General features: G+C 33.8%; 8 protein-coding genes and 2 pseudogenes across 8 annotated transcripts in view; 9 read left to right on the top strand and 1 right to left on the bottom strand.

The window, feature by feature from the left end:
* LOC114752628 (1-phosphatidylinositol-3-phosphate 5-kinase FAB1B-like) overlaps positions 1–5127 on the bottom strand; it is a 6506-nt pseudogene extending 1379 nt beyond the window's left edge.
* A 3634-nt stretch (positions 5128–8761) lies between these two features.
* Positions 8762–13008, top strand: LOC114752633 (translation initiation factor eIF-2B subunit alpha). The gene is made up of 5 exons (XM_028941375.1): positions 8762–9416; positions 11289–11441; positions 11520–11661; positions 12152–12393; positions 12551–13008. Exons 1-5 carry the CDS (start codon positions 8955–8957, stop codon positions 12755–12757), a joined length of 1206 nt encoding a protein of 401 aa, XP_028797208.1. The 5' UTR covers positions 8762–8954; the 3' UTR covers positions 12758–13008.
* Positions 13009–15701: 2693 nt separating this feature from the next.
* Positions 15702–17087, top strand: LOC114752629 (FCS-Like Zinc finger 17-like). The gene is made up of 2 exons (XM_028941372.1): positions 15702–16084; positions 16613–17087. Exons 1-2 carry the CDS (start codon positions 15738–15740, stop codon positions 16839–16841), a joined length of 576 nt encoding a protein of 191 aa, XP_028797205.1. The 5' UTR covers positions 15702–15737; the 3' UTR covers positions 16842–17087.
* Positions 17088–20439: 3352 nt separating this feature from the next.
* LOC114752627 (probable E3 ubiquitin-protein ligase RNF144A) lies at positions 20440–21488 on the top strand. Its single transcript, XM_028941371.1, has 2 exons — positions 20440–21271; positions 21352–21488. Exons 1-2 carry the CDS (start codon positions 20440–20442, stop codon positions 21486–21488), a joined length of 969 nt encoding a protein of 322 aa, XP_028797204.1.
* A 6038-nt stretch (positions 21489–27526) lies between these two features.
* Positions 27527–30401, top strand: LOC114752630 (subtilisin-like protease SBT1.5). The gene has a single exon (XM_028941373.1). It carries the CDS (start codon positions 27741–27743, stop codon positions 30099–30101), a length of 2361 nt encoding a protein of 786 aa, XP_028797206.1. The 5' UTR covers positions 27527–27740; the 3' UTR covers positions 30102–30401.
* Positions 30402–47728: 17327 nt separating this feature from the next.
* LOC114752624 (ethylene-responsive transcription factor RAP2-12) lies at positions 47729–50617 on the top strand. The gene is made up of 3 exons (XM_028941368.1): positions 47729–48158; positions 49215–50168; positions 50258–50617. The coding sequence occupies exons 1-2, from the start codon at positions 47858–47860 to the stop codon at positions 50120–50122; spliced, it is 1209 nt and encodes a 402-aa protein (XP_028797201.1). The 5' UTR covers positions 47729–47857; the 3' UTR covers positions 50123–50168; positions 50258–50617.
* A 5245-nt stretch (positions 50618–55862) lies between these two features.
* On the top strand, positions 55863–57361 carry LOC114752626 (GDSL esterase/lipase 4-like). Its single transcript, XM_028941370.1, has 5 exons — positions 55863–56130; positions 56228–56349; positions 56470–56700; positions 56779–57034; positions 57126–57361. Exons 1-5 carry the CDS (start codon positions 55875–55877, stop codon positions 57359–57361), a joined length of 1101 nt encoding a protein of 366 aa, XP_028797203.1. The 5' UTR covers positions 55863–55874.
* Positions 57362–59393: 2032 nt separating this feature from the next.
* LOC114752625 (GDSL esterase/lipase 1-like) lies at positions 59394–62115 on the top strand (annotated as a pseudogene).
* Positions 61252–65351, top strand: LOC114752631 (GDSL esterase/lipase 5-like). Its single transcript, XM_028941374.1, has 5 exons — positions 61252–61266; positions 63309–63777; positions 63899–64132; positions 64534–64795; positions 64963–65351. Exons 2-5 carry the CDS (start codon positions 63379–63381, stop codon positions 65199–65201), a joined length of 1134 nt encoding a protein of 377 aa, XP_028797207.1. The 5' UTR covers positions 61252–61266; positions 63309–63378; the 3' UTR covers positions 65202–65351.
* A 5271-nt stretch (positions 65352–70622) lies between these two features.
* Positions 70623–71561, top strand: part of LOC114752623 (GDSL esterase/lipase 5-like) — a gene marked incomplete at its 3' end in the record, with an annotated part of 1958 nt that continues 1019 nt past the window's right edge. Inside the window, exons 1-3 of the mRNA XM_028941367.1 lie at positions 70623–70898; positions 71045–71172; positions 71273–71506. Of these exons, the coding sequence (XP_028797200.1) occupies positions 70634–70898; positions 71045–71172; positions 71273–71506 (627 nt within the window). The remainder of the gene's footprint in view (positions 70899–71044; positions 71173–71272; positions 71507–71561) is intronic.

Here is a 71561-nt window from a genome sequence, read left to right as displayed (position 1 = left end):
AGTGGCAGAAGAGTAAGAAGCAATTGGGTGACTAATACTTGAACCAATTTGCTCTGATTGATAATGGTCACTAGAAAAAAGGGGTTCTGTTCTGCAGACCAATGAGGCTAAATCAGCAACTCTACCACCTTTCTGGTGTTCAGTGTTAGGTCTCGGCTCCTGAGACTTTCCATGGCCAGAAATGGTGAAGCCAGGCACTGTTGAGATGGACCCATCTATGCATGGAGGACTATCTGGAAGGGCCACAGTTATTGGACTTTTCAATGGAAGTTCTGGCAGGGAGGCTCCTTCGTCAGCAAGAAAAGAGGTTTCCAGAGCCAAATGGTAAGCAGCAAAAAATCCATACTGAACCACATGCTTTACCTTCTTCAATTCATCTTTATCGGCCCCTCTTAGTAAAATCTGCCAGAGGAGAAATTAAGGATGTAAGCGAACATTTCCTACAAGAATCCAGACTACTGCTGGGCCATAAGAAATGACATCTAAACAATAGCAAAACAGGTAAGATGATATTTTATTGCATAAATCGGTCAAAAGAAAACAGACAGCATGAAAGCTATATCTATATTGACACAAGAATGATCTGAGTTATGTTTGGTGTTCCACAAATTCTCTTGTTTGTAATATCACATTGCAATTATCCATATTTAGGACTTACTGTGCAACCCAATGGTTTTGGACAGCCTTCAAAAAACATCAATGTCTTGACAGTTTTCTTCCTGTCCTGACTAGCACTACCATGGTCTTCAAGAATCTTTTCCACATGAAACTTCTCACAGTAGCCCAACTTTGGTGAAGAGAGATGATCAATTGAAGGCGCTATTTGAGCACCTGCACAGCGTGCTATACGCTCCAAAAGCGGCCTCTTGACATTGAGAACTAGTGATATGTTTTTCCCAAGAAGATATTCTTGTGCATATCGAGAAACTGATTTCTCTACCAGAAGTACATCAGGATCGTGTGCAGCTATTTTGGCCACTGCCATCTTGAGATGGTCCATTTCCTAGATAACACAAGGGAAAACCCGTCAACATAAACTCAAATATGTGTAAAGTTCTATATATATCAGTCTGTGCACTGCCAAACAAGTGGCAGACTAAACTAAAAAAATGGTGAACTATCACAACCTGCTGCAAAAGTGTATCTACACTGGATAAAAGGTTGGTAACACGCTGGTACTCAAGAGCTCCTCCAAGGATCAACAAGCGAGCTCTGTCTACTTTGGATGTCATACGCCGATGAGCCACATTTTTCTTACAAACAACTCCTTTAATCACAACACTGGAAGATTATAAAATTCAACCAATAAGGTAAAAAGATAAATGAGACTGAAACAAGTGAAAGTTCCTTTTGATCCATGGTATAGTCTAATAATCTATTACAAGTTATAATATAACTTAGATAAGAAACAGTGATCAACAGTATGGGCATGTTTGTTTAACCTTAAAAACTGATTTTGAAATTATTTAAAAGAGTGATGGTTGTTTTGCTCATCTCATAAAATCTTTAGACAATAAAGGACATAAAAAAGCACTTCTACGAAAGTGATTATTTTAAAAATCCAATCCAAGTATAATAAGCTGAGAACATATCTTTTTCAAGCTAATAAGGTGATGGTTGTTTCATGTTTAGCTTAATTGAAATCACTTTTTTGACCTTAAATAAGCAGGCCCTGAAATCGGAAGAGATAAAATTAAATTTCAAGTTAGTCTTTTGTGAGGATTCAGCAACAGAAAGAAACAACTTGATTACCATGCACATGGAAGTTGTTATTAATTACGTAATCCCACATTGCAAAATAAAGAAAGAGAAAGATACATGACAGTGCACAACAGTGAAGACTTTGTGGCTTCAGATTCAATAGACAGTTTCTGTTTGATCTCGTCACACTTCCTCAATGTGTTTTACAATGCCAGATGCATATCCAGCCACAGACTATACAGATCATAAGTTTTGAGTCATCTGATTTTTTCAATTTTAATTTCTTAGTACCTGATCAAGATACCTGACTATTATTTTGCAAGTTATGTCTGTCTCCCATGATTCATTTCCCCCTCAAAATATAGCAACATTCATGAATGATGATGTGAAAAACATAATAAAAGGCCACAAAAAAAAAGGCAGAAGGGAAGAGTTACAGTCAACCCAAACTACAACGACACTCACAAGGAAAGCACACAAGAAACAAGAAATCTGTGGATAAAGAACAGTGGGTGCCTGCTTATCTACATGCACGGGACCTTGGGATGGTTTCCATCTTTTGATACCTTGAAACCCACCACCAGATGACAACCAGCTTATGAATTGATTTCGAAGGATATGAAACATCAGCAAATGGCATTAAACATGAATAATCATATGGATTGGAGCATTTACCTTTCGCAGGGACTCCCACTTGCTATGCATTTCACTTTCACATATCCACCAGGATCCATTCCACCACTTTGGCTCGTATCTGGTTTAAGTAGAGAAGCAGCCTCCCAAGACAGAGATGTAACAATCTCCAACCAACTATTTTTGTGATTGTCTTCAACAGGTAGGTTCTCAACCTGTAACAGCTGAGCTATCAAAGCCCTAAAATGCCCACCAACAACATTCTTCAAGGCTTTCTTGTGCTCTTCACTTAACCTATCCCTGTGGCGAGACTCTCCACTTCCAAAACTACTTGAAGAACGTAAGTACCCCCACTCTCCTGCAGCATTTGCATCACCATCACCATCACCATCATCATCATCATAAAATAAACTAGCTTCTTGATCATCTTCTTCAGTTTCTGGCTCCGGAGGGAGCCAGAGAAGCCCATTATTTTCAAAATCTACAGGTTCAACACCAACATCCTCGGAAACATAAAAAGATGAAGGTGCTTCATTTTCATCACCAATATCATGTTCATCTTCATGTTTTCCAATAGCTGGGTATTCTTCCAAAGCCTGTGCATCAAAACTTTGGTGTGTTGAATTGTTGCAATTGTCTCCTTCAGAATGCAGGTTTTGTGAGCCATCCATGTTGCTTATTCCATTTAATTCAACTTGATTATAGTAGCCATTCAAATGAGGATAATGCCCCATTTCAGAATCTGATTTGTAAACACTGTACTCTTCCTCCTCATCATCAGTCCTGAGGTAAGACGAAAGTAAATAATCCATGAAAATCTAAATAAATTAATGCATGTTTTCCTCGTTTTCCAAAGCAGTACCTCTCATGGAATGAATAGTTCTTAAATACAAAGTTGCATGTTGATGAGGAATGCATGTAATAGATATATTACTGAGAAATCTATCAGAGATTTCCATCTACATCTTCAGATCCTTTCTCCCTTGATGAGTCTTAAGTCTAACCCAATCTCACGAGTATATCCTTATGTCACCAGCCTATGCAACTAATATGTAATTATTATACACACACACAGAGTTATAAAGCTGTCTTTGAATTTTTCATGGACAGAAGGAATGATCAATTATATATGCAAACACAAATGACATGAAGTATGTCTGTGCGGAGAAAGATGAAGATAAGTGATCACATGAAAATTATCTGTGTCAGTGAACCTAAGAAAGATTAATATACCGTAACATTGAGAATCCATATTGCTTATGTGATGCATTCCCCAAGTCTGCTTCATGATCATTGCACCTTCTCAGTGCTGATAAACATTCCTTGTCAATGCCTTCACCTGTCATGGATGATTGATGCAGGATCAGATCAGAACTCTGCTGTGTTTGTTGATAAGGATCAGTGGAATAAGGAATGGAGCAAAAAGTGGCTGTACTGTTATTAGCAGTTCCAAACGAATTGATGCTGGTTGAGCTTGAAGTTGACAGTGAAGCACTGTTATCCTGATTAGAAACCTGAATCTCTTTCTCAGAAGCAACCGTGCCCTGCTCCCATTGTTCGTAACAATAATTGCAAACCCGAACCTTTTCCTGCTCTTCCCAAGTATTCCTTTGGCAACTAGATGGAGCTGGAACTGAGTTTGTTGTGCATTTGGCACAGAAAATGCGTCCACAAAGACGACAATGATGTCTGCGATTAATTAAGTTGAACGGCGAATCACACTGATAACACACCGTACAACTCTGGTCAGGCATCCAAAAAACCTTTGACACCTCATCTGGCTCAGGTTTCCAGGGATTCCAAGACCTGATGATACTGATAAGTTCAGAGAAAGTCTTCTCTGGAGCATCCATTGACAAATAATCCAGCTTCTCTGTTCATCATGACAAGCCCATTTACTACTGCCTATTCCTTTGACGCCATGTTTTGGCTGTAAGATTCAACCACAGTCAAAACCAAGAAACTGAAAAGGAATGAATTCAATCCCGAAGATATTAAGTAACAGCCACCAAAACTTCAAAGGAAATCCCAATGAATCCAAAATTCAATTTTCCAGATCCACAGACAATCCCCAGTGTCGTTGGAGCAGTTTCTGGCTTACTCTAGGTCCAAAATGAGACTTCTTCACCTATTCAACACTTTGAAAAACCAACAGTCACCTCAGTAAACGAAATCCTACTCCTCTTTGAGCCCAACCAACTCTGATCACAAATTTATCAACACCATAAAACATAGACACCGGCTAGACTATTGCTATCAGAAAAACCACAGCAAATTAAACGATTGATGCAAAATCACTGAATATAAGTTAAAAGCTCAAATCTGCATGAAATCTCTTCTTCATCAATGCGTAAGAATTCTTGTCAAGAACTTTACCAATCAAACTCACTCCTGATGCCCAGGTGATCAAACAGATACTTCAAGCAGAGTCCTACAGGATGATGATTAGATTCCCGATAAATTGATATAGAAGACCTTCTTCAGTTTAAATGGGCCTAAAGCAATATTGGTGTCGCCTACTTAACACAGACCCTGTACAGGAGAAAGCCCAAACAGAGACACAGGAACCAGGGGGGCAGAGGGTAAGCTGCAGGTGAAATCAAAGAACAGAACAGCGAGCGAGAAACGAGACGTTTCAGAATAAATCATTGTGAACTTCAATTTTGGATCATGATCGTTCTCGAAACACTTCCTTCCAAGTCATCCGTCCTCAATTTATATGCAGAAGAATCAAGCAAATAGAGATTTAGACTAAGAATTATAAAACCTCTGAAGCTGAAATTGTCCCCGGCACAAGTTTTGATCATGAGAACCGGGCCACAATTTTTGGTCTTCATTTATCCTGTCGTTTTCGAAGCTAGTAGTCTTCATGGTTTTCGCCTTTTTTTTTTTAATGTGACCCAGATCGTGACCCGGGGAACGTGTCTGCATGACACATCCGAAAGATTTAAATTTAAAATTAAGAAGATTATTTTTGTTATATCAATATTAATCATGCTTCAAGATGATTAATATTTTTAAATCATCATTTATATTTTTCATTTACAACTAAAACATCAACCTGACACTTTTGTTTTCTTTAAGATACTTAAAAAGGGAAAGAAGAATCCCTCATTATACCACTCATGATTTCTCCAAAATAATTACCAATTATGTTGATAAAGCATTCAATATAAATATTTTATTGAATGAAATATTTAAATTAAAATAGTAAATAATAAACGATTACACAAATGAGGTGACAAAGCTGGAGCCTGGAGGCGCCGTTATATGGGGTGTAAACATTAGCCAAGTGGACTTTTTTTTTTTTTTTTAAATCACCGATTGAAGAAAAGTCGCCGTTCGTTCAACATTATCCAATTAACAAAAGCGCGTGCACGGCGCAAACCGCGGTTCAACTCAGCCGGGGTTGACCACAGACATTCGGAAAACCGGCTTCGGTATTATCGAGGAAAGGATCCGACCTCATTTTTTAAAAAAATTATTTATTGATATATTAAAGTAAATTAATTTTTTTGGGGTGTGTCCAATAGAAGAAGTGCTTTTTAAGGTTTTTCCTTCCTTGTGAAATGATGTTTCTGATTTTGGACCCCATCACAGTCGCTAACTTGGGGAACAAGGCTCGGTTTCTCTTTTACCCCTTGCATAACTCAAAATAGTAATCTCCTACTTCCTCTTTTTACTTTTTATAATTAATTATTAATCTCTAAAATGTCAAAATATAATAATGTTCACAATATACTTAGGCATCATTTTCGGATGGCAATTCAGCTCTATGATCCCAATTGTTGGAATTTAATAAATTATTTTCATCAAGTATTGGGATGAATGGTACAGCATTTAAATGTAGACACATTCTTTTTTAATTTTAAATGTGTAAACTAAAAAATCTTCAAAATAAATCTTTCTTGAACGCGTTTAGTAATATGGAGATGAATGCTTGTTTAGAATGGCTTAAGTAATAGGTTTAAGTAATAACTTTTTTATCGTAATTTACAGAATACTACCTCTGATCATTAATATAAGACTTTATTTGATTTCTATTTTAATCCTAAATATAAGATTACAATCCACTTTTTCTCTAATATTTATGTATTTTTTTCAAAATAGTCCTTCTAATAATAATAATGATTCTAGCCAACACACTTGATTAGTAAGGATATTTTAGGAAAGATGACACCTATTTATTATAAATAACTAACTTAATTTATTTTTTTTTAATATTTTTAAATTAATCAACTAACTCTTATAATTAAAATCGGAGATAATATGAAATAAGTATGTGAAGGGAATTTTATTTCCACTCAAAGACCTTTAGGTGACCACGAAAAAGTAATGAAGCAGGTAGGGAAGTTCCACAGAGAAGGCAACAGTTGGCCTTGGGTTGGTATAAGAGAAGCAACAGCATTATTGGATAGGAAAAACAATCATTTCCAGCTGTATGTTTCTGCCAATTTTTTTTGTTGGCCTTTTTTTCTTTTTTGTGATCAACTTCGATTTTCCGATGCTGTGAGGTGGAGGTTGAAGAGGACGCTGAAAATGGAAAGTACGCAATCTCGTGAAGTCGGTGATTTGGAGAGGGACTTCATTATTATTATTGTTTGCTTAAAAACCTTACCAATTTCAGGTCGTTCACTTGTTCTGGTACAAGTATATATCTTCCCACCTCATCGCTCTTATTTTATTTTTTCTTCTTCCTTTCTTTATGGCATTGATCAATCAGACATCGCTTGTGGTTCTTACAGCATGCCAGCTGGAGAATCATCAAGCATATTATAATTATTTTGAGGGAAAAATCTTCCATAAAAAAATCATCAATTATTCCGCCACATTATCACCTTTGTTTCAATTTTTTCTAGCCATATGTACATCGTCTATATATGAATTTAAATATGAATTTTTATTATTTTGATATTTTTAATTTAAATTAAAAATATAAAATAATATTTTTGTATTATTAATTTATGAAAGCAATCACAACGATAAATCTTTTTTTTTTTAAAACATGACCATTGCCATATAACTTTTGTATTTCAAATGTGATGATCACATGCTCATTCTAGGCTAATAGAGAGGGTTGAAATAAAAAAGCATTTTCTTTTTGGAGCTCTTTGATCTCGCCCTTCTCCCTTGAAAATAGAAAGAACTAAAAGCGGGGAAAAAAAACATAACGTTTTTGTTTCTAGCAATTGACTGAAGCCCAAGAATTTAAGCCCAAAAAGCAAAGGAACCAGGGGCCCAAAAGATGTTCTCGGTGAATGCAGAAGCCTAGGCCTAAGCCCGACAAACCTTCATTAGTGGGACTAAGGAAGGAAAGCAGACTGTTTCTAACGGCCTTTTTTTAAACTTTTTTAAAACCACAAGCCAACGAGAATTAACTAAGAAAGTAGTTCATAATCCACAAAGTCATAAGTTTTAGTACAACTTACCTACAATTTTTTCTTACAAAGAAAAAAAAAAAAAGAAACTATCAACAGGGGTTGGGTCTAGTAGAAGAAACTAATCTTCCATAACATGATAATCTAAGATTCAAATCCTCTATAAAAGAAGTGCCCATATTTAATATTCCTCCGATTCTTAATATATGACCCAATTATTGAGTTGGTTTTGGTCCTAAATATAAGACCCATTTCCCATATTTATCATTTTTCTCTAAATTACCCCTATGGATACTCCCTCAACCATAATCAAATAGAAGAGGGAGATGGGATATTAAGAAAGATGATTATGGTGTTTTAAGAAAAATGTGTCACTTTTCTTATAATTAACCAATTTATCTAACTTCCTTAATCTAATCAAATTAGTTAAATGGGTCTTATATTAAGGACCGGAGGAGTATTAAATAATGACAAAATTGTCCAAATAAAAGATACCTGTATGGTGTGCCCACCCAAAAAAAAAAAAAGAAACTGATGATATATATATATTAATTATCAATATTTGCATAAAAAAATCCGATATAGAATATAAATTCACAGTAACTGTTTATATAAATCACATTAATTTTCTAACAACCCATTCAGTGGAATTTCAGTTAACCTTGCAATCAGCCGGAGATATGCTTATAAAATAAATTGAAAAGTAGTTACCTTAAACATAACACTTGCTATGCTGAGCAACTTTGAGCTGATTTAAACCTAAAATCACAGTTAAAGATCAATCAACACAAATAAAATAAGCATTTGTCTTTTTTTTTTTTTGGCCAAAACAAATAAGCATTTGTCATTACAAATACAAATCCACCCAACGGCATGGCAAAACAATTAAGCCATAGCAAAGCCCTGTCCTTTCTCCTTTGATACCCCTTCCTTTTTTAAAAATTTTAATAATCATGATTATTATTAGCAGCCTTGAAACGGGGAAAACTGGAAACGAGGTCGTTTTTGCGGGAGACGCTTCTTGACAGTTGCTTATTGCCCGGTTTAACACCATTATCTTCCCTCTCTCTTTCTTTCTTAAACACAGTGATTTGCGATTGCAGAACCCCGATCTTCCATTTCATAAGGCATCAGATTCCTTCAATACTTTTGCGGCAAACTTGCTTCCTCTTTCCTCCTTTTCTCTCCGGGGAATAAATTACCTGAGAAAGTGACTAGTCTCGCTCGTACCTCCACGTATAGATGTGGTATAGATCAGCATCTTTTATTCTCGACAACAGGCTGCAAAACGACGCCGCTTTGGCACCCGACGCATTTTCAACCTCCCCTCCTGGTGGCACTGGCACTACCCGGACTTCCATGGCCGATGCCCCTCAGAACCCCAACCCTAACCCGACGATTTCTGCTTACTATCAGACTAGGGCGGCGCACCATGGCGTTGTCACCAGTGACTGGCTCGCCCAGGCTCAGGCTGCTATCGACCAGAATCCAGATGGCAATGCTACTTCGGGAAGTGATGTCAGGGGGTTGGATACTGATAAACCGTTTGGCGTGATCGATGAGTTCAATAACTGGCGGAAACAGCCTGATTTGGCCGAAGCCGTGGCGGCCATTCGTGCCTTGGCGGCTGTGATTAGGTCAAGTAAGGCTACGACGATGATGGAGCTGGAAATTGAGCTCAAGAAGGCTTCGGATTCTCTCAAAGTAAGCAAAGTAACAAACTTTGAGCAGTTATAAGGAAACAGTTATTGATTTAAGGCTTTATACCCAAAATATATGGCTGTTTTTATACACAAAGCATTTGATATTTGATCATGTATATTCTGTTGATTTTTGTTGAGAAGTGAGTGTATGTATCGGAATGAATTGAATCGCAAGCTCTTTTATCTGCTGAACTTTTAAGTGGAATTGAGTAAATTACTAAAGGGAGAGGCCGTCCCAAAATATGATGCATTAGGTGATTGTTGAAAGAAGCTATCCTTATTAGGCGAGGTCCCCCAGTATCCCAAATAGCAGAGAGCTTGCGGCTGCCTGCACCACCGTAGTTATTTCGTCCCTCGCAGTTCCACTTAACCTCCAGAATTCTGAATGGTTTCTTACACAACACACCTTAATCCAATGTAGGCTTACCCTTTTGTGCCTCAGCCTGTCTCAATGAAAGCACACCAAACACTAGTTCGTTATGATGAACCTTTTCTACTCCAACCCTTCTCTGGTAAGGTGCCTCAAAACATGGAACTTATGAGTCATGACCATATTTCGGGATCCTAAGCCCAAAGGGATAATGATCCCATAAGTTTTTTTTTTGTGCTGTCAGTATTTTAGGCTTTGTAAACATGTAGGGGAAAAAACTATTAAAGCAGTTGAAGCCTGGAACAAAACCGAAAGGAAGAAGAACGCTCAGGGCAGAAGTTCAATAGTTCAAGGCTCACAGATCACTCGCTACACTTTTCTTTTCTCCTTGGTCTGTTTTTGTCGCCTGAAGTTGGACAGAACAGAGAGGAAGAAAGAAGATTGCGTTGCTTTACATAAGTAGAAAGCTTCATAAAAAATATTTGGACATTCTGATGTGTCACCAAGGCCTTCATAAAAAATATTTGGACATTCTGATGTGTCACCAAGGCCTTCATAAAAAATATTTGGACATTCTGATGTGTCACCAAGGCTTAAGCAGAAGTAGCAAACAGAAGGAATGAGTTATCTTAGTCCAAATATTGTGGCTAGTTTCCAGCTATAATATTTCCCCAGTTAGCCTTCCACTTTCCCTACTCACAATGATGCCTTAAAGTTCTGAGGAATATTTTATTCTGAAAAACAATAATATATTGCTTCCATTTTTTCAACATTACGTCACTTGTCTAATTGATTGGCCAAAAGGAGGAAATAAGTTATTAGAGTATGGCTATTACAGATCATAATGATGATAAGCTCTTCATTCATAAATGTGTAACTGTTGATAGTTCACATGGTTTTATTTTTCTTTCTAAAAGTTAAATTTCAAGTTATCATCTTACTTGAGTAAGAAAACTGTTGGGATCACTTAGCCCATGTAAGAAGCCTTTCACCAATGGCCTTGTGACGCTAAGTTCCCTGTGCTTGTGGGAAGTCGCTGTGGGTTCAATCATGCTCACTTTCAAGTTGTTCCAGCTTGCCCATTTGTACTTAAAAAAAGGGGAAGAAGTCTTTCAGAAATCGAATTGACACATATGCATGGCATTATCCTTGAGAGATTTTGGGTACTAGGACTTTACTTTTTTTAGAAGGCAATGCATGAAGATGCTCGTTGTTGATAGCAGAGAGAATGCAGTTCGTTCCATAATGTATGTGATGAAAAATAATATTAATATAGTAGTGATTATTTTTTATTGGTATTAAGCCTACTTCTGGTATGAATTTCGATCTCAGTCTTTGAGTGGTGCTTCTTTTCACAGTTTTAATGCACTGAAAAGTTATCCATCTAGAGCTTAAAACACCCTATGAGTAAAGAAGTTAAGAGTAGGAAATAGGTGCAGCCATGCGGATGTTCAAGAATTCTTGAATTATCTGATTAATTTTTAACTTCTATCTGCTGTACAGTCCTGGGATACAACCTCTATCTCTTTGACAGCTGGCTGCGATCTGTTTATGCGATATGTAACTAGGACTGCTGCCTTAGAATATGAAGACTTTAATTCTGCAAAGTCACGATTAATTGAACGTGCTGAAAAGTTTGGGGAAATCTCGTACAAGGTGAGTCATTGAATTGTTTGCTTTGAGATTCATGAACTCAACCATGCTCATTATTGCAAAAATTACTTTGTTTTGCAGGCTCGTAAAGTTATTGCAATGTTGGCTCAAGATTTTATATTTGATGGCTGTACAATTTTAGTTCATGGTTATTCCAGAGTTGTCCTTGAAGTTCTTAGATTGTCAGCACAAAATAAGAAACGGTTTCGGGTTTTATGTACAGGTTTTCCCCCCTTCAAACTCTTAACTAGACATTTAATGGATATTTAAATAGAGCACCTGGTCAAATTATTTTAATTCATGATCCTTGTCCTCTAAAATAGACAAATTTTCTCATGCAATGCATCTGCATGACATTTGAAGAATGAGTTACACTATTCTTAGCTTGTAAATGCTGTGCTTTTACTATAGATTCTATTGTGTATTGATATTGATTTTACAGTAATTGACCTTCATAGCTCAACCTGAATTTTGGATGAGTTGGATGAGGATATGCGGTTTTATAAAAAGCACATTCCGTACTGGCTTCTCTGTGAAGCTTCTAGCAGGAGAGTTGTGCGCGCGCATGTGTTTATTTTAAATTCTGATGACCCTGCCACTGGGCGGTGTGCAACTATATTTCTACCCATAATTTCCCATGATTATACTCATTTTGAACTGTAAATCATGGTTGTAGCTCTAAAGTTTCAAACTTTCATTTCCTAAATGTGCAGAGGGAAGGCCAGACCGATCAGGCTTGCAGCTGTCTAATGAACTGGCCAAACTTAATATCCCCGTGAAACTCCTGATAGACTCGGCGGTAGCATATACCATGGACGAGGTGGACATGATATTTGTGGGGGCAGATGGTGTGGTCGAGAGTGGGGGTATAATTAATATGATGGGAACCTACCAAATTGCATTGGTTGCACACAGCATGAACAAACCAGTTTATGTGGCAGCTGAAAGCTACAAGGTATATATGAACCACACGCTGAGACTCTTCGACTTTTCTTCCAAAAATCTCAATAAAGATTTCATTACGCGTTGATCCTTCTCCACAAGTATAGCATTTTTTTTTTCCGGAAATGGATATTCCATGTCTTCATGTTTTGTTATGTCTTACTCTGCAGTTTGCTCGTCTTTATCCTTTGGACCAAAAGGATTTGGCCCCTGCCTTACTCCCCATTGATTTTGGTGTGCCTATTCCATCCAAGGTTGAGGTTGAAAGGTCTGCGAGGGATTATACTCCTCCACAATACTTGACACTGCTTTTCACTGATTTGGGCGTTCTTACTCCATCCGTTGTTAGTGATGAGCTTATCCAACTGTACTTGTAGTTGTAGGCACAGCCTTCCATGTACTACGTTTGTCCCCTTATTCTTTTCAAGATAGTGTTCTCATTGGGGATCATGTGTCTGCTGGCCCAATTTTGTACCAAGTTTTGTGCACGTTGCAGCAGCTTAGATATAAATGGGATGCTTTTATTTGCTCAGAATGAAGCTTCTCAGATATTTATTACTCGTTAGGGGGAAAACTTGAAGATGCTAGATTTTTAAAGAAATAAAATTATCTTAATTCTTATAACCCTCATATATTATTGTACATCAATCATACTTTAATTAGAGAACTAAATGATGAGAAGACGAAAATTGCTTGGGAATTTTTCTTAGAAATGAGTCTGTTCGGGAGAGCTTAAGGGGAAAGTATTTTTGTACTCCTCCGGTCCTTATTATAAGACCCAATTTGACTTTTTATTTGGTCCTAATTATAAGACTCAATCCATTTTGTCTCTTATATTTATGCATTTTTTTTCAAGATAATCCTTCTAATAATGATAGTTTTAGCCAATATACTTAATTAGCAAGGATATTTTAGGAATGACAACACTTATTTATTATAAATAACCAACTTAACTTACTTCCTTAATCTCCTCAAATAAGTCAATTGGGTCTTATAATTAGGACCGGAGGAGTACTTTACAAGATAAAATTTTTTATATATATTTGTTTCATACAATCCAAAAAGAAAAGAGGATGTCTTTATAACATATATTGGAGAATCAAGTGCAATGATTATTGTCCTATTAAATAAATAGGGTTAACTTTATATCATGAAAATATGCGAAGATCAAGTAAAAAAGTTTATTTATTTATTCGAAGATCAAGTAAAACAGTTTATTTATTATGAGTATAAATATTAATATTAATGTTCCGGTCAAAAAAAAAAATTAATATTAATGTGCCAGCGCGTGCCTGCTTGTGCTGCCAACCTATTTATATATGGTTTATACAGAAGCCTTAATTATTTGGTAGCAGAGACAAAATTTGTGTTGCGAGGAAACAAAGTAGCTGACGTGTCACCCCTTCGTGATTGACAACGAAGACAACTTATTCGGCGGTAAGCATATTGCTCAATTAGTCATTCTTGTTTCATATTTACATCAATATGAGGTTTGTTTGAAATCGCTTGAAACAGTTTTTTTTAATCATAATTTATAAAATATGAGATAAATATATGAAAAAAAATTTATCTCAATTTACGTAAAAATACTTATAAATTGCAGATGCAAACAGGCTCTTGTTCATTCATCTCAACACAACTTACATTTAAGTTGACACATCCTTTTTAAAATATTTGGGTTGATTCTATAGTATTTTTCTAAAAATTAAATTGATCAGTGTTCCATCTTTTATAGAATAAATATAAATATATTAGTTGAACAGTAAAAAAGGAAATATATAAGTTGTAAGACACCCGCGCCCTCCAATTTGATAAGAGTGTTTTTTTGGCCAACAATTTCATAAGAGTGTGAATGTAATAAAATATCTCAGTTGAAGAATACATCATATTTCTCTCTTTTGTTAAATTGTCTAGTCTTGTATTCTCCTGGGTCACATCTTCTAAAATAGAATATTAAATTCATGAAAATTGGGCATAATTTAGAAAAAAAAATGATGTAATTTTGTATATGAATATAATTACATGTGTTGTGCTCTGCATAAGAAGGAAAAATATATTTGGGCACTAACACAAATAGCTAAATCACATCAGTCCCTTTATTCCTGAAAAACTAAAAAACAAACAATAATGTTAGGTTCCTCTGAGATCCCTTTTAGTAATTTTCTCTGAGCATTTATTCTCTCTTCCTCTGAGTGGATTCTTTTGTGATGGGAATTGAGCCATCAACGTATCCCACACAAAAAAAAAAAAAAAGGACCAAGGGAATCTCTGCAAATTTATTTCCCATCGTATTATTATATTCTTCTCTGCCACAATTCACTCGCCTCCTTGTCTCTCTCTCAACCTCTTCCACTATTCCAAACTCTTCTCTTATTATTTTATTCCTCACTTTTATAATTTTGCATGCAATTTATTTATCTATATTCAAGTTTTCACTTTGAAACATCTCTGCCTAACTTAATAGTAATTAAGATTTTTTTATATACTTTTAAATATTTTATTTCATTGGGTTCCGGATGTCTCTATTTTACTTTTTTTAAAACATTTTTCTATATATTTTAATTTTGAATGGTGGAAAATTAGATACAATATTTAAGAAAAATTTAAACCATGATTTATGTACTGGGATTAGATATTTATACGCTTAAAAATTGTATTATTTTTTAATTAACGTTATCATATTACGGCTACTTATTAAAATGCTTTATCTAATTTTTTTGGCCCATAGAAAAAGCTCCACATGGAGACAGTGGAGTGGAAGGAAAAGGAAAAGGCCATTCATGTAATACCAGATATGATACAAAGTTGAAATACAGCTGCGCTTAGAATAAATTAAAATACAGGAATAAGAGACATTAAAATTAGAATATACCACCTCTGGTTCTTAATATAAGATCTTGTTTAATTTTTATTTTGGTCCTAAATATAAGACCTCAATCCACTTTATCTCTCATATTTATATATTTTTTTCCTAAGATAATCCTTCTAATAATGGTAGTTCTATCCAATATACTTGATTAGTAAGGATATTTTAGGAAAAACAACACATATTTATTACAAATAACTATACTTTCTTAATCTTTTTAAATTAGTCAACTAGGTCTTATAATTAAGAACGAAGATAATATCATTTTTTGTCTTATAAATTAAACTTAAAATTTAGAAGCTGTGAATAATGAAACAATGTAGCACGTGTTACAAAGTGCAGAGAGAGCTAAACAGATGAAGACACAAAGGTAATAATGTTGTAAATGGGTGTCTGTGGGTTCACATTTTCTTTAAATACTCACCACTTCTTCTCTTCACAGATCTCACCCATCTCTCTCTCTCCCCAATCAGCTTTAGCTTCGTTCCACGATGCTTCCAAAGTTCATGAGCCCTTTCAAGGTTGAAGAAGAACAACCAGAGAAGCTGAAGAAGAAGAAGAAGAAGAAGAAGCTCACTGATCAGAAAAGGAATTCCACTTCTTCTTCTGCTGAAGATGGCGGAGGGAGAAGAAGAAGAACAGACGAGACCCACATGGATGTAATTGGTCTAAGGCTCGTAACCCAAATCACCAATCCAAAGACTAAATCCAACAATGTTGTTGTCAAATCTTCGCTCAGAAAATCAAACCTCACCATCGGTGCTACCACTTGCTTCCTCAAAACTTGTTCCCTCTGCAACAAGATTCTCAGCCTCGACAAGGACATTTACATGTACAGGTATTGTTAATTAAACCTTAAGGTCCTCTAACGCTGATTCATGCACAATTAAGACACAGTATTTACGCTATAATTAAGATCCTATGCTGTTTTGTGAATCTGAAATTTTCTGAATAATTATCATCAGACCAGACATCTAAGTTTAGCAGAGAAATGGGCTCTTTGTAGAGATAGATCAGGTTCTATTGCTTGGTTGATTTTGCCTTGCATATATATGTATTTCCTTTTTGAAGTTCTACACTCATGGAAATCCCAGTTCATAATTTGGAATGCCAAATGACAAACACGTGCAAGACAGTAACATGAGTTATTTATATTCTTTTTGTCATGTTCATATTTGACAGGTATCTGATTCTGGGCTTATACACACACTGAGACACGCACGCACGCACACGTCTATATTGTTCTTTAGAATTAATAATCTACCGATGGGTAGTCATAAGTTTACATGTTAAAATATGGGTGTTTGATGAAATTACAGTTTGTGATCAAAGTTTGGAAATTTAATTGTTGGTTGATATGATGCAGAGGGGACCAAGGATTCTGCAGCATAGAGTGTAGGAACAGACAGATAGTGATGGACGAGATGAAGGAATTAGAAGAGTATACGAAGCAGCAAAGAACATCATCGTCTCCAAGAAATTGTTGGAACGATGCTCGTCGTATTCTCGATGATGCTCGCTTGCACAGACTTCAATCTAAGCCTATTCCCTCGTCTTGTGCTCATCACCAAAACCACTGGGCCATTGTTTCGTAGTTTAGATTAAGAGGATCATCATAGGCTTCAAAATCTCTTAATATTTTCTGAAACTCAAGAGAAAAAAAAACAAAAGGAAGCCAGAAAAGAAATAAGATCTCTAGATATATGTAAATCTACTTTGTTTTATATAATGAAACCGGTGGATAAGTAGGGGACCTTGATCGATGAGATGAAACCGATTGTAACATTTTGTCAAATACAGGCTGCTCCACAATGGATAAGCAAGATTTTTCAGACTCTTTATCATTCTCCCTTCCTCTTCAATTATGAGAAGGAAAATAGTGATTTTTTTAATTATATAACAGATATTTTTGCTTTATTATCAGGGCCAAGTTTTGATGGAAAAAAATTCTTGAAAGAATTTTGAACTGCCACTTAATTAGTTTCTATTCTTGTCACATAGCAAAATATATAATAACTATACTTTTTCATTGGAACAAATTAAATAAATACACACATCTAGATGACACATAAAAATAAAACAATACATAAAGGAAAAAACAAACTAAAACTATGCAATGCAAAGAAGAAACTTTAATTATTCTCAGTTCTTTGTAGTAGCAACATGTTGCACTAGAATATATTCTAAAGAAGAGTGGGACAGATATTTCTCAATCAAGAAGTCACGTTGCGATTAATTAGCAATTGAAGGAATATCGTGTTCATTGAGTAACTCATCACTTGGAACTGAACATATTGATGTGAGTCCAAAAAACATATTATTGAGTAATATTCTAATACTTTGGTATCTGAACTGTAAAGTTTGGCCATGTGGCTTAATTAATTTCTTAAAAAAGTAGCAAGTGCTTTATGTTTGAAAATTGCAAATTTTTTGTAGGCTAGGTTTATATAATATGGGACCTATTTTATAAGTCACCTTCTAATTAAAAAAGATCTTTTGATGTTAAATATGAATTACTTTGCAAAATATTTAAATATTATACTTAATTCCTTTTCATACAAGCCCTTGTTTTGTTATACAATTAAGAGATGTTGATTTCATTATTTCGTTTCATAACTAAGGAGATGACGTATATATTGGGAAATATATATGCTTGCCTTTAGAAATATGTCAAGTGTATTTAATAAGGGCAATCTAGAAGCTACTGAAAATTTCCAACAAATTTATGATGATGTAATCAATTTGTAAATTATTTTCTTTATCCATATAAAGTAGTTAAAAGTTTTATAATACAAATAAATATATATGTATTTGTAGATCGGAGGAGGCGTATAGCAATTCCAACGTTGAAATAGCAGGAGTACATTGTATCATGCCTGAAACGGGTCCAATCAAATAACTTAAGTTTTTGGTAAATGAATAGTTCTAAATACAATATAATAATTACAATTAGTCAGATCCATGACCAAACTTGCAATAAATTATATGGATAACGATTTGAGAATCAAATAATTAAAATATTCAATAAGGCATTTTTAGCTAGGTTTTAAAATGTTTTTATTTAATTTTAACTAATTTAATATTTTGAATTGAGATCGAGATGCGCTAGGAATCTAGTGATAGATGTGAGATCACATTCATTATCTTGTGGGATGCCAAAAGGGGGGCAAAAGTATGTGGACACAGCATTAAACACCGATAAGGCATAGCCCACAAGATACTTTGCACCTAGTTTCATGTTTCGAGCTCTTCAATTCATTTCCCTTGCTAAAATATAGTTTTAGTTATTTTAACTTTATATAAGATTTCAATTTGATTCACTAACTGTAAAAAGTGTATTTTTATTTTTTTAATCATAAAAACATCAACAAAAATGCTGATATTGAAATTTTGAATGTTAATAAAACATTTTCAAATAATAACATATTAAGTTTAATTTTCAAAACAATCATGATTATTACAAAAAAACTATATTGGATATACCTTAAAGGGAAAAGGTCAAGTTTAATTTAGTCTTTTAACTTAATAACTTAGCCACCTCTTCTTAGTAAAGTAGTTAGATATGCAGCTTATAATAAAATCGGATTGGTATATACCCCATTACTCCTATAAAAGGGAAAAAGTCAAGTGATTATTATTATTTTTATATTATTTCTTCTTTTTTTTTTGTAAATTTCGTGCATCAGTGCCCCTCAAGGGACCCTACTAAGTATCTAACCTTATCCATTGTGCTTCTTCACTCAAGGAACGTATAAATATGAAAAATTCATTGTTCTCTAATGCCATAAGGGGCCATATTGAATGTTTAGCCTTATCTGCTGTTGAATTTTAGTATTATTTAGTCAAATTGCAGCAAACTTGTAAGACTTGCATCCCTTTAAATTCATCAAAAAGTAAATGGATAATATACATCTGACAATAAATAAAAATAAATGTAATAATAAATATGAATCTCATACAAATTTCCTTCATTTTCTCAAGTCTTCTTTTGAATATAAGACTATATGAATTTAAGAAATGAATTTCAGAATTGGAAAATATGCTGATGTAGCAAAAACAAGAAGCCATCCTTAATTCTTGTTTTTTTCGGTTACAAAGTACGCTAAAAGGGATGGAGGTGAGGAGATGGGCCGGGTTAAATCAAGCCCAAGTATGTTGGGGCTTCACGAAAATGAAAGGCTACGGCGATCGACATCACTTTCCAACGAAGGGAACCCTTATCAGAGGTTGGAAGGGATTAGGAGTCATATATGGCGATAATTTATAAACAGCAGAGCTTCATTTGAATTTCATAGTTATACTGATTAACCCTTGTTAGTATAATTTACAAGGATTAATTCTTTAAAAATAAAAAATTAACGGAGGATAGATGCTATTTTTTGCCATTAGGTCCCTTTTAAAACTATCACTTCAATCTTCAGATTATTGATGAAAAAGAAATTGTTCATTCCAAGCAAAAGTAAAACTAAACCCTTATCTATACAAAACTTGTATTTTTCCTCTTAACTAGAGGGCGGTGGTGGCTGGTGACTGATAAATATGCGATAGATATATATACTATTAGAGTAAAATCTCAATTTTTTTCCAATAAATCACATACCTCTCTAGTGAGAGTTTGAACTCATAACCTCACGTCTAAGAAAGTCCCAAGAGCTAGAAGTACTTTAATATCATCGAGTTATGAGCCTGACAAATATAAGATCGTAGAGTTAGATTATGCATTGCATATTATGTGAGCACATAGAGGAACTTTAATACTCCTCCGGTCCTACATATAAGACCCTTATACTAGTGTATATACACTAGTATACATTAGTATAAGGATCTTATATTTAGCATCGGAAGAGTACTTAATGAACTTGTTTTTAATACCAGTAACTGTTTTTGTTGTCTTTAAAACTTGATTGCTAATACGGCTTAGGAAACGAGACGACGACAGAGTGGAATAACCTTTCAAATTTCAATATTCAGTGATTATCACGTACTACCACTACTATTGCAAATTCCAACGCCACCCAATTGGTCAAACATTTAATCTCTTTCAATCCTAAAATGCCGATTCATGCATTTCTTTCTATATTACTGGCCATTTCTTCAAACTATGCATTTCTACTGAAGTAGACTTCTACACAGGACAGAACCTCACAGAAATTAGTCAAACAAATTCTCCGACGGTACACACACACATATAGCATGCGGGGAGGATCGTCGGGTTCTTCTGCCGGTAATATCTTCGTTGATGAATTCTACTTCTCCGTTCTTTTTGATGAAGATGACATCTTTCCAATCTCCGATGAGAAATATGCAGAACAGATACAGCTGCAAGAGGCGCTGATGTCCTCAGTTATCATGTCCAGGACATTCAGATACGATGAGGATGAGATTAACGTTATTAATTCCGGAAAGGGGAAAATGAAGCTAGAGATTGGTGAATCTTCCGGAAGCTCCAGTATCATGAGCTTCTGTGGGATTTGCATGGAAGACAAAGCAATGGAAAACATGTTCAGAGACAACAAAAGCTGCGAACATGTTTTCTGTTCAGACTGCATGGCATCCTACGTGGCGTCGAAGCTTAAAGAGAACATATCATCAATGGTGAAATGCCCTGACCCAAAATGCAGAAGCATCATAGAGCCGCTCTTCTGTCGATTCATCATCCCAGATGAGTTATTCGAGAGGTGGGAAAATGCAGTGTGCGAGAACCTGATTCTTGGGTCCCAGAAATTTTACTGTCCCTTCAAGGACTGCTCGGCCATGTTGGTGGACGATGGGGACGAGGTGGTGACATCCTCGGAGTGTCCGAACTGCAGGAGGCTGTTCTGTGCTCAGTGCAAGGTGACGTGGCACGCTGGGATGGATTGCACAGAGTTTCAGAGCCAGAAAGCTGATCAGACACACAACGATGATCTTCTAAAGGAACTCGCCAAGAACAAGAGATGGAGGAGATGCCCTCGATGCAGATTTTTCGTGGAAAAGATTGATGGATGCTCTCATATTTCCTGCAGGTTTGTGCCTGTGTATATCAGTGTGAGTCGATATTATTATGAAATTATTTGGATTGATCGGTAATGAAATGAAGGGGCGTGAATAATATTGTTGTTGCAGGTGTGGGAATCAGTTTTGTTATGGATGCGGATCTGATTGGAATCAGCATCATGGGTGCCGTTTTTAGGATTATGCTAGCACGTAACGTTGTGATTCCGCATGCCAAATATTTGACTTCGCCACAGTGGAAATCTTAGTCTTCTTGAACTGTAGTTTGGTCTATTTTGTCTTGGGGTTTGAAATAATTTTGGTGAGTCTTGAGCTTTGTTGGATGATTCGAGTGGTGGCACCTGGCAAGTGATTAGAAAAGTACCTTAGTCTGTAGATCTTGGTCTCTGGAGAAGAGTACGCTTTACAAATCGTTTCATGTTAAATAAGATGATTTTGCTGTTAATTTCTCCGAGACCCTCAAAGAAACGAATTTGAAGAATGCCCAATTTGTTCTTGAGGGGGAAAAAACTGATAATAATGAGGTTGATACTGGACGTTCGGGCTCAATTGATAATGGGCCATGTTTGAAAGGGAACCAAAGCCCACCTTAGTTAAGCCCATGTCAGAACTGAAATTATTGATTTTAGATTTAAGTAATTAAGTTCCATTTCCTAACAGTCCCGAAATAGTTGATTTTTTTTTTAATTAACATACGAAAACATGCATTGTTAGACCCAAAATTTTGGCGTCTCTGAGAAAGTAATTATAGTATGTTTGAGGATTTGTTTAAGTAATTAAAGTAACTTTTCACATTAATCATTTCGATTCCATCTCTAAAAATGGATGTAATCATGCCAATATTCAAAATCAAAATTATTGGAAGTGTGCCAGATCTGTGTTATTATGTATATGGGTTAAAGCATTCATATTTCAATTTTGAATATTAACTTCTGTTAAATTTTTGAGTCATCGGCGATGCGAAAACAATAGTAGTAATAATAAGTTTCGAGATCATGTAAGGTCGAATGGCTGATTGACAAAAGTAAGTAAAAGATGAGAAAGCAATAAAAAACGTAACAAGCCTAAAGATATATTGTTTAGATAGAAACTTAAATGATAGTATTACCAAGTTGCCCTTTCAAAAAAAAAGATTTAAATCGTTAAAATTAACTTAACATTTGAAATTTTACATTGTTTTTATAATTATTTTGAAGTACGTACATAGTTGAAAAATGTTTTTAAAATGCGCTATTTTCATCCGAAACTACATATACTTTGTGGATAAACGTGCATGAATTAAGTAAGGCTTTGCTTTTGGTGATGAACGTTCTAATCTTTCGGAAAAGCAGACTCCTTTGGAGATAAGATCAAGCCCCAAAAGAGAAAAAGGGTCTTACTTTGGTTTAGAATCAAACTTAATTAGCTAGCATATGCTCATCAACCCTGTCCTCCTTCTTCTTCTTCTTATCTTCTTCGTCTTCTTCTTTGAAAAACTCATAATAACTTGACTTCTAATAATTGCATTTGCACAGCTATTGAAACCCCACATGTTTGCTCCAATTGAACCTATTACTATTTCTGTATCATTTCCCTTTTCATTCCCCCTCTCCTTTTTTAATTGACATCATTATGGGGCCTCAACTTCAATTGCTGTGCCATTAATATAAATGTGATTCTCTTCTTCTTTTTAAATACTACTTCCGATGCTCAATATAAGAGTTACTTTAACTTTTAATTTGGTCTTAAATATAAGATACTAATTTATTCTGTCTATCATATTTATCCATGTTTTCAAAATAGTTCTTGTAATAGTTACACATGTTAAATATTTCATCAAATGATAGTTTTAGCTAATACCCTTGATTAGTAAGGGTATTTTAAGACAGACAACACATATTTATTACACATAACTAACTTAACTAATTTGTTTAAGCCATTCAAATTAGTCAACTAATTTTTATATTAAGAATTAGAGATAATATACGAAGGCTTCTCGGACTCAACCTCAAGGGTGACTTGTTTGAAGTTTTTATTCCATTAACTCCTACTTCTAGTTATAGACCAAATTAGTTGACTATTTTTCACGATTCTAAAGCAGTGATTGTTAATATCTCTTTTTTTTTTTGAAAAGTATGTGATTTTTCAACTTTGTTTGTTTGCAATAAACATGTATTTGTTATTATGCTGATGGAAATAAAGTGAATTAAAGTCTAATAATTAAAATAAAAATAAACACCCCAATTAGTTTTATACTTGGGACAGATAGCAATAGTATTTATTGTAATTAATTTTCAATCTATTATGGACAACATTTAGTGAGTTAGGCATTGGAAAAAAAAATCAAAACCAGGCTTTGTTATGTAAATAAAAGAACAAAATTTTAAATATGTGACTGTTCGCTTATAACAGATTACAGACAATGCAATCTAAAACACAACGCGTACGAAACTTTAGAACACAGTTGATCATCAAACTGTGGATCTATCAAGAAGCTTATACAGAACATTGAGGCAATCAAGTGGGCATTCTCATAGCTAGTTTTAAGAGCAGCAATCAGTGGTGGCTTTGTTTTCCTGATGGACAAAGGAGAGAAGAGAAACTAAAGTCGGATTTTGGTGGGTCCAAATGTTTGAAAATGGCCTGCCCCGGACATGAATAAACGTGAAAACAAGTTTGTTTGGATGTGAGGTTCCTGCCATGAGAACATAAAAACTAGTTAAGATGTATACATTTGAATAATTGAGAACCCAGTCTTTAATATAAAATTTAATTAATTAATTTGTATAGATAAATAATATTAGTTAAATTAGTTAATATGATATGTTTTTTAAAACATTCTAAGTATCTTTCTCGATTTCTTCCCTCCATTTCTACTTGATTATTATTGAAAAAATATCAATAGAGGTAATTTGAAGAAAAAAATTAATAAACATGTGTAATATGTCTTATATATAAGACTGATATTAACTTTTTAATTAGATCTTATATTAAGAATAGGAGAAATATATAGTAAAAGAGAAGAAACAATGGAAGGAGGAAGAAGGTGATTATTACAATCGTTAAGAATAAAAAAAGTTAATACCATTCTCAATCTTTAAAATTTTATTTTATTTTACTTTTGATCCTTGAAATTTAAAACCAATAGTGATTGTAGTCCTTAAAATTTGATATTATTTTGATTTTCGTTCTTAAAATTTAAAACCAATAGTTTTGGTCATTGAAATTTTTCATTTTAGTCCACCTTAAGATTTTTTAGTCCTTGAAACATGAAACAAAACCAAAATAAGATTAAATTTTAGAAACCAGAAACATTTATTTTAAATTTTAAAGACTAAAATTAAAACAAAATGAGATTTCATGAACTAAAATCATTGATTTAAATCTTAGAAACTAAAATCAAAGTGACATTAAATTTTAACCACTAATAGTGATATTAGCCCAAAGAAAAAATAAGAGAGTGATGAGTCGTTTGTAAATCATGATGGCCCGTGCAAAATAACACACCAAGTGGCCAATCTAGCTGCCGACTTAGCTAACCATGCACGCTATTAAATTTGATTTCCCGTGGATGGCCTTTTCTTACTTACTTTTAGGTTTCTCAAACGCAGCTTGTCTACATGTTTGTTTGTTTATGAGGACACTTCTAGACAGACACAACAATGCCAATGCTGGCCCCAACACCTTTTGAAAGAGCCTTCGACTTGTTAATTTAATTAATTTGGTGCATTCATCATCATATTCATTCCTATTTAATATCAATGACTAGACTAAAAGCCTAAACACACTCTACTTAATTAATTCTGAAAGCTCTTAACATATTACTCTTCCGGTCCTTAATATAAAACCCATTTAACTGATTTGATTATATTAAAGAAGTTAGGTAAGTTAGTTAATTATAAAAAACAAGACATGTTTTTTCTAAAATACCATAACCATCTTTCTTAATACTCATTCTTCCTCTTCTACTTGATTATGGCTGAGGGAGTATCCATAAGGGTAATTTAGAGAAAATTGATAAACATGAGAAATGGATCTTATATTTAGAACCAAAGCTAACTCAATAATTAGGTCATATATTTAAAACATGAGGAGTATTAATTATCCAGCTATAAATTCACGTTACTATTAGCTTCAACTCAATTATTCCCTCCAATTACTCCTTCACTTGCGTTAGCTCTCCATGTGTCATCTCATTTAATTCTTTTTTGTCCCTTTATTTTTTCATATAATTATATGGTATTTAGTAATATTAGTTTAAATTCAAGTATCGTCAAGTCTTATATCAAAAGTAGCTCTACCAAAGTTATTAATTTTTTTTCCATGTATAACAAGATTTAAATCTTCTACCTTACTTTAGAGTAATTGAATCCCTCCTATTTAATCCAACTTTCATTGATTTGATATGTTATTCATAATGAGTTTTTGTGATGTTTAATCTGATTTACCGATTGAACTCATTCATTCTTCTTGACGAATATCTGATATCATATATCATAGATTGTCAGGATTAAGTTAAACTTTTCTTATTAGCTACTGAGTTAACCACATTAATTATCATTGGCATTTTAACCCGAGAAAGATATGTAAGGAGCCCTAAAGGGCAAGAAAAGGCTTCACAATGTTATATGTACGTATGCATTGCATGATAAGACCCTAATTAGTTTCAAAACTAGAAGCAAAATCAATGGCATAATAATTGGCATTTTGTTACTACATCACCTTGCACTTGAACCCCTTTTTTTCTCGGTGGTTGATTGCTTTGAACTAAACCCCACCCCAAAACAAAAGAACATAGACACTCTCACACACTGAGTTAAAAATACAAAACTTTGTGACCACAGAGACAAATCCATGGAATCTCTTTTCATGCCTTATTGATGATCATCGATTGATCAATCTGTCTCCCACGAAACACAACTATTTTGGCTGATTGTGCATGATTATTAATAATTAAATATATGTGTCATTCTAATTGTCTAAAGTTAAAATAAAACAATCAATTGACCTTTAATTTATAGCATCACGAGAACATTATAGTAAGGGAAGAAGGTTAAACAGTAGCCTGGATATATCTATATGAATGCTGTCCAGATTTTAATATAGAGAAAATTAAGAATATATGTATATATAATTTACAATAGACGAACTCTTGGGTATTTCACTATTTTGTTTAATGACTTTGAGTTCATCGCTTTGTGAACCATTCTAACTCTTTAATGAGTTTTATTAATTCCTAATAGCTAGTCTGCCTTCTTCAATTATTTGCTATCAGGCTACATTCAATATACTGCCTCCAATGGCTAATATGAAAATTACTTAGGAGTTAGATTTAGTTTTAAACATAAGACTTCACAATTGATTGCAGAGGATTTTAATAAAATATAGTTCCAATAAACATAATTAAATTAATATTCTAAATTAGTTATCGAGCTCTAATCAATTATTACAATTAATTAATTTAACTAATTTTTTTAATATTTCTAAATTAGTTATCGAGCTTTACATCAATTAAAGATACAGTGGTATTTCTCAACTAGATTATTCATCTAGTTTTGAAAATAATATAATCCATTTTATCCGATCTAGTTTTGAAAATAAATTATTGTTGATAATTTATCAAGCATATTCTTTAAATTTTGTAGTTTATTGTTTAGTATAGTAAAAATCTTTATACAGTATTTGAAAAAATTATTTAATTTATTCTTCACATTTGATATCTTTTTTTGTTTTGTTTCCAACTTCACATTTGATATCTATCATGAAATGTTTAGCATTGTTTAGCTAATATTCCCATCAAAGATAAACTTACTCGGATGTTATTATTATATTGGGAAAAAAACAACATAATTATTAAAAAGACTCTGTGATAATAATCTGTAATGATATATTTTAGAGCATGATATAATAACTACTCAGTTATTATAATAACTTATTGACAATTATTTTTTTTCTTTATTATCTCAATATAATTATCCCTATTATCATATTTGCAATAAAAAAAATTTTTTCCAAATGTCCAGTGTTACTTGATGAAATATCTGAAAACTAAAAGAGGGAGCTCACCCCGCGCAAGAAGTGTCAGTGTTACAAAAAAACTGACAGCGGATCAGAGACACCAGGCAGTAGTATGAAAGTTGGTGAGGATACAAGTAATTCTGAGTTTTTTTTTTTTGGGGGGACCCGTTTCTAAGTTTAAATCTTTCAATTAATCAAAAGAAAAACATTTGATGATGAAGATATGCTTATTAGATTCCAATTTGACATAGAAAGTGACCTGAAAATATTCAAAAATCACGACCGCTTCCCAACACAACTCCACATCACCTTCCTTCCCCTCGCTGCTCTGTAACTAGCTCCTTCTCTCTCTACTGCGTTTTTCACAGTACCTCCATTATCTACCTTTCTTTGTCACCACTCATACTCACCTGCATTTCATCCTTCTGTCCTTCTCCTTCCTTTAAATCTTGTCCTCACTCACCCCAGCACGCCAAACCTCGCTGTGTTGATCTTCTACTTCAATGGCGCCAACCTTCTCCTTTCTCCCATTTTTCTCTGCCGTAGCATCCCTTTTACTAGTGTTAGCTTCTTCTTCTTCTTCTTCTCCCGACCCTGAAACGAAAACCTTCATTGTTCAAGTTCAGCATGAAGCCAAGCCTTCCATTTTCCCTACCCACAGACACTGGTATGAGTCCTCCCTTGCTTCCATCTCTGCCCATACTTCGTCTTCTGAAGCGACGAGTCGCATTCTTCACACTTACGAAACGGTGTTTCACGGTTTCTCTGCAAAGCTTTCACCTTTAGAGGTTCAGAAGCTTCAGTCCCTTTCCCAAGTAGTCTCCGTCATTCCTGAGCAGGTTCGCCATGTACAGACCACGCGTTCCCCTCAGTTCCTGGGGCTCAAGACGCCCGACAGTGCCGGTCTGCTCAAGGAGACCGATTCCGGGTCGGATCTTGTAATCGGTGTCATTGACACTGGTATTTGGCCAGAGAGGCAGAGCTTCAACGATCACGACTTGGGTCCTGTCCCTCCCAAGTGGAAGGGCCAGTGCGTTGCTGGGAAAGACTTTCCTGCGAGCTCTTGTAATAGGAAGCTGATCGGAGCTCGGTACTTCAGTAAGGGCTACGAAGCTACCAATGGGAAGATGAACGAGTCGTCGGAATATCGTTCGCCGAGAGACTCTGATGGTCACGGAACTCACACAGCTTCGATTGCCGCCGGAAGGTACGTTTTCCCAGCTTCGACTCTCGGCTATGCTAAGGGAATGGCCGCCGGAATGGCTCCAAAGGCTCGACTTGCCATCTACAAAGTCTGTTGGACAGGTGGCTGTTATGACTCCGACATCCTTGCTGCATTTGACGCCGCCGTTGCCGACGGTGTCGACGTGGCCTCACTCAGTGTCGGAGGCGTCGTAGTACCGTATTTCCTTGACGTCATTGCCATCGGCGCTTTTGGAGCCTCCAGCGCTGGGGTTTTCGTCTCTGCCTCGGCTGGCAACGGTGGCCCGGGCGGCCTCACCGTCACCAATGTCGCCCCATGGGTCACCACAGTCGGTGCCGGAACCATAGACAGAAACTTCCCCGCAGACGTTAAGCTCGGAAACGGGAAAATCATACCTGGGGTTAGCATCTATGGAGGACCGGGTCTAACTCCAGGTCGGATGTACCCGATTGTGTATGCCGGTTCAGAAGCAGGCAGTGATGGTTATTCGTCATCACTTTGCTTGGAAGGCTCATTGGATCCAAACTTGGTGAAGAACAAGATCGTTGTATGTGACAGAGGCATCAATTCGAGAGGTGCAAAGGGAGAAGTAGTGAAAAAAGCAGGAGGAATCGGAATGATCTTAGCCAATGGGGTTTTCGACGGCGAAGGACTAGTCGCCGACTGCCACGTGCTACCGGCCACCGCCGTAGGTGCCACCGGGGGTGACGAGATTCGAAGATACATCTCAGAATCTTCTAAATCCCATTCAATTCCCACAGCAACGATCGTATTCAAAGGAACACAACTGGGAATCAGAGCACCAATCGTGGCATCATTTTCAGCTAGAGGACCAAATCCAGAATCTCCAGAGATTCTAAAGCCAGACATTATAGCTCCAGGGTTGAACATACTTGCAGCTTGGCCTGATAAAGTAGGACCTTCTGGGGTTGCTTCAGATACTCGCAGGACTGAATTCAACATTCTTTCTGGTACATCAATGGCTTGCCCACATGTTTCTGGTTTAGCTGCTTTGTTAAAAGCAGCACACCCAGACTGGAGTCCTGCTGCTATAAGATCAGCTCTTATGACTACTGCTTATACAGTTGACAACAGAGGAAACAAAATGCTTGATGAGTCTACTGGTAATGTTTCTTCAGTTTTTGACTATGGGTCCGGCCATGTTCATCCAGAGAAAGCCATGGATCCTGGTTTGATCTACGACATTAACACATATGGCTATGTTGATTTCTTGTGCAACTCCAATTACACAACCCAAAACATTAAAGTGATTACCAGAAAAGGAGCAGATTGTAGTGGGGCTAAAAGAGCAGGACATTCTGGGAATCTGAATTACCCTTCATTCTCTGCTGTGTTTCAGCAATATGGGAAGCAGAAAATGTCCACTCACTTTATCAGAACTGTGACCAATGTTGGGGATGCAAATTCTGTGTATAAAGCCACTGTGAGGCCTCCTAGAGGGATGGTGGTCACAGTGAAGCCTGATACTCTTTCTTTTAGGAGGCTTGGTCAGAAACTGAACTTCCTTCTTAGGGTTCAAGCTAGGGCTGTGAAGCTTTCTCCTGGAAGTTCATCTGTGAAGAGTGGCCATCTGGTTTGGTCTGATGGGAAGCACTCTGTCACAAGTCCTCTGGTCGTGACAATGCAACAACCTCTGTGAAGTATTAAGAATGCTGTCCTGTTTCATGTCTTCATAAATCCCTGAGGTTCTTGTTTTGCATGTAGAAATTTTTGGGATTTTTTTTTTTCCTTGTAATAATTTCTATCTTAGAAATGTTATGATTAGCTATGTATGATAGAGAATGTGGTTTGTTGAGGTTTTTTCATTGTGAGATGCATCATGAAGGAACACTCTTTGTAAAACTAAGTATCAGGCATCATGGGAAGCACACTGGCACGTAATCCTCTGCTTGAGTTGTGATTTCTGTAACAGTATATAAAGAACTTGTGTTTCAGCCAACGGACGTCAGGTGAATTAAGAATTAAGAATGGTGTGTGAAGTAGATGCAGCGTTGAGAAGAAGACAAGGAGAATGGAAAGACACGGTTGTTTTTCTGTTGCGCATGAGCGTTTCTGTTGGACGTTATATGACTTTTTATTTATTATTTAGTCAAAGATTTGGTAAGTGCATGTGCTCAAAAATGATGATGTTTCTTGCTGTTGTTGAATATATTTGTCCAGTGAACTGAATTTTAGTCATTTTTAACAATTAACAAATACTCTTTCGGTGCTGAATGTATAAAAATATTATATTTAGGATCGAAGGAATATTACGTTTTTATATATAAGAAATAGTAGATCAATTTGAGTAAATTAAAAAATTAGTTAAATTAGTTATTTGTAATAAATAGGTATTGTTTTTCTTATAATATTTTGTTAATAAAATGTATTGTGATATTACTATAAAGACTATCTTGAAAATAAATAAATAAATATGAGAAATAAAATGTATTATAATATTATATTTAGAATTAAAATAAAAATTAAACAAATTTTTATATTAAAGACAGTATTACATAAGAGAGGAGACAGAATGAATTTTAAAATATGCTCATCCACCTTTTAATATGAGACATATATTATAGTGTAATTTGTACTATAAAGTAGACCTTATATTAAAAATCTTAAGGCATATTTTATCCTCAATAAATAAATTAAAGCCGTTATTAGGATCTGTGAGATTTATTATTACATGATTTGCTATTATTGTTGAGTTATAGTTAAAAATTTATGTCAACCTCTAGTAACACGGTGTTGTTTATTATGGATTGTATGTTTCATTTATATGAACTGATTGATACTAATGATGAAAATAGCTACAATTTTAAGTAATCCTTTTTCAATTATAACTTTCCGAAAAAATTTAGGAAAATTTTTAAAAAATATCTCTTAAATTTCAAAATTTTAAATAAGAAATTACTACAAAAAGTATTGTCATTTAATTTTTAAGTGTAATCAATTACTATTAAATTGTAGTAAATAATTAATGTGAAAGTCTGAAATTCAAGTGGTATTTTTGAGATTTCTCCAAAATTCTATTTAAAATGTGATAATTGACTATAAGCATGCTCATGACTTTAAAGATTTGTTAACTTGAATAGCATTATTTGATGATGATGAAATTCTAACCAACAAAGGATCTCCATTAATTTTGCGGGGTTCTTTTTTGGTATGTCCTTGTTCTTTATTATTATTATTATCGTTTTAAGAACTGAGAGGGTTTGGTGGCACAGTACCACCTGAGGCAGAGGCTCCTAATTGTTCTTCACTCCCACATGCTTGACAGTGGGATAGAGGATGAATATATGATCCAAAATTAAAATTATTTATTATTTATTTACTGTTTATTATATGTTAATTTGACATTGATATGAAATTTAACATATTTCCTCCATTTATTGTGAATTAAAATAATATTTTTCACGGGTTCAAATCTTTTTTTTAATTAATGAGTAGTATAAAAATCTCAAAATCCCTTCATGTAAATATCCCGATCTTTCTAACATACTCCCTTTCGTGCTTAATACAAAATCATTTTTAATCGAATCACATGAATTAAGATGGAAATTTAAAATTTGTTGACAACATTAATTTTTCTTTTAAATGATGATGTCTTTTCACTTAAAATGTTATTGAAAAGAAAAAAACTAATTATGACATTACAACAGTGGCGAACTTTATTTTGTAAAGCACTTTGAAATGAATTAAATTAAATGGAGATATATTTTATACAAGTAAGTTCTTTAAAGTTATAATTTATTCTCCAAATTATTCTTACTAATTACATATTTGTACTTATTAAAGGAATTTCCATTAATAAGTATTATTTTTTATCTTTAATATAAGAGTTAATTGACTAATTTGAGTATATTCAAAAAATTAGTTAAGTTAATCATTTGTAATAAATATATGTTGTTTTTTTCTAAAATACCCTTGCTTATTATGAGTATTAATTAGAATTATTAATAAAACCGTTAACATGAGTAACTATTATAAGGACTATCTTAAAAAAATAAATATAAAAAATAAAACATATTAGAGTTTTATACTTAAAATTAAATTAAATATCAAAATAACTTTTATATCAAAGAATCCGTGCAGTAGAATGATGGACAGATGTGTTATTTTCATTTTATGAAAAATAGCCAAAAAAAATTAAAAATAAAGAAAGAAAGAAAGAAAGTCATGTTTGCCGACAGACCTGTATCGGGGCCAATGGGGATAGTCTCACAGTCCGTTCAAAAGAGATCGTGAAGGTTGACTTTGTTGGAAAGTGCATTCCTATAATTTTATTTTATAAATTGTAATATTTCTGTCAATATTATTTTTGTCACGAGCGTTGATATTTGATAACTACTAATTTCTGGTAAAAAGAAAAAGATAACTACTAATTATAGCTTCTTGTTTTGGAAGAAAAAAATAATATCAATGACTTTTTTTTTTCCTAAAACATATATATCCTCTTATTAAAAGTAATCCTATTCAAGATACTGTTGGGTACTAACTGTGTTCACCTCTCCCAGTAGGGATTCCAATCCTTATTCATTATATTGTGAGATATTAACCTTTTTCACTATATCCAACTCCGGTTAGTAATATCAATGATACTTTTTTTTTTTGGTGAATAATATCAATGATACTTTTGTTTGCACATGTCTGTTATCTTGTTCAGCTCCAAAGAAAAGATCTGCAAAGCCCAATGGGCTCGGCCCAAATATTCTTTAGCCTCCTTTAGCGTTTAATTTCATGTTGTTGATTTTTTGTTCTGCTTTGAAAATGAACATTCCGTTGATTTTCAGTAACAGGCCAAGCTTATAAATGGGTTGAACTTAGAGGCCCAACAACTGATTAAACCGAGCCCACTCAAATCCATTAATGCATTGGAAAATATCATTATTATTTTCCAAAATTCGAAACGCCTAAAATATAATTTACATCTTCTGAAGTGGATGATTCATTTGAATGAGCTACAAATTAATCTTATTTTTATAGTATTCCCTCTGATCTTAATATAAGATCTAGTTGCCTAAGTTAGAAAGATTAAAAAAATTACTAAATTACTCAATTATAACATATATTATATGATCTTTTTAAAATACTTTTGTGTATTATTGAATTATATATTAATTTATAAGTAAGGAAAATTAGTTAAGAGAAAAATATAAATATAAATACTTTAAGATGATTTAGCTACCTTTTAATATCTCCAAATTAGATACTCGGGTTTTATATTAAGTATAAGAAGTAGTAGAACAATTGCGTAAGTGTATAGGATCATTAACAAGAAGCGTATTTCATTAAACAAAGATAAACGAAGCGTAAGTTGCAAACATCAGATGTACAGTGACATGGCACTTTCAACAAAGTTTCCGTCAATTTCTTATCTAACTTATCTTGACTTTATTGTCAATTCCATCATTCAGTCCAAAAAAAAAAAATTCCATCATTGTGTAGATATTTCATATTTGGTGATTTATAAACGGGAAAATCTCCAATCTTATTTAGCTTTGCAGATTTTTATTTGATTTTAAGATATTAATTTTTCTTATCATTAAAAAAAAAAGATGCTAATTTTTACCAGCTTGATAATAATTGTACAAATATAAGAATATCTAACAGTAACGAGCTCGAGCTTTAGGAAATTGATATTTGCATAGAGAGAATAATGCAAAAGGAAAAATATGAATAAAATTTACATTATCTGTTTGCACTTATTTTTTATTTTTTAATATCTTCTTCAGTTGTGATTGAGTTTTGAATTCGGGAACTCCAAATTAAATTCATGGGTTCACACAGAGACTAAATCTGTGGACATGTAGTTAATTTATAACTATTTCAAAGTCAATAAAAAATACTCTTTTGAATTTTACTAAAATTATTTGGACATCTCTTTTCTTTTTTAAAATTTGACAAACTTCCTATAAAATAAAAGGTAAATCTCCCATTGTTCTCTTTTTTTTTTTTTAAATGACATAAATTATTTTATTTTCAAAATATAGACAAACTTCTCTTAAAATTGGAAAGAAAAGATGTATATGGGAAGATGAGATTGACAGATTAATAATGATACATGTAATTCTCCATAGTGAAAAAAAAAGCTGTATTGTTTTCCAGAAAATACATGACATTAATTAACAATACCATCACTTTCATCATCAACTTGTAAACTTTGTCGTTGTCTCTTTCATCTGATTCTTTTTCCTTTTTCTTTTTTTTTTTGGACAAATCTCTTCCCTCTGATTATGAAAGTGGTCCTTTAAATTTACGCATTATCTATTTTTATCGAAAAAGTGACACGTACAAAACAATAAATTATATATAAAATTTACATTCCACAATTATTATATTCGTTATTTCTTTTTAATTTTTCCCCTTTTTTGGCACATATGAGTTCGATGGTAGCTTCAGTGTTCAATGCACGTAATGAAAAGGACAAGAATCTATTAGAATTTAGGAGGGACCTCTCCTTGTTGGACTTTTCTTGCGAACAAATGATAAGAACAATACGTAGGTTGCCAGAACATGCAGGGGCCCCACCATTTCCGATTTACTAACTTGGCACGTTAATCACTTAACTGTTGCAGATAATGGGAATCAATTAATCTCTTAATCATAATTATGCTAGTAGTGAAGTTTATTAATATTTATATCATTGGTCATGGAAATGGATTGGCTTGTACAAAATTTTAGGGTTAAAATAATGTCAACTAGGATCAACAAATTGTCCTTCTTTTCCCACCACCAGTGATTAATTTCAAAATTAATTTAATGTATTTGGTCTTCAACTAACCATCGTCTTATCAACTAACAATATTCATATATGTATATAAATATATGGGATTATTATTAATTAAATATTCATTTCAAGCCTTTTAATGTTTGAGGGTGAATATTACTAATACAACTTGCCTTGTTTTTTTTTATAATATTTTTCTCTTTTCTTCATTTTGGCTTCAATTTTTTGTTGATATGGGAATGTTAAATTACTACTTTATCAGAACTAGATATATTTTTAATTAATTGCCGTCAAATATTTTATCTCTGCGTGAAAAACGACCTTTTGTTCTTAATTACTCTAGTGCTATAACATACTCTAGTGCCACGTCATGAGAGTAATTAAGAACAATTAGATCTTATATTTAGGATTAAAATCAGCTTAATAATTAGGTCTTATATTTAGGATTAAACTAAAATATTTATTGCTATAGTTACAAGAAGATAACACAGGATATATAGAGAGATATCTAGCTTGTAAAATGATGAAATGTCTTGTTAAGTTGACCTTTTTTTTTCTGTGGGGTATACATTTGGTGAGAAATCATCAATAAATTCCAGATTCGGATAGATGCAACTAAATTTTCGTGTGCCAAAAAAAACTCAACTCTTCAATAAATCATCAATGATTTTCATAATGTGCACATTAACGATTATTGAAGGAAACTACTATTTTCAATTCTATTTACAAGAAATAAGCTATGATTAAAATTTAACTATAATTTTTTTCTTATAAATAGGCTTGAAAGCAGTATTTTCTCCCTTCTCATCGAATTAGATCAATGCATGTTTTATATAGGACTTAAACAAGCCATATTGTTAGTGATTTTTTTTTATATCATCCTTCACCCAATAGAAAAAATTTGCACGCCTATTATATTCACAGGGAGATAATATTACTTTCGATCTTAAATATGTACAAGATACATCCTGTAATACAATTTACACTATAAATTGAATTTTATATTTAGGATCAGAGTTATTAACAGTAAGTATGAAGCAATATAAGGATCCAAGCCAATGTTTGGTTGCCTCGCTTGAAACTTTAACGTTTGGATTGCTATGAGGAAGTCTAACTAATTATATTGGTTTTGCACTCAAAGCAAGTAATGGATCTTTGGACTTTACCATTCCCCTCACAATCTTCTGACTCAATACTCTATTAATTGATTCAAGTGGGTGTGATAGAATATTGGGTATGGACCCATCTGGGTTTTATATCTGTTTTGGACCTCAACTTGCAACCTGGCCCACCAAGATAGGACCCACTTTTATTCTGTTGTCCTTGGAAGGGAGACAGCTATTATGTCGACCCCTTCATGTTGCAAGTTGAGTGTTTTTTTTGTACCAAAAAAAAAAGTTGAGTGTTTTTTTAATATATATATATATATATTTCTGTCACTTCATTTTTTCTTTTCAAAAATAAAAGACGACAATGAGATTTCCCTAAATTATTGCTTCTCCAAGCCGTGGCTCTGGTTTTTCACATAACTTGGCCAAATATGATACTCCTCTGGTCCTTAATATAAGACTCATTTAACTAATTTGATTAGATTAAAGAAGTTAGGTAAGTTAGTTAATTATAAGAAAAGTGACACATTTTTCCTAAAATACCATAATCATCTTTCTTAATACTTATTTTTCCTCTTCTACTTGATTATGGTTAAGGAAGTATCCATATGGGTAATTTAGAAAAAATTAATAAATATGAGAAATGGGTTTTATATTTAGGACTAAAATCAACTCAACAATTGGGTCCTATATTAAGGACCGGATGAGTATTTATGCTGGGAGCATTCTGAGATTAAACATGAGCACGTTTTCTAACAAAGAGTCAAATTTTGATAGGTTGACCCCACCACGTCACATTTATTTGACGGTGGAGATATGAATCCGAAGATATATGAAGCATCAAAGCCGTTGAAATCCAAGTCAAATCTTAAATGCATGAACACGACAATGTTATTTGAGTGTGGTCAAAGTGATGAGGACTACAAACATCCACTTGGGCCACTTGTTCACAAAAGGATTGGTGTTCATTTATATGTTTAGTTATGTCGAAATGAACAATAAAATGTGCTAAAACAAATTGATATTCCATCTTTAATTAGTTTTCTTTTTCAAATTCAGAAGCGCGTACATTACAGGCTTTTTCCCCTCTCGGCCTTCTGGAACTAGCATGCTTCTTTCCTACCGAATTTTTAGTTCCATTCGATGTTTATATACTAATAACCATAGTATTCTACCAATAAAAGAACTTTACTATTCCAAAAGTGCAACATACTACCTCCGGTCCTTAATATAAGATATTGTTTGATTTTTATTTTCATACTAAATATAATACCCCAATCCACTTTGTCTATTATATTTATGCATTTTTTTTAAGTTAGTCCTTCTAACAATGGTAGTTCTAACCAATACACTTGATTAGTAAGAATATTTTTGAAAAAATAATATCTATTTATTACAAATAACTAACTTAATTTCTTTCTTTAATCTTCTCAAATTAGTCAACTAGCTCTTATAATTAAGACCGGAGGTAGTGAATATGAACTCAAATCTGAAGTATTTTGGAGTATGTCGATTGTCGATTGATTTTCAAAAATTAACCACTTGGGTGTAAAAATTTTTCAGCCTCAATTCAAGTGTCGAATTACCTGAACGATGTGGATCATACATGTATTTATGTAAATATTTTATTTGCAAATTCATGCTATTCTTTCATATCGTAAAGAAAAATTAACACTGCTTATAATTCTTAATATAAGAGTTAGTTGACTAATTTGAGTAGATTAAAAAAATTAGTTAAATTAATTATTTGTAATAAATAGGTGTTATTTTTCTTAAAATATTTTTGCTAATCAAGTGTCATTTGATTAAATATTTAACACGTGCAGTTACTATAAGGACTATCTTAAAAAAAATTAGACAAATATAAAAGAAAAAGTATATTAGATCTTATATTTATGACTAAATTAAAAGTCATACCAATTCTTATATTAAGAACAGGAGGTAGTATAAGAACTAGTTAACTAATTTGAGTAGATCAAGAAAATTAATTTAGTTATTTGTAATAAATAGGTATTTTTTTTCCGATACCGTTATTAATCAAATATTATTTGATGAGCCATTTAATATGTACAACTAGTACAACGATTAGTTGCTAAGATAGATAAATATGAGAGACAAAATGAATTAGGATCTTATATTTGAAATCAAATTAAAAGTCACATTAATTTTTATATTAAGTATTAGAGGTAATATTACTTTATTTTTCGCACATTATAACAATCCTAAATAAACCGTGTGCACCGACGTAAATTTTTTTTTTTGGACTGGTGTAGACCGACGTAGTTTGACGACAAGACCTTTGGCCCCCACAGCAATTTTCTCATTCTAGAGTTTTAAATGATAAATTTTCGAGAGAAAATACACAAAAATGTTTTTATTCATGAAAATAAAATCGGGTTCACCATAGCATACTTCTAAGTAATTGAAATTCGTTGAATTTTATATATTACTCAGATTATAAGAAAAAAGCAACATTATTATTTTTTTTAAATGAAATCAAATCATACATACTGATAAAAAAAAAAAAAGCAGCATGATTATTTACTGCATGTAAAATGTTTTTTTTTATAAAAATTTTAAGACTCAGGTTTGTCTTCGTGGAGGCCCTTAGCTAAGTGAAAATGTGTCATCTTCTGGACATGCATGGTTAATCAAAACCTGTCCGTTATCGTGAACAAGAAGTCCAACGTCCTTAACAACATCTCTAAAGAGATTATTGTTAATATTATACTCCTCCGGACCTTAATATAGGATTTAATTATTGAGTTGATGTTAATCCTAAATATAAGATCTATTTATTATATTTATTAAATTTTTCTAAATTATTCTTATAGATACTCCCTCAATTATAATTAAGTAGAAGAAGGAGGGATGATATTAAGAAAGATGACTATAATGTTTAAAAAAATGTCATATTTCTAATTATTAATTAATTAATCTAATTTTCTTAACATAGTCAAATTAGTCAAATAGATTTTATATTAAAAATCAGTGAAATAACTATCTAGCGATCAAATTAATACTAACTCCTATTTAACTTCCGCACAAGGTATATATGTATTAGTAATTTTTCAATTGAAAAAGTACATTCCAATGCAAGGAAAGGCACGAGTTGCAGTAATAAGATATAAAATGGGGAATCATTAAGTGTGAAACACTTGGAAAAATTTTTTGTTTTTGTTTTTCAATATGTGAGTGGAGCCTACACGCAGGACGGAAGGACTGGGCTGCGGGCAGAAGAGCAGAACTGATGGAAGGAAAGTCGGGGGGTGGGGGGTTGGCAAGTTGCAAAAACATAATTATTATTTGTTAAGTAAAATGTTAAAAACGATAAAGTCGATGGTGTAATTGATAATGGGCGAATTAATTAGCTGGAACAGCGGGTCAAAGCTAAATATACACTGCCAACAACAAGGCAAAAAAAGAATTACTCCTCCGATCCTTAATATAAGATCCATTTAATTAATTTGATTAGATTAAGGAAGTTAGGTAAGTTAGTTAATTATAAGAAAAGTGATACATTTTTTCTAAAATACCACAATCATCTTTCTTAATACCCCCTCTTCCTCTTCTATTTGATTATGGTTGAAGGAGTATTTATAGGGGTAATTTAGAGAAAATTGATAAATATGAGAAATGGGTCTTATATTTAGGACCAAAACCAACTCAAAAATTAGATCCTATATTAAGGACCGGAAGAGTATTATTTATGGACTTCACCCGTGAAAAATCTGCTTAAGACTTCACACTCGCCAAATGATTTGATATGTTTTTACGGGAGCCTTTTTATGAATTTTTCATTAAAATAAGATGAAAATGTGATGCAAAAGATAATGAGTTGAAAGATGGATGATTGAGAGGGAGAGAGAGAAGGGGGGGAGGCAGACTAAGACAGGGCGTTCCCATCCGTCATATCCTGAGTGCGTGGACGTACATGTGTCCGAATGGAGGCGCCTCCACCTGCGCTCCCATTGTATGGGAGTCCACTGGATCCCCACCGTCCCTCCTTGTTCTTCTCACTATCCTTATCCTTATCCCTCTTGTTTTTCTTATAATGTGAGAATGAGACGCTGGGGGAGGGAATTAACTCGGGAAGCGTTGTGCACAGCACGACGACGGGACGAAGTGGTAAGGCAGAGGAGGATAGTGCCACGTCACCCTCGGCCTCGGTGACGTGTCACGGCCACCAAGATTGCCCCTCAGTGCTCAACTCGCCAGGCTTCAAGTCAAATCACTGCCTTGGTATTTTCAACGTAACACTCCTCCCATCATTCTTATCATCACATCCCACCACCAAAGCCATGTAATTATGGCAGCATCAAATTTATATGAGCTCGTGTTATTTTTATAAATTATTAATAAAAGTAATAAGACTCCTACCAGGCAGTGAAATAACCGGGGGGGGGGGGAGAGGGGGAAGGAGATAATGGGGAATCAGCTGAAAGGGGATGGTGTCATCGTGATGGGCGCCCCCACATGGGAGTGTTCATGGGGCCCACGAGGGGGAGTGTGTGGTGTCACGGCGTGTGTTTCCTGGCTAAGGCTAATTATAGAGCTTTCAATTTTGTCGTCTTCTGGCCCCACACCCTTTTATTGATTTCCTAATATACCGCACATATTCTGGTTCATGCATCTCCTCCCCCCTCACTTCCCATTAATTAATCCCTGTTTATATTTAATTAATTATTTTATTACCCCACTTGCCTCCTCTCAGACTCAATCCTCCCCCAGCCCCTTCCTCTTGCCTTTCGCCCTTTCCTATGTTTTTAACAGTAACTTGTAATTTTTTATAATTTAAAAAAGCAGGGGAAGGGTTACTTGGGATAGTTCATTTTAGGAAGTAGTTGAGCAGGCACGCGATTCACCGGAGGTGAAAACGTGGAACATTCCGAAGTGCGTCAAAGCTACTCCTTTCTTCTCCTTTCCCATTTTACTGTTCCTGACTCGCTGCTCCCGCCATGCATCAATCAAGTCATACATAATCCAACTTTAAAAAAAAAAAACGCAAAAAATATGAGAAATTCGCGTCAAATATGTGGTTGGTTCTGTATACAGCATTTTATATTATTTTCTGGCCTTATTCTCTTTTGCCCAGCTGTTTCTTTGTACTCTTTTGCTGCTTTGTCTTTGTTAAAAAAAAAAAAACACTTTATATTTACCCAAAGATTTAATATAATATTATTTTTTAATTTTTATTTGTCCGTCTCTCGCTCTTTTATTTCACTCATTTATTCTTCCACTCACGCGTTCTTTCATGAATAAAAATACATGAAGAAATTGCATATCTTATAATTGTTTTTAACTAATTTTAACTACTATTTTTATTTATATGTTGAAAAAAAAAACTTTTTCATAAAGAGGATCTAATATTATGACTGAATTATGAATTGAATGATGGATCTTATTGTAGTATACTCCCTCCGTTTCTTATTATAAGAGACGAATAACCGAATTACGTTGATCAAAAAAGCAGTTAAAATTAGTTAAGAACAATCAATGTGCAAAAAATATAATTTTTTCCCAAAAATGCCCTCATTAATAAGGAGAGAGACCATGAGAGAGAATAATTAAATTATTAAAAGAAAGAGAAGTGAGAGGGAGAGAGAGTGTGAGTTGGAGACAATAAATATGGGTAAAATAGGAAATCAACACAAAAAAGTAGAGACAACTTTCAAGTGTCTCTTATATATAGGAACATGCTATAAGCATCAAATGTCTCTTATAATAAGGAACGGAGGGAGTATAAGTTATGGGGGTAATATCTGAACTCAGAATTATAACATTAATAATAGTGAATTTCACCTAATTAATTGCTGTATCACTTTCTCTACCATGACATTCTACCCTATCCCCGAGATCCAGTTCAATTAGGCACTCAACATTACATATGAGCCCGCTGTTACGACTTAAGAACCCGTAAGGTTTTTTAAATTAGTATAAATAATAATAATAATAATTGTATAATCATTGTCCATATATAGTGGATGTATAGAAAACTAGAGCTGGGTCAAGATGCATTTAGGCTTGTAATTATATCGACAATTTCTGCATCCCACGTGTGCAATAATTCTGCACACGCAAGCATTGCCTTATTTGTCAATAATTACAACGAAAAAAATACATGATACTATTCTACTAACTTATTTGTCAAATTGGTTGATCGAATTTATTAGTTAGTTCGTTTTGCTTAGAACTTTAGAACTGAGATCACACGGAACAAATAGCCACAGGCACTTTGATTCCTCCTCCTATTTTCAATAAAAGCAGTAGCATAGCCTCCATTTTTCTCTCTATAATTATTTTCTTAATATTACTTTTCACGATTTCATTTTATTTATCATTATTTTTGTCATTCCTATTTAATATCTTCTTCTTTTTTAGAAAAATTGACACGTAATTTTTATACAACACTAACAAATTTAATCAATTTTTTTTCATCTTTATGAAATGTTTAGTCAGATCTTGTATTTAGGATACTCTGAATTTTAACAGTATAATCTTCCATTATTTTGACCTTTTAGTTTATTTTTATAAATGATGAACAGTAATTAAACATTTTAAAGTAATTAAAAGCACGTGCAGTGACAATTAAATCTACCGGCACCAAATAATATTGCCCATTTGCCCTTTCCACTCTCCAGCCAAACAATAAAAAGTCCAATTGTGAAAACTAACACCACAGTCAAAACTCAAAAGTCCTTTCTTTTCAGGAAAAAAAAATTGCATTCACCAAGAAGAACTAAACTTCATGCATACCAAGAGAAAAATCATTTTAGGTTACGAGCATCTTCTTCTTGTTTTCTTTTTATTTGTCAAGCATAAATATCATCTTATTAAAGAAAATTCCACCCGATACACTACAAGCACTAAATGTAAGTATTTCTTCCAATAAAAATTCAAATCTTAATTCGCTACATGGTGTGAGCACGTGCTAGAACTAATACAAACAGCAAGATAAATAATTATGCATGTGGGAATAAAGTAAAATCTAAAAAATTCACCCTCATTGCTCTTTTTACATTAATAATCAGCTTTGAGGTTCTTTCAATGAAATTTGATGTTGTACATATAGTTATATATACATAGGTGGAAAGAAAAAATGAATATAATTTGTGGAATAAGATTTTTTTTTTTTTGGGAGGGGGAAGAGAAGGAGTTAGGTGGTAGTTCAACGCAGAGGGGGGGCTTTTTATTTGATGCGGTCAAATCGGGTGAAACCACCCACAAACATTAGGTGGGGACGTTGCCTCCCAACTTTGGAATTAAGAATCATTGATTGCCGATTTGTGTTGTAGTAACTCTTTACGATTGCCTCAAATCAGATCACCCATGTGATTCATCCACCTCTTCTCTTTCTTCTCACCCAATTATTCATAATCACTCCTTCTTCTTGGTGTAAATATGAGGATTTTTTTTTTTAAAACTAGTTCTTCAACAAAATAGATAAATTAATTATACATAATTAATATCATCTATAAGTCATAATTTGCTCGAATACTGATTCATTTTATAAGCAAGTTTTAATTTGCTTTTTTTATTTTTAACCTCATTGATTATATGTCTGCGCAGTAATCACCTCATTTTTTTTTCTCTCCACTTCAAGATTTTAATTCATTTTATCTTTTAAATTTATAAGTTGTTTCCCAAACTATTTTCATTGATTGCATATATTAAGTGGAGTTTCCATTAATAGAAATAATAATTAAACGAGATATGTTAGGAAAACTAATATATATTTATTAACACAACTAATCTCGTTAATTTTTTAATATATATAAGTTAATTATCTAATTCTTATATTTAGAATAAACTTTTATATTTAGAATAAAGGAAAGTAGAGGATAAGGAGGACTGATACGTGATTTTCATCATCAAATTAAATAAAGCCCATATTTAAATAGGGGGGGGGGGAGCACATGCCTTTCTTTCACTCAATACATTATGAAAACATATGTAATAATGTAATATTATTTGCATACTTGACATAAAAAAAACCCACCTGTTAAACCCCCCATGAAAAGCATCTAAATTTACTATGCGTAGTTGATGGGGTGAAAAATGATTTAATACTCTTTAAGTACTTAGATAGCAGCTTGCGTTTTAATAATATCACCTCCGTTCTTATTATATGTTTCAAATAATTAAGAATTAAGGTGCATTAAATATCCTAAAATATTTTTTCAGATGTATCCAGCACCTTAAAGTAGTTTGTAATGCATTCAGCATCTCAAAATATTTGTTAGATATGTCTAGTACCTTGAAATATTTTTTTGCGTTAGTGCTGGATGCATCAAAAAATATTTTTGAACATTAGACGTACCTAAAAAAAATATTTTGAGGTACTGGATGCATCAAAATATACTTCACGGTGTTAAACACATCTGAAAAAATATTTCAGAGTGTTAGATAGACATCAAAATACTTTAGGGTGTTGGATGTACATTAACCCAACAGTTAATTCATAGATAAAAAAACTATTAATTAAAATTAGTTAAAACTAATAAGTTGGTTAGAAATATGATTTCGTTTTCAAATATGGCTTCGTAATAAATGAGAAAAAGAATAAAAAGTAATGTGTTGAAAAATATGATAAGAGATAGTATGAAAAAAGAGAAAGAATAAATAATTAAGAACAAAATGAGAAAAATACATTAAAAATGAAGGCAAAGTGAAATTAAAGCTTATAAAATTAACCATACCCATTCATAAATTTAAAGCTTCTAAATAGGACAAGAGGAAGTCCTATTTTAGAATATTTGAGTCATCAAAATGCATTTGAGAACCACACGAGGGCTTAGAACAATTAACATTTAGTTGGGTTTCTCAAGTATTTAATTAGGAGTTCGATTTCTAACCATGTACGTGGAAAAAAAAAAAAATCCCATGGTTAACAGTAAAACCCATTCAGAAAAGTTTAGGGCTCCTACCAGTAATAAGTACCATGGGTTCGTCAAAAAAAAAAAAGCATTTAAGTGGACGCTTGGTACTTAATAATTATCTCCGCTATGAATTATGATAGAGGTCTATGACTTCAAGTTCTCTAAAATTAATTAAAAAGCGTATGACTCTTGGGTTCAAATAATAATCGGTAATCACCATGGATTTGGTACGTTAATGAACGCATGAGTTGCGGCCTTATGGGTTTTGAAATAGAATTTTTTTTTTTTTCGCGTTGGGCACTTCGTTATTAACTTGTACAGTTTATGTAATAAGATCCATTTAATGCAATATTTTGTTATAATTTCATACAATTATATTTTGAATTGTTTTGCAAGATAATTGTCCATTATTTTAGCGGGACAAAGGCAAATAACAATGAAAATCATCACTTAATCTAAATAATGCATTTAGCTATAAGGTATTTACCATATTTGGCTATCTTATTTTAATTTAAATTTAAATTGAGTTAAAAATTAAGACAGAGGCTTCGTTCATAAATCAGGAGTTGACTTCAGATTTTTTGGGTGCTGCATTTATTACAGAGAGAATATAATCAATACACTTTACTTTCAGTAATTGTATTTATCTAAAGTTGAACTTTTTTTTCCTTTTTCTCTTCCATAATTGTTTTTAAAATACAAATCGGAACTCATAAAAAAAAATCTGAAGCATTAAAAGATGAAAAATCTAAAGCATTAATGGTAAGATCAGAGTATTAGTTTAAATGCCTTTAAATGCTTTCATTTATAAAAAAATTAATTTATTATTATTTCTTACCTTCAGATAATTTATTTGTATAAAGTTTCCATTGAGTAGTAAAATTTATAATAAGTTGCATAATTCACAAATCATTATCACTGCAGTTAATTCTTTAAAATTATGTGATATATCAGGAAATGTGTCTAATTATATAAATTTTTTTGTCAACAAATTATGTAAATTACAATGCCTTTTTTTTTTTTAAACTTTTTATCTCCAATGTCTTAACTCTTAAGCATAATATATATGTTTTTAAAAAAATAAAAGTTAACCTTATTTTTACATCTCTATAATTATTGTATAGGTTGACTTGATAATAAAGATGGTAATCAATTGAGGATCCCAAAAACCAATAGAGAGATCCAAAATTACTTGATTTATTTATGGTAATAAATGTTAGCTTTTTATTTGGTAAATCTGTGATGAAATTAATAAGGGGAGGTATTCTTTTACTCCATCTCTATGATTTTTGAGATCCAAGATATTTATTGATCAATTAATGTGGATACATGAATTTTTTTGGCCACCAACAGTGGATACATGAATAAACTTTAATCACATTGGATTTTCATCCAATATAAGTGTAGAAAAACTCAACTCTTTTTATTCTTTTGACCACGTAAGTTTACAATATTACCCATGTCCCTTTTACCTCTTTTTCCCGCTTTTGCCCCTATCCTCGTCCACCTCAAACTACCTTAATTACCGAAATAGCAGGTTTCCCCGTCACCTTCTTGCTTATTCCCAATTAATTTAATTTTCTTTCTTTGTTAAATAAAAACTTCCCTTCCAATTTGTAAAGTGATATTCACCATTGACATTTATACTTAATGAAAATAGTAACTTTTTATATTATAAGCTACAAAGAGTGCATCTTATGGCAAACAGTAACTTTTTTTAACACATGTTTATTGATCACAACATGGCAATTAATATCCTTATTTAATCTAGCTAGATAAGTGTATAGTTGTTTGTTGATCCTTAACTATTCATGATTAATCGTTAAGATTTTATCACAAACATGAAGTGTAATAAAATTTAGTTATATCTCGGGAAGAAGAACAAGTTTAATTATTAGGATTTAATTAATCTTTCATATTTAGTCATAATGACCCTACATGTCATTAGAACTCACATCTTAATTTATACTAACATGACACTATTCTATTATTTTAAATATGAATATAAATATGTTCGATCTGATTTCTCACTAATTTACCTCTTCATTCAATTTTCATCTTCTTAGTCATTGTTATTTTTACATTTCTACTCATCAACCTTGTAGCACCACCAATTAACAATTAACAAAAATATCAACCACAATAATTCCCCATTCATGATTCTATCATAATTTGTGATATGTAATAAAATTGTGGTCCATGCAAAAAGAAACAAAGAAAATTTTAATTCTTAGGTATAACCAGTCCTATTTATATCAATCATAATATTAAGTAAACTAAAGTTATAGTTGTTTTTTTTATTTTGCATGATAATTAATTTTCTCTCTTTTTAAAATTATAATTCTAAATCATTGTCAAAGACGCGTGTTACGAATGCGCCAGCTGACTAAGCCAGTAAAGCTGGAAGTCCAGTCTCTGTTCTTCTAGCCTTCATGGCGGTAATTCAGGAGCTCAAGCAAGGGCATAATGGTAAACGAAAAGTTCCTCTTCTGCATGTGCAGCTACTTACTCCATTGCTGAAAAAAATAATATATAAAGCGCTCCCTACCGCCTATCTTGTCACCAAACTCAGAATCATCAAACCCTCGAAGACATCGCTTCCATTTCCAAAGAAAAAGCTTTGAGTTTACATTTTTCCTTTCAGAGTGTAACAGAAAAGCTCTGCTGAGCGTCCAGAGAAGGCAATACAAACATGTGTGGAGGTGCTATTATCTCCGACTTCATTCCGGCAGCTGCTGCTGCGGCGGCGGCCGGGAGGGGGAGGTCTCGCCGGCTCACCGCCGATTACCTGTGGCCAGATTTGAATAAGCTTGGGTCTGGTGGGAGGTTTTCCAAGCCACTGAAGTCTGAAGCTGTCATCGACTTGGACGATGATTTTGAAGCTGATTTCAGGGAATTCAAGGATGATTCCGATATTGATGTGGATGAAGAGGATGATGTCAAACCCTTTGCTTCCTCCGCCACTAAGCCCTCTAAGAAGCCCCTGTCCCGTGGTAACTATTTTCTCATCCTACTCAAAATTTCTGTGAGGATGGCTTGATAGATTATTTTCCACGATTCATTTTTTTTTTCTTATGAAATTTGTTGTTGGATGTTTCTCGCGCATTTGTTTGTGTGATTCTTTTGTCGGTGGCTGGACTTGTTCTGTGTTGATGGAAAAAGATGATTTTTCTCTTTCATTTTCATTTCCTGGTTTATTTTCCTGAAAATTTTTGAAGTTTGCGTTTTCTATCAAATCGGAGTCCGTTTTGTTTGTCTATGGCCTATGATTTTTGAGTTCCTTCAAAAATAAAATCTACTATGGAATTCTTTTTCCTTGCATATGAAAATTATCTTTGCAGGAAATAAGATCAATCGCTTAGATCTTGTCATCTCCCCGTAGAAAAGTTTTAGGCCTTCTTTTAGTACAGATATTGGCGTCTCTTTAGAATCAAATTTTACAAAAAATAATTTTCCCTCTCCTTGATGGGTGTTAATGAACTGTGCACGGGCTCTGGGATTCATCATCTCAGTTTCAAGTGAGTTAATTTGGTATGATTTTGTGGATCCATTGTGTAAATTCCCAGGCGTAAATTTTCAAGCAGTCCTGAATTTATGTGTTATCCTTGTAAATTTGGGATATTTCGTTTTGAGCGAAAAACGAGATTGAAGTTGTTTCTTAATCAGAAAGAGGTTTGGCTTCAGCATATGTATGAATTTGTAGATCCGATTGTAAACGTTTTCTTTTGCTTGTGTGGTCTTCTGGAAATAATGACAGACTGGTAATTTGTGTCTGATCATGTAAATATGCTGCTTAAGTTGGATTTCCCCTTTCAGTGTCCATTAGTTCATTTCTGATTCGGTTGCTGGTTAGGTTAAATTAATACTTCGCTTCTTATGATAAATCTGTTTGATTCCTTTCAAGAGTTAATGTGTATATTATCCATCTGATAGACCGAGATGATGAACAATTGCAACCTAAGAATTATTTAATGATCTTAGGAATAAAAAGAGGAGCTTATTCTCATTATTCTGATGATTTATTGATTTCCTTTTCTATGATGTTGAAGGATCTGCTACTGCGAAAGCTGATAAATCTGCTGGGCAAGCTGAGAAGTCTTTGAAAAGGAGGAGGAAGAACCAATACAGGGGAATCCGCCAGCGTCCATGGGGTAAGTGGGCAGCTGAGATCCGTGACCCAAGGAAGGGTGTTCGTGTCTGGCTCGGAACGTTCAACACTGCTGAAGAAGCTGCAAGAGCTTATGATGCCGAGGCAAGAAGGATCCGCGGCAAGAAAGCAAAGGTCAACTTCCCTGATGAGGTCTCAGGCACTTCATCAAAGCGTCTCAAGACTAAAGTCGAGAAGCCTCTTCCAAAGACCAATCTGAACTCTGCTCAACCCAATTCAACCCAAAACTTCAACGCTGGAACCAATCTGGAGGACTATTACTACTCCATGGGGCTGATGGAACAGAAACCACAGATTAACCAGTATGCTGCTGCTGCTGCTGCTAACATGGGATCCCTCCCTGAGACTAACAATGGGGTCCCGTCGCTGTCATCATCTGATGATGTCACTGTCTATTTCAGTTCTGATCAGGCGAGCAACTCATTCGACTACTCTGATTTCGGATGGGGCGAACAGGCTCCAAAGACCCCAGAAATCTCATCCATGCTTTCTGGTGAATCTCAGTATCTGCAAGATGCCAACCAGAACAACAACAACAACAACATGCAATACTCAAACTCTGAGAATGTGGTACCTGCTGGAAATGGTTCTGGGAAGACCCTATCGGATGAACTCGCTGACATTGAAACCCAACTGAATTTCTTCCAGACACCTTATCTTGAAGGAAGCTGGGATGATGCTTCCCTGGGAGCCCTGCTCAGTGGAGACGCAACCCAGGATGGTGCTAACCCAATGAGCCTTTGGAGCTTTGATGACCTTCCTCCATCCATGATGGGGGGAGTTTACTGAGCTTCCTTTCTTCAATGACCCCTTTTTAATGTAAATAAAGCTACAAGTTAGTAATTTTCATGACCCTCTTCTAGCTGCTTCTTTAGTGTTCCTGTAATAGAATGAGCTTAGTTATACATTTGATTGGTTTTTCAGGAATGGTTTGTCACCGTTGTTGGAGATGGTTGGTGTGAGAAAGTAAAACCCGCTTAAAGCATGTGTGGAGGTTATTCACTGGTAGCTAATGGAGGTTTTGGGGTCTTATTCCTATTTTAGGTGTCCTTAATTTACCCTGTTAAAGACCTTAATTTTGGGGACATTTTTATGTTCTTTTTTTTTTTTTTTTGGGTTAAAATGTTTATATATATAAGGATGCTTATATATATGGTATTGTGATACAGTCTTGACTGCTGATCGATATTAATTTGTGTTCTTTTATCATGGTTCATTATGAGGCCATCCTTGTGCCCATGTTAGTTTTGTCTGTCATTGCCATGAAAGGTTATTTCCGCTGCAGCTTTTGCTGAATTCTAGATTCTAGAGAGAGGCAGGATAACCCGATTCCCAAATTTCAACAGTTACAAACATGAATAACCAACAACCCCATTTTATGCTCGTTTTATTTTCGCCAGCCTACTTTTCATACTCGGTAAATATTTTTAATTGAATGGCAATGAAATATCTTGGAATTAAAGTCAAACTTTACCTGACAATTATCAGACTTTAGAGGCCTTGGTCTAATAATTCACTCGGCAGCCGTAATTCAAGAAGAGGCCACTTGCTGGGGAATGTGTCACGTGGGAGGCATGGACGCGTGTGAGTGAATTGTGGACCAATTGCAAGGTTTGATGATGGAGGCTACAAGTTACGAGATTTATGTTTGGTCTGATTCATTCATTCACAAGCGATGCTGATGCATGCAAATATATTTACGAGGGCAGATGGCAAATATTCATGTCAGTCAGGAATCAAAATATGAACCACAAAGGCAAAGCCCTCGTGATTGTCGTCGTCTACGTGTCAGCTTTCTTGCTCTCCTTTATTGCTGCTCACAGTATTGTGTTTTCACAATCATATCTCACATTTAGATTTAGATTCTGTCGAGTTTTCAAAGTTAAAAAGAGCGTGCGTCAAGTTAATAAATAATATTTCCTCGTTTCATACGTAGTATCATACAAATTACGACATGTGATTCCCAGACTCTTGTCCCTCTGTAACCTCCGCGGAGGATCCTCCGTGTTGCTTTTTTTTTTTTTCAACTCCCTCATAAACCCAGTGGTCGGACAATTCCGACTTTGACCAATAAAAAGAGGGGGAAAAAACAGAGTCTTCCTCTGTTTTCTCCCCCGTTTTTTTGAATTATGAAAGATGAAACATGCATGTCCGGCTTTTTTCTCGCCCCAACGCCGGGCTTAGGTCACATGTTTTTATATTTTGCTTAAAGGTGAAAAGGGTGCCGACTGACTATTTAAAAAGATCCTTTGTGCGTGTCCGCCTAAAAGACCCTGTTTGGTTCGGTGGAAATGGGTTCTGGGAAATGGAAGCTCCACTTCCTGTAGTGTGGTTGGCATGAAATTGTGTTTCTAAGAAATGGATTTCCACCCATGAAAATCCATACTTTCCTGGGAATCTATTTCTGATGACTAAAATATCCCTGGGCTTTCTTCGAATTTCTAGATTTGGTCAAATACTTCCTCCTTCTGTTCGATTGTCTTCAAATTTTCAGGAGCTCTAGCCGTCGGCAACACCCTCTTCCTCTTCTCCGGTGAACACTTGTCACAGCTTTCTTCATCGAGCACTGCATTCTTAAAAAATAGTTAAGACTCAAAGTGCCCATCAAATAAGAGAATTTCTTTTTCTTAAGAGAGAAAAGTTCAGAAAAGTTTTCCCAAGTAATTTCATTTTATTCACATGGGATTTGAATAATTAATTAAAGAGATAAGAGCCAGAAGGAAGAAGTTGCTTGCTGCACAGGTTTTCTCTTCAAAACGTTTTGGCATCAATATGGAAAGGAATAACTGTCAGCTAACGATAAAAGGAAGTAATCACATTCCCTCCTTAATGCCATTGAAGTAATACTCCTTAATTATACCAATAAGACCAGACACGCCTATTATTCTCCAATCCACTTCACTCTTAACTACTTCTAAAGCTCCAAACATGGAGGCTTCCAACCCTACCCGCAATTCAAATTGCTTCTGTTGCAGAGAACTCTCCCTCCATAACTTCTCCTTCAAAAAGTTTTGCTTCTTTCTCCTCATCTTCTTCCTCATCGCCCTCATAATAATCGGCTTATCTACGTTCTTTGTGATCATAATCATCAAACCCCACAAGCCAGTTTTCTCAGTTCGAGAGGTTAACATGGATTTTTACGATGTTGACAGTGATAGTAACTCTAACCTAACCCTTCTGTTTTCGTCTGTGCTCTCATTGACCCTTAATGCTGAAAATCATAACAAGTTTGGATTAGGGTTTAGTCCTGCGAGGTTCCATGTCTATCACGAGGATTTTCCCATAGGAACCATACGAATTCCGAGGTTCTTTCAGCCTCCTCATAGTGAAGATGTTGTGGTGCATTGTCGTGTTTTGTTAGAGTGCGTCAATGTCTCCAAAATCTTGGCCAAGGCTTCAAAGACTACTGGTGATGATGAGTCAAAAGGGAACATTTCTGACATGAAAATCTTAGGAGATGCCAAGGTCCATCTTTGGTTTCTTCATCTAAATTTCCTTAGTATAAAGGTGACTTTTCTCTCTCTTTTTTCCCATATTGATTTAGATCAGATTAGATTCATTACTCTGCTTTGCTCTGAATATTTACAACTTTAAAGTTAAATATAATATGAACTTCATTTATTTGATATGATGCAATACATATTTTTTGTAATATTTATTATTTAATATTATTATCATTTTTCTAAATATGAAAGTAGAGTCTCGTTTCCATCTTTTTATTTTATTCTGTTACTAATAGTTATTCATATAATTAACTTGTTACTATATCGTATTAGTGATCAATTAAATTGATACTTAATATATTACTAAGATTTTTGAGAGAGATGATTATTTGACAAGCTCCATATCCAGTAACTCAAGTTTATTCATGCACGCTTACCTTACCATATGTACGTACCTCAAATTTGAAAAACATCCTCTATCTCCTCCCATTGCGGAAGCAACGTACAGAAAATTATTAAGCTCCACATTAATTATTCATTAGTATTATATATACTTTAGTTTGGGAGATGAAATCATTCTTCTAATTTAAGCAATTTTTTTTATTTAGTTATAGTATATATCGTGTGGTCTATATAACTGATCCTATTTAGTATCTAGTGGGATAAATTTCGCTGTTGTTGTTTGGTTATGATTTCATTAATGTTTTGTTAATATATTGTATATATGCCATGGATATAAATTATATTTAAAACTTCGATAAAATACATACACACACGCATATATTGATCTTGATGAATTGTTATTGCCTAGAGACCTGATCTAGCTTGTTGGATCGTTCCATTTTGTTGCAGCTTGCTATGGATTGTGACATGAACGTTAACTTGAAAGACATTATTACTTCCTCGAAAAATGAAGTACACAGCGCCAAATTGATAAAGAGTCGTTTGGTAATTAATCAGGCCTTTTCACAAATCAATTATTGATATGTTAAGAGCAAAAATCATAGTAATTATGATTGATTAATTATTATTATTTTGTCAGGCTTATGCTCTCAGCAACTCCAAAGGCATCACAATGAAATGCGTCTCAGCTCTTTCCATCTAAAAATCCAATCCCCTTCATGAAATGAGAGGGGCTACACAAGCTATTATCTAAGGCTGCAACAAAATCAATATGTGCACCAATTAATTTATTCGAGTTTTGTGTACTTAAAATCATAATTTAAGCAGAATGCAATCTTATGTTTTTTTTTTTTGACCGGAGAATGCAATCTTATGTTGGAATCTTTATTTTAGTGTAAGATTCTTACGCATTAGGATTTGAATTATGGGCACATGGCCCCTAATCTTTGATTTTTGATTGTTTTAGTGTTTGCCTTTGTATCTGTATAAAAGGAGAAAAAAAGTGAGAATGTTTTGGGGCGTGGAAGCTTCCGAGCAAATTAATTAATGGAAAAAATTGATGAACTTAACTTGTTTACAAATTAATTTCAAAAGCATTTCAAAAGTAAGGCCCTGTCTGGTAGGTGGAAATCCTGAACATGGAATCAGAATTAGAAATGGATTATGTGCTGAAAGCATGTTTGATTCCTAGGAATTCTGATTCCAGCCAAAAGGCCTGAATTTTATTTCATGGAATTCACGTCGTTGCCCTCCTCAGCTCTCTACCCCCCCCCCCATTTTATCCCTTCTTCCCTCTAACTCTTCCAGTGACGGTGACGATCAGGCGACGACAGGGAAGACCGGCAAGGAATTTCAGCGACCTCGGATGACATCTCACCAGCGAACAAACGACAACGACAAAAGCACTTGTGTTTCCAAAGCTTTTTCAAAGCTTTTGACGGCGTTAGCGACGGCAGAGGATCGCTGTAGCTTACAAATCTCTAATCGAACTCCTCAGGTGGTGGCTATTCAACGATCTAGCTCGCAGATTCCTTGGTTTGCGTCGTGTTGCAATTTTCCATCTTTGTGCCTGTTTGGTACAGAGAAAATAGTATAGCGAAGCAACCGGAAATGGAGAATAACTCGTTTTCCAGCAGCAAAGACGTTTGGTAGCATCTTTCATGTGGAAAGACGTTTTCCTGGGCCCACCAATTCCCATCTCTACGCTGGAAGTCTGGAACACGGGGGAGCCAAATTCCTGGACCGTGGTGGGACCCACATTTGAAATGACAATTTTGCTATTCTTTTTTTCTTCTCCCTAGTTCAATATTTATTTTACTTGTAAATATAAGATTTTAATTCATTTTGTTTTTCATATTTATCTATTTTTCTTAACATGGCCCTTGTAATAATAATAATTTTAGTTAATACACTTAATTATTAATGATATTTTAAGAAGAACAATATCTAATTATTACAAATAATTAATTTAACTAGTTTTCTTAATCTATTCAAATTAGCTAACTAGTTCTTATATTAAAGACCAGCGATAGTATTATAATAATGATAATTAAATTATAATAATAAATGATATTCAACTAAGATTTTAATTAGAAAATTAAATGAACCGGATTAGGAGAATTAACATGAGTATAATCATAAATAATTATTCTGACATTTTTTTATTAATAATAACAAGAAATCAAATATTTTATTATTATTTTCAAATAAGGATATTAAAGTGAGTCGCTCTTTCCTTTTTCCATTATATTATCATTTTCTTCCTATCAAATATAAATTTCTTCATTCAAATGCATATCAAACGTGTCAGTGCTTGGAATTTTCTCATTTCATTTCGTTTCCTTCCCTTCCAGCATGATTAATTCTTTGTGCCAAATGAGCCTGTGTTTCTGACAATAATGACCTTGATCATAGATTTTCCAACTTATAAGGGTTGTTTTAGTAATTTGACATTATAAATACGTAGATTAAATGAAACTCATACAAGGCTCCCTGTATGATAAATACACTTTTTCTATTCCGCTTTCATCAAGAAACTTCCTGCGGGGCCTAAAATGAACAAACAATGCCGGAGGGGCCGCGTTGGATTCTTGGTTCACTATCACATTTCACCACTCCACAGTCACACTCTCCTCTGTTTTAGTGCCTTCACATAACACTAACCATTTCTGCTCAATTCTAAAACTTTGGAATAGATGGCCACTTCTGGTTTAATTATCCGTCTCTTTTCACTTCTCTGTATCATCCCAGTTCGCTGCTGTGCTAAATCATGCCGACCAACAAACGACGCCGCATTGTTCGTTTTCGGGGATTCCCTCTTCGACGTCGGAAACAATAATTACCTCACCTCCAAAATTCCCTTTCAGGCCAACCGATTTCCCTACGGCCAAACCTTCTTCAACTACCCCAGTGGCAGATATACTGATGGACGAACCATTGTTGATTTTGTTGGTAACTTTCTTTTCTTTTTTTTTTCCCCTCGCTATGGGTTGTCTGAATTTGAGTTCTAGATCATACCCTTCTTTTTAAAAACAAAAATTTTCCGCAGCTGAGTATGCGAATCTGCCACTGGCTCTTCCTTATTTGCACCCTGCTTATCGACAATGGCTTGATGGGGCCAATTTTGCTTCTGGTGGATCTGGAGCTCTCTGTGAAACTGGTCAAGGACAGGTATTTCTCACATATTTTATCATCTAAACATGTCTTTATACTGAATATTGGATGCTGTTTTTTTCTTTCTTATCTTGAAATATTTGGGAGATTGATGTACCCAATTTGATATTTTCCCAGGTGATAGACCTTAAAACTCAGCTTGAGTATTTCAAGAACTTCACCAAGCTATTGAGGAAGAGAATAGGAGAAGAAAAAGCCAAAGGCTTGATATCCAAAGCTGTTTACTTGATCAGCATTGGAAGCAATGATTATGTAGAACGTGTGGTTGTGAATTCCAGTGCCTTTTCATCATACTCTCGAGACCAATATGTTGACTTGGTGATGGGCAATCTGACAACTGTTATTGAAGTATGTGACTAGCACTACAGTATCAATTCACGTTCACAATTGTTTTTATTATCTGAAATCATATCTTTTAATATGAAGGAAATTCACAATGAAGGAGGGAGGAAATATGGGTTTCTTGGCTTGGGCCCTATAGGATGTGTTCCACAGATGAAGATGCTTGCGGATGGGACATGTTGCTGCCATGAAAATGAAGCTTCTGTACTGGCAAAACTTCATAACAAAGCACTTTCTTGGATTCTGCGGAAGCTACAGAAACAGCTTAAAGGATTCAAATATTCACTTGCTAATTTCTATGATTCACTTACTGACCTAATTAATAACCCCATTCAATATGGTAAGTAAATGCATGATTCTCGTGAATTATTTTATTTAATCTGAATTGAAGGTTTAGTTTGTTCTAACTATTGTGTTTATACTTTGAACAGGTTTCAAGGAAGGTGGTGTGGCATGCTGTGGTAGTGGTCCTTATAGGGGAATGTTAGCCTGTGGAGGTATTCTGGGAAGGACAAGTTACGAGCTGTGTAGAAATTCAAGTGAATACGTGTTCTTTGACTCTGTTCATCCCACTGATAGGGCCAATCAATTTTTTGCACAGCAAATGTGGATTGGACATCCCCATGTTGCTGCACCTTACAATCTGAAATCACTTTTTAAAGCCTAAAATTCAAGTACACTGACACTGAATATACATGAATATTAGTCTAGAGTCTGAGATTATTATCTTTTTGCTTTCCAAATCTGATGTTTCATAGTGAATATTTTAAGCAGACATCATGATCTACTTTTACTTATCTTCCTTATAGAAATGTCATGTATTAACATGGAAACTATTGTTACCGTTGCGTTCTAGTCTTTTCTGCAGCTGCTATAATAAAACTAGTCTGAACTCTAAACACACAAAACAAAAATGTTGCCAGACGTGAAGGAAGTATCATTTACTAAATGCCCTGCCACTAGCTATCTGGTTGTTCGTTACATATGCATGTATTCATACTATCAGCCTAAGCGTCCTAAAGCCAGTGTGGTGAGAGAGAGAGAGAGAGAACATTTTCAAAGGGAGTTTCATACAGAGGTTGATAGATCAATGAAGGTGAGGAAAGATAGAAGCAGGGTTGGTATTTGTGAGAAGGGGATGCTCTGCTTCTGAGAAACTTGGGTGCCAAGAAAGCATGCAGCTTTATTCGTATTTGGAAATAACTGCATCAATACTCTTCCTTATGCCAGAACTTTAGGTACCCTAGTGCTGGGGTGAATTTCGCATCAGGAAGATCGGGCGCTCTTGCTGAAATTCATATAGGATACGCATGTTGTCTCTGCTCATCCCATTGAAAACGCATATAATATGTTTCTGATTCTGAGAGATCATGGACTATAACTCTGTCTGATCCCGTGTCTCTGTCGGTCTAAGACTTTCGTTGGATCTTGCATTTCTAACTGATGACGAGGCTAATTAATCATAGTAACTTGATGTTTGATTTTCTGGTCCTAGATCTAAATACTCAATTAGAAAACTTGGAAAAGGTCAACAAATCACTGAGGAAGAAACATGGAGATTCTGAAAACGAAAAAACTTGGTATCCGATGCCATATGCTTATTTAACATAAGATTCAGTGAGTAGTCGGTCCGTGTGTTAGAAAACTCAAGACCCCTTTTCATTCTTATAATTGAGAGAAGTTTGTCTCCATGGTGTCTGGCAATTTGACTCATGCAGTCCAAGTAAGTAAATAAAGCCCAGTTAAAGGTTGATATGGTTGGTAAGGAGTTACTCTTCATAACATATAAGGCCATAGTTTAAATCCAATTATTAATGTGAGTGCTTTGTTAATGGACGATCTATTAGTACTCTGTAAATATTTTTTAAGTCTGGAAGCATGCTGTAATTTTGCAAGCTTTGTGATCTACCTCACCTAAACATTTAGCTTATAAAAAGAAGAAAAACCTAGTTGTTTCAAAATATATCGTTACGATACTTATGATTGTTTTTTACACAGTTTCGTATTGATTGTGTCAAAACCTTAAACTAATGTAAATATGTTTAACATAGAAAGGAATGTCAGCTAAAACTGAAAGATGACACATAACGGATCTATTTATCTAATCGAATTTAATATTCTATTAATTTGGTCAAACTATTGCGTTTGAGTTCCTCAAAAACCAACCGACCATTCTATTAATTTAATTGGTTAATATTCAATTCCCTTTGATTCCGTACTTACGTATAATCCAAAATTTTATACAAAATACTCTTCCGGTTTTAAATATAAGACCTTTTTCGTAGTGTAAATTACACTACGAAAGGGGCCTTAATCTTATATTTAGAATTGGAAGAGTAACTTGGCACACATGAACGTCTCTGACACTGCCAGAAGAACCAACTAAGCGCTGTACTTATATTTAGGACCAGAGGACTATATATTCAAATCTCATCATAGCGCCATTTAAGCAATTTTTAAAACCTAACCATAAGGAAGTTAAACCTGTCGCTGTGTTCGGAAGTTAAACATTAACCCAATTTCACAGAACCAATACGCGGCGGTGTTGGCGCCCTGTAATAGTAACCAGCAAGGAACGGCCGGCCGGCAGCCTCAATAATTGACACTGATAAATTCTGTTTATTAACAATGAATGCTTATAAATAGGGTTCCTCCATATTTATAATGATGGAAGTTTATTAGTAGTTCCGAAACTAGCTATGGCAAGTTCGAGAGCATTATTAATATTGTGTTTCTCTGCGATCGTTTTCCTTAAAATCACTAGTGGCCAGAGTATTGCTAATGTCAGTACCATATGCTTGCTGCCAAGTAATTCAGCTGTGTTCGTATTTGGAGACTCTATCTTTGATTCTGGAAACAACAACTACATCAACACCATCGTTCATCTTCTATCTAACTACCAACCATATGGCCAAACCTTCTTCAAGTTTCCCACCGGAAGATTCTCCGATGGACGCATAATCCCAGATTTCATTGGTATAGTGTACTATATAATATTCTATCCGGTTTTAGGTTCTATTTATTGCAGGATAAAGTTAATTATCTTCCCAAATCTTAGGGAAGGAATGATAGTTAATGTTCTTAACTTTGTCTTAGTACATGAATTTTTGAAGCTTGATGATTTTGTTTCATTATTTTATTGGAAGCTAGCTGAATTAGTTTATGTTTCGTTTCATGTAGCTGAATTTGCCAAGTTGCCATTATTGCCACCTTATCTGTATCCTGGAATTTACGATGATCGCTACATTTATGGAGTAAATTTTGCATCATCAGGAGCTGGAGCCCTAGCCGAAACACGTCAAGGAACAGTATGTTAATATAATACCGCTGATTGATATATATATATATATATATATATATATATATAATCTCCAGTTTCAAATATTAGTCACCATTTTTTTTTAAGAAAAAGAGTATTAGGGGCTCAAAATTGAAGTTACCTCTATATCATAAAATACATATTTTCCACAAATGTCTTTGATTACTCGTATTGGATGGAATTACATTGGTGAGGTACATGGTACTCTATGCAAGTTTGAAAAACAATATTCAATTCATGATGAGAAATAAATTTAGACTTTCTTAACATGTATGTTAGGTACGGTAATTATGATTTATATTTAGAATCAGAGGTAATATTGCTAACAGTATTGATATTATGTACATGCGTGTTTAATTAACATTTGAAATTATGTTTGAACGTTCCATGTGGTGTTATTTTGTCAGCTGGTCTATATCTCATTATATGGCTTATAAATCCTTATAAGCCACTTTAATTTCCTAACATTAATAAGGGAATTTGTTAATATTGGTTAAGTGTAAAGAATTTGTTGGTCCATTTTGTTAGGTGTCTTCCAAAAGAATTTGTTGGGCCATTTTATAAATAATCATCAAATGTTAGATTATGAAGTTTTTCCCATTTTATACTCCTTCGTTTACCAAGGGCCACAGAAATTTAATGTGGGGGTGAAGTTGGAAATTTCCTTTAATGTCTGGACATTTTCAGTGAGTTTCAACATTCATTGGTTTTATTATAGTTAAATAAAATGCCCTAAATTTAGGATTAGAATAAATATATGGCTTGCTTTGGTATCAATTTTTGTGTTTGTTTTTCTTAATTAAGTTAATTTGAGTGAGCCTTACGTACTGCATCGATCTCAAGATGAATATTGAATAACACACAGGGTTTTTTCCCCCCTGTGATATTCTTCGTTCAAGCCAGAAGTCTAATTATATTATAATACTGGGGGATTAGCGTGCAATTTTGTACGTGGAATTGAAATCGTGTTAATTATTGTTGTTTATTAGGTGATAGACTTGGGAACTCAAGCAAGTAATTTCATAAAAGTGAGCCAGCAATTGAAGAACAAACTGGGCGAAGGAAAAGCCAAGTCACTGATTTCTAGAGCTGTCTTCATATTCAGCTTGGTCGGCAATGACTATGTTACTCCTGTCTCCCCCACGAATTCCACCGTCGTCCTCCCATAGCCTCCCCAAGAGATGGTCGATGTTGTCACCGGAAACATAACAAGCGCCATCCAAGTACGCATGCATGCTTGTGTGTGTGTGTGTGTGTGTGTTAACTTGTCGTCGTTTTGATAATAATTTCTGGTTGGATGATAATTCTGATGATGAAAGTGCAGAAAATATACGAGGAAGGTGGGAGAAAATTCGCGTTAATGAATGCGGCTCCATTCAGTTGTTTTCCATTGCTGAGGAGAAACGGAAGCAGTATAAGTAGTTGTCAGGAAGAAGAAGCTGCTTCACTCGCAAGACTTCACAATCATGTTCTTCCACAGAAGCTTCAGAAACTGCAGGAACAACTCACTGAGCTCAAATACACCGTCTTTGACTTCTACAATGCCCTCCTTCAACTAATGAAATACCCTTCAAATTATGGTATGTTACTTAACTAATTTAAGTAAATTAAAAATTTTGAATAAATTAGTTAATCATAACAAATATGACATGATCTCTTTAAAATACCCCCACATAACATTAACTTGTATATTAGTCTATAAGTTAGGTAAATTAGTTTTATGATCAAATCCGACCTGGGCCGGGACCGGAGTGAGGGAGTATAATTGAGATTTTTTTTTTGTTTTAACTGAAATGAAGACAATTGTACGTAAGTAATTCCATTAAAGGATTATTATTACTGATTTAATTTATTGTTGTTGGGAAGGTTTCCAAGAATGGGAGGTCGCTTGCTGTGGAGGAGGACCTTACAGAGGAGATTATAGCTGTGGAGGGAAAAGAGGGATTGAAGAATATGAGTTATGTGAGAATGTGAATGATTATGTTTATTTTGATTCTGTTCATCCTACAGAAGCTTCTGCTCAACATTTTGCCAATCTCATGTGGGCTGGAACTGGAAATTTCACCCACCCTTACAATCTCAAACAACTCTTTGAATATTAAAAATCCTTTCACATACATATATGCAGCAGAAGGACGTTGATCCATCCTTTATATGTTAATTAGTATGTTACATTCATATATTAAATAAGTAACAACACTTTGAATGTGCTTCAGTAATTAAAGATGTGCGGTTAATTAGCATTCAGGTTCGTCTCGTATGTTGCAGGCAGTGCGTTTCTCCCATATTCCTCTAGTCTTATTTGAAGGGCCGAGAAACAAATTTTTAATTTGTATGAAACATGTTGGAAGTGATTTATAAATAAAATTAGAAGAATAACTGTTTAAATACTTTTCATTTAATTGTAGCTCAAAGGTCAACCTATACAAGTGCCGACCTTAATCAATCTCAATAATTGAATATCATATATGCACTGTGGTCGCTGTACAAACTAGAATCACCACGAAACTTATCACCAAACCTCCTTTATCTGCGTGATGCATTTAAATATCTCACCAAGCCAGGACAGGGTCCTGTTCCTTCAATCTGCACCGTCCACATCTATCATCTTACAGAGAAGACCATGCCACACCGCCCACCTTGATGAATTTGCTTTTTCTCCCACCCCACATGGTGCTTTTCTTTTTCCTTTTGAATTAGATGAGTCGGTATTAGCACTCTAACAAGTGGATCAAATTCACAACCTCGAGCTTTCATATTATTAAGTCAAAAGAAGATGGTCACAAGTGGTCGTTTTTCGGGGCTCTTTCCAAATTTTTTTTTGTCTTTATATCATTAAATTTCACATAAAATGAGTAAAATTTTGATATCTTATAGACAAAAAAGTTCAGTTTTATTTTTTTACTTTTTTTTTTTTGAAATTTAACACTCGCAAGTATATATGTGGTTATGTGGGCATCAACACATGCTGGTTTTGGTTTTGTATCCATAATCATCACGGGTGGCGACGATATCAGAGTTGGCGGCCACGTGATTCTTGTCGTTATTGATGTGTTCAGTAGTCCAAAGTACTGTGTCGTTTACATTCCAACATCACATAATCGGCGAGGGTCCGCGTCTGAACCGCAATACGACAGTTGACCACTCACTCATTCTGCCATCTGACTCAGATTTTTCATTCTCTATAGGCAAAACGACAACATGCCGGCCTTTCCTTTTGCTTACAAACTACAAAGGCCTATTACTCCCCCCCCCCCCCAAAAAAAAAAACACACACACACACAGAGGGAGAGAGTTTTATGGGAGCCAGAAATCTGTGTGACAAAGCTAGCAACATTAGAAAATAAGTGAATCGGGGAATTAGCATGGCTACGGCTATGGCAAGTTTAACTAGGAAGCTGATGATTTTGTGTGTGATGATCAATATTGTTATTGGAAACAAAATCTGCCTGCCGGAGAACCAACCAGCAGCCTTGTTCGTATTTGGAGACTCACTGTTTGAGGTCGGAAACAACAACTTCATCAAAACTATACCTTTTCTTCAGGCCAACTGTGCTCCTTATGGCCACACTACTTTCTTCAAATATGCCACCGGAAGATTTTCCGATGGCCTCGTCCTCCCAGATTTCATTGCTAAATATGCCAACTTGCCCCTGTTGCCGCCATATCTGCGTACGGCATCAAACGATGGTGACGATTATATTTATGGGGCGAATTTTGCATCTGCCGGAGCCGGAGCTCTTGTTGAAACTCGCCAAGGAACAGTAAGTTTCTTTTGTCCAATATGATCATATATATGGAAAGCTCTATATCATTGAGAGTTTAAGGTTAACAAAAATTGTACTATATGAACATTATTTTCTCACTGGTTTTATTACTTTTTAGGCGATAGACCTGAAAACACAAGTGAGTCACTTCAAACAAGTTGGCAAGCTGTTGGAGCAGAAACTGGGAGATGCAGAAGCCAAGGCATTGTTATCCAACGCCGTTTATATTTTTAGCATAGGAGGAAATGACTATTCTGCCCCCTTCTTGACGACCTCCAGCACTGTCGTTCTTCCTTATCCTCAAGCACAATTTGTGGATGTCGTGATCGGCAACATATCAAGCGCCATACATGTATGCAAATGCTTAATCCAACTTATTGTCGCCTTTTCAAGTGCTATATACTACCTCCCCTACTTAATACAAGAGTTAGATAACTAATTTACAAATATTAAAAAAATGAGGTAAATTAATTATTTATAATAAATAGATATTGTTTTTCTCAAAATATTTTTATTAATTATGTGCACTAGAACTACCTTTAATGGAAACTTCCTAAAATGGATAATCCCATAAGGACTACTTAGATACAAAATGGATAAATATGTAAAAGGCAAAATGGATTGAGATTTCATATTTAGGACTGGATTGAATATGTATATTAAAAACCGGAGGTAGTATATACTTAGGTATGTGAATTGTTTTTCGTATATGTAGCAGTCATGATGAGCCTCATCATGTATTATAATTTGCAGGAAATTTACAAAGAAGGTGGAAGGAAATTCGGATTGCTTAATGTGGGTCCTATGAATTGTTTCCCAATATTCAGGATGATGAAAAACGGAAGCAGCTTAGATGCCTGCCAAGAAGAAGAAGCTTCAGGAATTGCAAGATTACACAGAAAAGTTCTCCCCACAATGCTTCAGAAACTGGAGAAACAGCTTGAGGGATTCAAATACTCTCTCACTGACTTCTACGGTGCCCTTGTTGAAGTAATGAAGTACCCTTCCAGATATGGTATGCCCTAAAACATCATTACATGCACTTAATAATTACTTGACAAAATAAAATATTATTCATGTGGCTATTATTAGAGGGGACATTACAAGACTACTCTTAATCTTTCGAATGGACATTTTTAATTCTGTGGTGGTAACGATATTTGTGATTGGTATTGAGAACAGGTTTCAAAGAAGGAGAGGTGGCTTGCTGCGGAGGAGGCACATACAGAGGAGATTATAGCTGTGGGGGCAAAAGAGGAATTGAAGAATATGAGTTATGTGAGAATGTGAATGATTATGTTTATTTTGATTCCATTCATCCTTCAGAAGCTGCAGCTCAACATTTCGCCAACCTCATGTGGGCTGGAAATAATGATTTCACTCACCCTTACAATCTCAAACAACTCTTTGAATTACGCTAACTTAGTGTATTTTTGTTCTTGATATTTAGTTATTGTTTCCAAGCTGCGTTGTAATATTTAATTTTTTTTCTTAATTAGCAGTAATTTTTAACAAGATTTACTTTCCAGTATCAACGATATATATACATAGGGTTGTTTGATTTGATGGTATATTACATTGTGCAGTCCCATATAAGTATGTCCCTTGAATGTGATCAATAATATATCATGATTTGTTGTCATTTAATTGTACAATAATTGTTCCTATTAAAGTGCCAGAATGCAATGTTTTTAGGCAAAAAAATTTGTCAATTAAATCATTTCAATAATATAATTTAAATACCAAAACTATTCAGCTTAATGAAAGAAAAATATATGGGAGATTACAATGAGGTCCCAAGAAGGGAAAAAAAAATCACAACAATTCTCAAATGTTGTTATTCTTCATTCTAGAACTTGTCATCATGCTTAGGTTGTTACTAAAACTTTTTAATAATTATTTATCTTCTTTAGGATTTAATTTTAATTGTCCCAAAATTTATCACTAAACACCGCCAGATGTACGTGTCTATAAAATACTACTATAAGAGCAAGTTGATAAATTTAGGTAGATTAAGAAAATTTATTAAATTAGTTATTTATAATAATTAGGTATTGATTTGTTTTAGATTACCCTAGCTATATATATTAGCTAAAGCTACATTTTGATGAAACATTTAACATGTACAACTATTACAATGATTACTTTAAAAAAAAGTATAAATACGATAGACAAAGTGAATTGCGTTGTTATATTTAGAATCCAATTGAATGTGAAACTAGCTCTTATATTAAAGACTGAGGGTTGTATGCGTGTGTGTACATATATAAGCAGATACATTCAATGGAGTCGCGTTCATTTAAGTTATACACACGTATATATCCGAAGCATATATATGGGACAAATTTTGTAGGGCCTATATATATCACATTCGCTAGTCATGATTTCCTCTGTTCGGTCTTCTCTATATACAAGCAAAAAAAAAAAAGTGAGAAAATCCTTCATTATGATTAATTGAATCGTCCATTCGTCTCTGACTATCCAGCGTCTTCTTTGCATCATGAGTTTATTAATTTACACGCGTATGCTCTCATTTAATGTTTCTTAAACTATTCTTCTAGTTAGATTCTTATATTGTAAAATAGAAGTATAAACTATTAAAATTACTCTTTCTTTAACACTAAATCCTAATTAATTCACAGTTAATTGATGAAAGGATTTTGAAATAGTATCATTAAAGAATTGTTGTTTTTTCAAAATATCTTGTATTATGAAATTACTCCAAGCAAAATTAAATAAATTGAGGAGGGAGTATTATTTAATGTGAAACTGTATAAATGCCGTCTGAATTCAAAACGTTGAAGATGGTAATTAATAATTATGATTAATAATATAAATAAACAGGAAGTGGACCACGCGGACGCACTCCAAAATTGAAAATGATGACCGCCGATCCTGTGAATCCTGTACAGTGACCACGCTTCTCACATTCATGTATCAATCACATCAATTAAGAGAATGGGATAATGAAACTTTTGGCTTTTTTAAGTTAACCTATTAATTTTGGCTCTTAAAATTTAATTTTTATTAATGACGCTTATACAGTTTCACGCGCAATTTTATATTTTCATTTATTATCACTGGAGTCATACTTCTTTTTCACAAGGACTAATTGTATGTGGTTATGAAACTCAGGACCTTGATCGATAAAAATTATACTAGTACTTCAGGATTAAATCGATAATTCATGCAAGCTTTAAGAAATCAAAAGGTTTCTCATCCTAAAAAGAAAATATTACACACAGAGACACACATCCCAAATGAGCAAATTAATTGCTAATAGATCCCTGAAACAATTTGTGCAATTAATTTTTTCCCCCATATTATGCAACAACATTTCCGAGTCAAACTTAAAAAATTATAACTTATCTAATTTTTTTACACAAATTCTCTACAAGGCCTACTAATAATAAGTCCGATTTAAGAAATTTACTTGTACTAGTAGTAATTAATTTTTTTAATTGGGAATTATCTATAATTTTCCTATTAAGCGCATTAGGATTCCCCACCTCATGATGGGGCCATGCCCAATTCAATCTGCGCCGTTCGGCGGTTCGCATAATCCAAGAGAGGAGAGCATGCCATCACATGCCCACACGCCACTGCTGCTCTTGTGAGAAATAGAGAATCAGCTCTCATAGGCAGCCACAATTTTGCCGTTCATGGAACTACCACGTTGTTTTTGACAACCCCGCAATATGATGATTTACTACTCATCTCGCTTTGCTGCTTAACTAATAGGCCAATTAGTTTGTATTCTACGTTCTTAAATGTCTGAGAGTTGTATCATTCAAGTGATCTTTGTTCTTATATAATCTCTCCCATTTTGATAATTGAAACATTAGATCTTATTACGAGATCCGGCCTTTTCTCAGACTCTGATCTACATGAGCACGAGATGCCTTGTGCATTAAATTGTTCTTTTTATGTTTGAACTCTCTAATTCTCGTCTTTTTTATTAAGTTTGATTTGCAACTCTTTCATTTTTAATATATTATCATTTTAATTTTTTTTCAAAAAATAATAGTTTGTAGTATAGTAATTAAGATGAGAATTTTTTTTTTTAATAAGTTGGAGGTTGCATGCTCAATTTTACATATAATCTTGGAACGTTAGACCTGTTACTTATCCGATCTCATATTTGAAAGAAATGGAGGAGTAGAGGTCTTTTATTTGATTTAGAAAAGTTTGGATAGATTTTGTTGAAGGGGTTTATCGATATTTCTGAATTTTAAACTTTCATATATATAAAAGAAGGGGTTTATTATATTCTAGTTTAATTAACAGTTTTTAAAGGAAGTCGATGTAATACATATTTTAAATTTGCATACAGGACAGAAAGTCGAAAAGAGGCTGGAGAGAAATCCTAGGGCACATGAATTCTAAAACTATTTTAAAATAGTATTAACAATTATAAAAATATCGTAAAAATGAAATAATATCTAAATCGTCTAATTTTACACTTGCCTCGCTTTGTTGATCGCCCCTTTTTTTTTTTTTTGAATACAAAGGGCAAGTTAAGACAACTTGTGAGGCGGATTTCAGAGAAACTCAAATAGTGGGTTGCTGGGAAATATCATCTCTCATGAGTGAGAGACATCCTGGATGCGCATTCGGCCCTTGATTAACTTGTTCTTTAATGTCAAAACGATCCAAAGTCAAATGTCATTAAAAAAAAAGCTTCGACTGTGAAACTTTCGAGGATAATTGTTATGAAATATTAAGGAAGGAATATAATTAATAGAAATTAATAAATCCTTACTTGTCATTTGAATGTTTTGATAATTATTTTATTTTCTTATGACCGTATAGTAATTCTTCTAAATTTTTATTTCATATGGTTGAATTCAAAAGTTTGGTTCTTTTGTCAAATATATACATATAATATAATGACCTAGATTCCAATTTGCAGTTATATATTTTTTCCTTGTGATGCTAGAAAGAGATCATGATGATGCAAAATTTATTTAAAAGATTGTACAATTTTGTTAATTTCAAATTTATTTAAATATGTAAAAAAATTAAAATAAACAGAAACTTGCATTGATGAGTCTAATTAAACGTGTAGAAAAGTTAAAAAACTGCAATAATGATAATTTGCGATTTTTATAATTTTTTTGATTTTATATTTCATATATAAGTATATGATTTACTCAATTGATATAAGACGAGAATTTCTTATTTTCACTGGAGATATAATGTTTGAATATACGGTAGAACAAGTAACTTATTTTTCAATTTGATTTTTAGAAAAGTAAAATTGAGTAAAATTTAGATTGTGTAATGTAATTTGTGTTTGGATTGACTTTTATAAAAGTTAGTTTATAAAATAAAAAAGTTATTTTGATTATGATTGAATTAGTAAGTTTAGTTTGTAAAATGATCAAAAAAGATAAGACTTTTATTAAATAATGAAAAATAATAAAAAATATGAATTTACAAAATATAATAATTTAAAATTATTATAATAGAAAAAATTATATTTAATGAATAAAATATATTTAAATTAGAAATCATTGTAATGTGGAGAATTTTGAACCAAATAATATTATATAATTAATTGAATAATATACTCTCCATAATTTATGTAGATATAAAATAAAAAATAATATTAAAAATTAAAAATACTATAAAAATTGTTAAAAATGATTTTTATTTAAGTGAATATTAAAAATAAAAAATTAAAAACTAATTGGGAAGCACAGAGAATATATAGAAAGAAGTATAAGAACAACATAAATATTAGGGCAAAAATATCTTTTAATTTCAAAAAACTACTTTTGCATAAGTCATAAGTAAGTTTTATATGTTTGTACAATGGTGTTTAACAATGTAACTTTTGACTCATAAGTCAAATTAATTAAAAGCTATGCAAACAGCTCCAAAATTTACAAATTAAATTATTACACCTATAAGTTATTTTTTTCCTTTCAAAACACCGTACTAAACAGGCTGATAGTTTATTAGGAAAATCGTGATTAGGTCGCAAGAGTTCAATTTAGTGATGCACAATTAGGTCATAAAATTTTTTTATTAAAATTCAGTTTCAAATATTGATTTAAATAGTTTCAAATATGTGAGGCACTGTCGCAAATCATTGGAAATCATCTATAAGAATTAAATGTTTGATTTACATTTCAGCGGCCCAACCATTATTAAATTAAAATTTTTAAAATCTGATGACAACCAATCCATCTTATTTATTTGTATTTAGAGACAAAATTAATTGGAACAAACACGCACGTATGGATGCAATGCAAATTGATAATGGATCCTAACATTACACGTTACCACTTATTATTATTATTATTTTCATAAGGGGAAACGTGTACGCAATACGAATTAATATGCTGTCCTATATTTTAATTGATATATTAACCATAGAAAAAAATTATATTAACCAGAATAATGCCATCCAGTCCTTAACACATGCATTATATATACGGTTATTAATATAAGAACTAGTTGGAGTTAGATATGATCATAAATATAAGACCTCAATCCATTTTGTTTATCAAATTTATAACTTTTCTTCAAAATATATTGTAAGGGGTTCCTATTAAGAGATAATTCTAATACACATGATTAAATAAGATAGTTTAGAAAAGTCAAGATACATTTGTTACAAATAATAATAAACTTAACTAATTTTTTAATATTTTTGAATTAGTTATCTAGTTCTTATATTAATGACTAGATTGTGTTAAATAATAACTCTAACTGAAGTTCACGAAGTCGAAGATAACTAAATCACTTATGGATTTTTCTGTCCTCTATTTAGGATTGATTGAGAAAACCTATATATATGGCGAAGTTTGTAACAAGTCTTAACACATCAACATACGAGACAAACATGGGAAGTTTGAGGGTTCTCATGTATTTCATGTTTTTTGATGTTATCGTTTTTGTTCAAATGACTCACTGCCAAAGCAAAATCTGCCTTCCGGAGAAGCAAGCAGCCTTGTTCATATTTGGAGACTCACTATTTGATTTCGGAAACAACAACTACATCAATACCACCACTTTTCTTCAGGCAAACTTCGATCCGTACGGCGAAACTTTCTTCAAGTATCCCACCGGAAGATTTTCCGATGGACGGGTCATCCCAGATTTCATTGGTAGATATATATGATTGATCACCTCATAATTAATATATATATGCGTGTGTGTGTGTGTATTCCGTAGAAAGGATCTGGCTGTACGCAAACATATTCATATTAATGTTGTGTCAAGCTTTTTGAGTTTAACTTTGTCGTGGATGCAGCTGAATATGCCAAGTTACCACTGTTACTACCATATCTGCACCCAGCAACGTTCGAGGATTACTATGTCTATGGGGCAAATTTCGCATCAGCAGGAGCTGGAGCTCTGGTTGAAACTGGTCTAGGAGCTGTATGTGATTATGACAGTGTACAGTGGACGAAGAAATTAATGATCCGAAAGCCTTCATGATATAATTTAATCATTATTTTTCTGACTCACTTTTAATTAGGTGATAAACCTGAAAACTCAAGCAAGCTACTTCAAACAAGTGAGCCAGAAATTGAGACAGAAACTGGGAGATGAAGAAGCCAAGGCATTACTTGCGAGATCTGTCTACATCTTTGACGTTGGAGGCAATGATTATGGAAGTCCTTTCTTGGCGAACTCAAGTTCTGTCATTCTTCCTTATCCTCAACAACAATTTGTTGATTTTGTGATTGGCAACATATCAAGCGTCATCAGGGTATATAAGCACAAGATTTGAACTTTATATATTCCCTTTCAAATGCTACATATTT

The sequence above is a fragment of the Neltuma alba genome, unplaced genomic scaffold (genome assembly GCF_004799145.2).
Source record: "Neltuma alba isolate B1F8T4 unplaced genomic scaffold, ASM479914v2 tig00007454_pilon, whole genome shotgun sequence".
In the NCBI taxonomy this organism is placed as follows: Eukaryota; Viridiplantae; Streptophyta; class Magnoliopsida; order Fabales; family Fabaceae; genus Neltuma; species Neltuma alba.
This window is presented reverse-complemented; position numbering and strand designations above follow the sequence as displayed.

Bases quoted from the DNA above. Each gene is read 5' to 3' on its own strand.
- LOC114752633 (XM_028941375.1), top strand. From the start codon at position 8,955: ATGTGGTATAGATCAGCATCTTTTATTCTCGACAACAGGCTGCAAAAC. The intron at 9,417-11,288 runs GTAAGCAAAGTA...TCTGCTGTACAG, and splicing joins AGGCTTCGGATTCTCTCAAA to TCCTGGGATACAACCTCTAT. The intron at 11,662-12,151 runs GTTTTCCCCCCT...CTAAATGTGCAG, and splicing joins GTTTCGGGTTTTATGTACAG to AGGGAAGGCCAGACCGATCA.
- LOC114752629 (XM_028941372.1), top strand. From the start codon at position 15,738: ATGCTTCCAAAGTTCATGAGCCCTTTCAAGGTTGAAGAAGAACAACCA. The intron at 16,085-16,612 runs GTATTGTTAATT...GATATGATGCAG, and splicing joins AAGGACATTTACATGTACAG to AGGGGACCAAGGATTCTGCA.
- LOC114752627 (XM_028941371.1), top strand. From the start codon at position 20,440: ATGCGGGGAGGATCGTCGGGTTCTTCTGCCGGTAATATCTTCGTTGAT. The intron at 21,272-21,351 runs GTGTGAGTCGAT...TTGTTGTTGCAG, and splicing joins GTTTGTGCCTGTGTATATCA to GTGTGGGAATCAGTTTTGTT.
- LOC114752630 (XM_028941373.1), top strand. From the start codon at position 27,741: ATGGCGCCAACCTTCTCCTTTCTCCCATTTTTCTCTGCCGTAGCATCC.
- LOC114752624 (XM_028941368.1), top strand. From the start codon at position 47,858: ATGTGTGGAGGTGCTATTATCTCCGACTTCATTCCGGCAGCTGCTGCT. The intron at 48,159-49,214 runs GTAACTATTTTC...ATGATGTTGAAG, and splicing joins TAAGAAGCCCCTGTCCCGTG to GATCTGCTACTGCGAAAGCT.
- LOC114752626 (XM_028941370.1), top strand. From the start codon at position 55,875: ATGGCCACTTCTGGTTTAATTATCCGTCTCTTTTCACTTCTCTGTATC. The intron at 56,350-56,469 runs GTATTTCTCACA...ATATTTTCCCAG, and splicing joins GTGAAACTGGTCAAGGACAG to GTGATAGACCTTAAAACTCA. The intron at 56,701-56,778 runs GTATGTGACTAG...TTTAATATGAAG, and splicing joins ATCTGACAACTGTTATTGAA to GAAATTCACAATGAAGGAGG.
- LOC114752631 (XM_028941374.1), top strand. From the start codon at position 63,379: ATGGCTACGGCTATGGCAAGTTTAACTAGGAAGCTGATGATTTTGTGT. The intron at 63,778-63,898 runs GTAAGTTTCTTT...ATTACTTTTTAG, and splicing joins TTGAAACTCGCCAAGGAACA to GCGATAGACCTGAAAACACA. The intron at 64,796-64,962 runs GTATGCCCTAAA...TATTGAGAACAG, and splicing joins GAAGTACCCTTCCAGATATG to GTTTCAAAGAAGGAGAGGTG.